Source organism: Larus michahellis, chromosome 4 (assembly GCF_964199755.1).
Source record: "Larus michahellis chromosome 4, bLarMic1.1, whole genome shotgun sequence".
NCBI classification, from domain to species: domain Eukaryota; kingdom Metazoa; phylum Chordata; class Aves; order Charadriiformes; family Laridae; genus Larus; species Larus michahellis.
Genome location: NC_133899.1, coordinates 76,494,303 through 76,565,094, shown reverse-complemented (window position 1 = coordinate 76,565,094; position 70,792 = coordinate 76,494,303). Strand labels below are relative to the sequence as shown.

General features: G+C 48.6%; 2 protein-coding genes across 2 annotated transcripts in view; both read left to right on the top strand.

The window, feature by feature from the left end:
* Positions 1-33,902: 33,902 nt before the first annotated feature.
* On the top strand, positions 33,903-51,833 carry TH (tyrosine hydroxylase). Its single transcript, XM_074582459.1, has 13 exons — positions 33,903-33,992; positions 38,588-38,791; positions 42,671-42,845; positions 43,639-43,727; positions 43,934-44,001; positions 45,748-45,798; positions 46,416-46,561; positions 46,977-47,112; positions 47,247-47,316; positions 47,659-47,715; positions 48,303-48,398; positions 48,572-48,705; positions 51,674-51,833. Exons 1-13 carry the CDS (start codon positions 33,903-33,905, stop codon positions 51,831-51,833), a joined length of 1,476 nt encoding a protein of 491 aa, XP_074438560.1.
* Positions 51,834-68,287: 16,454 nt separating this feature from the next.
* Positions 68,288-70,792, top strand: part of INS (insulin) — a 3,966-nt gene continuing 1,461 nt past the window's right edge. Inside the window, exons 1-2 of the mRNA XM_074582458.1 lie at positions 68,288-68,366; positions 68,886-69,089. Of these exons, the coding sequence (XP_074438559.1) occupies positions 68,288-68,366; positions 68,886-69,089 (283 nt within the window). The remainder of the gene's footprint in view (positions 68,367-68,885; positions 69,090-70,792) is intronic.

Genomic DNA, 70,792 nt, shown 5'->3' with positions numbered 1-70,792 from the left:
GGGTGAAAATGTTTCTTCAGACATGTTATACTAGTTAAGTATGTATTAGCAATGCTGACCGAGGGCCGGGTTTGCTAGCTGATTCAGGCCCATATGGCAGCTGAGCGCCTACTGAGCTTTTCAGCAGCCTGCTAGATTATAATCTACATTTTTAGGTACTGACTTGTCTGTGTCTTTAGGCACCCAAGTCAACACTTCAGCCCTTAAACCTCTTTTGAATGCTCCAAAGGCTTCTAAAACTTTGTTGCATGTGTGCGCACATATGTAAAATTTCCTATATGACTCAGTTTTAGAATTTTAAGAAGTCCTTTAAAGCAATCTCCCTCCAATTAACCCCAAACCCAGGCAATTTCCCGTTGCACGTGTGTCCTGCTGGGCTGAGGGAGAGGCAGGTGCATCCCTGTGCAGGCAGGCTGGAGGGTGGCAGCGCTGGGCGCCCACGTGGGGGCAGCTCCGGTTCCCCGCCCTCATTGCACAGGGTTGTGGCACTTCAGGAAAGGCCCCGGCAGCTTGGTCAGGCTGGTGCAATTCGGTGGATGGAACCTCGTCTACAAAAGGGTGAGGCAGCTGTATTATAAATGTGCGCAAGCCCTCCTAATGGGATAGTTTCAGAAAGATCCCTGTGCTTGCTCTGGTGCCCAGTGAAAAATCCAGCCTCATGCATGGCTCCTGAGATCTCTTTTGCACCAAAAGTCTGCAAGCAAGGTGCCACGCTACGCCACCAAACTACTGCACGACCTTTGGGACTTCATTCCACCTTCCCCTGCCTTGGCTTTTTTTTATGCCAACAGGGATGACAGGGTTGATCTCTGTTTGCAGAAGTATCTGGCGATCTTTGGGAGAGCGTGCTCTATGAAGAGACTTCACGAGCTATCGCTCTGCTCGCAGCTGGCCACACTCGTAGCTGCATTCTTCGGCTGGTTGGCGGTAGTGTTTATCACCAAAGGCAGCTATAAAATAAAGCCCTGGGGCTACGTTTTCAAAAACAGGTGCCTCAAATGTGGTCACAAAATATGCACATCCCAAAAGGGATCTGTGCAGCAAGCACTGGGCCCTGTGCACACACCGCCCACATTGCTTGAGCAGTACATGTTTTCACTGCCCGAAGTCTGATCCCACTTAAAGTTACCCCCTCAGAGCCCAGCTTCTCTCTAAAACATGCACTTTTGATGAACGTTACTTTAATAAGATGCTCTCTCACTGCTTCTGTGTCTCTGTTACACTTGCTGTATGGGTGATTCGCATGTTTGGGTCCCTGGATGAGAATGATCATCATTTGTCCTGCTGTATTTTGTCCCCCTAATGGGGACTTGCTAATATCTTGCTCAACGCTGTTTCCCTGTTTATGGGATATGTGGGGTTAATAGTGGCACCGGTACTAAAAACAACTCTCTAAGCCTAAACAGGTCCCAGCATGTGGGTTCCATCCACCAGGTCTGCAGTGGTGCCTTTTACACCTTCCTTCATGCTAATACTGTTCCACCACCCCAGAGCGTGCATGCCCTCTCTCCTTCTCCCTTCCCACCTTGCTGGTTTGTGACCATTTGCTGTCGTTCCTCTCAGCTGAAAACCAAACGGAGAGTGAAGATGGGGGCGGGGTGGGAAATCAGAGGTTCAGGCAATGAGAGCAGAGGTGGTGTCAAACCAAAGCATTGCCTAAGAAGAGCCGTGGTGCTCAGGATTTCCACCTAGCAAACAAGCCTATTTCCTGCTTATCGCTAAAATCTTTCTTGAGAAGTGTTTCTGTTTTACCAGTGTCACAGAATTTGCATTGACAACGTGGAGGGTCAGTTCCACTTCATTGTGCTGTTGTGTAGCTGTTCAAAACTGAAAGCTCAGGGGCTCTGCTCTTGCATCGGTCTTCAAGGAACAGAGTGTATTTCACCCCATTAATGTGAAAGCATCAGTTCTCTTCTGCATTCAAATGGCAAAATAGATCCATCAGCATGACAGAACTATCTGACGGATCTTCATTTATGCCTTTTCCCCAAGGGTCAAATAATGGAGATAGGCGAGAACGGAAAGAAAACCGGGCTCATGAAAATGCATACAATTATTTCTTGGCAAGTCATCGCTACCATTTTGCTTTGGGGTCAGGAGGATGTAGAAATGCTGCTGGCTGGGCAGAGACCCTGTGAACCTGGGCTGCTGGCTGCCTTGCACGCTCCACCGAGGAGTCTGAGCACAACACATGGCGATGAAGAAATGGCAGGAATAGCAAACCTGTGATGTCCCCTGGTCTGTAATCCTTCTGGGCTACGCTTTGCCAAGGGAGGGGGTGTCTTTCATTGCACCATCAGTCAAAACCTTTGCACAAAGGCAGGAAGTGCAAAAGTGGAGAAGGCAAATGAGATGTTCTCTCTGTGGCTTCTCAACAGAAAGGCTCGACTCTACTCTGCCACGTAACCAAATCCATGCAAATGCTGGGCGTCAGCTGTGTCCGATGGTGGCTGTTTCATAGAAGGACACGGCGCTGATCGCTGAAACGTGCAATGGCACCTGCACGTTATGTGGATGGCCCGCTGGCAAGCCCAAGAATTGCAATGCATGTGCAGAAGGTGCATTTTGGATTGCCTGGATGTCACAGATCACAGCGCTTTGATGAAAGGACAGCGGGAATCCTGGGTGCAGTCCTGGAGGCGAGTCACAGCTGACGTTGCTCTGGGTGGACCTGGGCAAGCTGAGAAGATGCCAGTCGCCCCGTGCAGCCTGTGCTTTATACCCAGTAATGTAACGTGCAGGTTGGTCGTGTCTTATTGAGAGCAACTCACGCTGCTACCTCCATCCCCCTGTTCCCCCAGGGGATACATTTTTGGCAGCCTGTGGCTGCAAGCAAGCTGGTAGCCTACACTCGCACAGGGTGGGAGATGGGGCTTGGGACCACACCGATCTCTCACCACAGCCAGAGGGCTCCCAGGCCATGATGCCCCTCAGTCTAGGGCAGCCCTGCTGCCATGCGTTACTCATTTCACCCTTCCTATGCCAGGCACCAGCAAAGCCATGATTTACACTGTTTCTAGGAATAGAACAGTGCAAACCTGCCGATGCAGCCAGGATTTCTGGGTGTCTTATTTGTATTTTATCCCTACTTAGACAAGGGCAAACGATGAAGCGGAGACTGAGCCTGATGCAGCCTCTCTCCCTGAAAGCCATCCCGGTGCTTCCCAGCAGCATGGAAAGCAGCGAGGCTCTCGGAGCCCTGCACACCTCTCGTCAGGATTATGTACTTATGTGGAGAGGTACAAGTGCTTCCTATTTGCTAAGCGTTCCTAAGAGCTGATTAGAGCTTGCAGACACCCACAGAAATCCCTGGGAGGATGGAGAGGGAGCTGCCACCCAAACCCCTGCCGCTTGGGATTAATTCCTGCTTTGTGGCATGTTTCCCTGTCAGAGCAGCAGTGGCCCTGGGGATTCATCCTGAGCTTGCGAAGCCGTCGGCTGGCCCCAGCCCTACTCGTCCCACAGGCAGGGCTGCTGCCTGGCAGAAGGACCTGCCCCTGGTTGCTCCATGGCCCCCAGTCCTGGGTTTCCATCAGAAAAGATCAGCTGTGATGTATGGGCTGCAGGCGGGTAACACAGCAAATTAATACCTTTCTCTTCACTGCCTCGGAGGGGTGAGTGTTTCCTAGCATCCTAATGGTGCCAACAGGATTTCCTATAAGAAAACAAACATAATGATACGCACAGCAACAAAAAACAGACAGAAACAACAACAGGGCTCATGTGCCATTGCAGGCTGTGAGAGCCTGTCAAGGACACCCCTAGAACTCAGCCACTCCTGGGGACATTCGTGGTCCTCCTTCTGGGAGGAGAGCCTGGGTTGCAAAGGGCACCAGCACTGCAGCTTTGTGATAGAGAGGTGTCGGGCTGCTCTGAAACCCTCCTGCCAGGCACTCAGCACCTTTAGGGACCATGCAAAGACCTGCTCAAGCCATGATGATTAGGAAGAAACACTTTAAAAAGAAGATTTGAGTATATGGCAAGACACACAAGTTACGAAGGCGAGAAAGGATCGCTTCACTGTCTTTTTATGAGTCTGGGTTGGCTGTTCAAGTGGTTTGTAGGGGGTGAGCATCAATGTTTGCAACGGGCTCTACTGGTCTTGATAAAACCTTAACTTTAGGTAATAAATCCCTAGCCTTGCTTAGGCTTTCCTTTCCCTTATCTTACTTATTAGGGATATTTGAGCAGCTTTGCTTTCCTCCTACATATCAGCAGTCAACATACAGAGAAAGGTATGTGACAGAAGAGGAGCGCAGCAGCCTGGAGAACCACACCGCGATGGAGGGGTAACGCTCCTTATGCCAGAGCACAGCATCAGGCCTGGAGTGCAGCACAGCACAGCTGTTATTTAGAGAGGGCGTGTTCCTGAAGTCCTCTCCTGTGCCATGAAATCACAATTATACTCATCGCTTGGTGCAGCCATTGGGTGGGAGAGCCAAAGCTAACACAGGGAGGCAGCAGCTCTGAGGCTGAAGGCCACCAGGGAAGAGTACGGCAAGGTCCTGCTGCCTGATGGAGAGATTGGCAACACAGCTCTGCTCTCCTGGGTGTAAAGGTGTCTGGGTGAAGCAGTGGCCCTTACAGAGGCAGCGGCCAGCCTTCCCTTGATGCAGCATGAGTGCTTGACCAGCTCCCTCATCCATAGCAACCCAGAAACCCCTGTGGGCCCTTCCGCCTCCCTCCCTCCATGAGTGGCTGCAAGCCTTTCTCACATACACCTGCCATTGGTTTACTGGCCTTTTTTGTTATTTTATTTTATTTTATTTTATTTTATTTTATTTTATTTTATTTTATTTTATTTTATTTTATTTTATTTTATTTTATTTTATTTTATTTTATTTTATTTTATTTCAAGCAGCTCCCCTATGGTTTGGCAGCGTCTGCAGTGAACCCTGGCCCACCCTGGGGTGCGGGAGGGTGGTCCCATCTGGCGAGGGCTTTGCTGGGGACCAGCTCCACGCTGCCGCTGCCCAGCTGGAGCATTCTCCCTCTACCCTCTCCATAGAGTCCTGCATGCCTTTTGTTACCTGACAGGGAAGCAGAGGAACAGGATTGCTCAATTAACATATATGTACCTTGGCAGGGCACCAGCCCGAATCGCTGGCTCCACCCTGCCTTCGCTTCCCCGTAGCCATATCGTTTCCCCCCTCCTTCTTTGACATACCATTCCTCCTCGCTATCTAGGCTAATCTTCATCAGTCATTGCCCTGATGCTCTCCTGCTCTGACATGCTCCTGAGTTTCAGTACAATTCCTGCGGCAGGTCGTGTCACGTCCTCTCATGCCGGCTGCTTTACATGGATCCCCGCCGAGGCATCACACAGCCTTGAGCAAGACTTCTTCTGCTCGCAGTAATTTAGGGCGTCTGTCTTTATTGCAGGCAGTTCAGCTCCCTGGGAGGAGGAGCCGGGGCTTTCGGTTTGCTTTGGAGAGCTGGCTAAAACACGGCACAGGGCAGAAACCAGCTAGCGTGTTCCAGCTTGAGCTCCCGCCTGTGTGATTTAGACACCGAGGGATGCAGATTTGTTATTTCTGGAATGTCAGAGAGTTTCACTCGGGGTGGTTTATTGTTTGTTTTCTGGAAGGGCCCAACTGATGCCCCGTTTATGGCCAGCACACCGTGCTCTTTTGAGCCAAAGGGGGCTGCTGCCACAGTGCGCTCTGCCACATCCCCACTGCTGCAGGAGGTGCATCGCTCCCCTCGACAGCTCTATGCAGAGGCAGTGATCGGGACTCTGGCAACGGAAGGAGTCGGTCTGTGCCATTCGTTCCTCCCTGCACTTCCCATTCTGTCCTGCCCTATGCTCTCCTGCCCACCTCAATCCAGTCCTCCAACCCTCCAGGCCACACCAACCCCTTTTCCCATCCTTCCCTTGCCCTCTCCATTTCTGTACATCCTTCCCCGTTTGCTTCATATCTTTGCAGGGTTGCGCTTTGTCATGTTAGATGACACCTTGCCTTATCACCTTGAAACTCAATTGTGCAACCCTCAGAATGACGTATAAAGAGGTGCCACTCATTTTTTGGTAAGGGGTCTGTGAAGGTCTCCCCCACTTGAGCCACATCTTGCTGATGGAGGTGAGTTTTGCAGAGCACCGAACAGTGCATTGCACTGAGAGACTGGTGCTGGAGAACATCTTGGTAGTTTTGATTGTGCGGGTGAAGGAGAAGAAGTACCTGAGTCAGTATGAGGAGAAGCCTCCCAGGTCTGGAAGACACAGAGGTGAAACGTCTCCCAGTACAGGCCCCAGGAGCAAACCGGGAGGCTCACTGAAACCGAGCTGGCATGCCTGTGTCCGTGATTGCCGTGGCTGCTCAGTTAACATGCAAAAGAGATCGTGCTGCCTTCGTGTTTACATCTGGTATCGCTTCCCTGGGCAAGTCGCAGGGCTGGGCAGTGCCCGGTGTCACGGGCTGTAATCTGTGGTCTTTGTGCTTTGTTATATAGCGGTTATGTGAGCTGATATTGCAGGGTGCTTTGAATACTAACTACATGTTTGCATGTTATCTTTCACCCTAAGTAATTGCAATGGACCTGACGGATGAGACGTGGTGAGAGAAGGCTGCCCCAGAGAGAAGACATGCTGCATGGAGAGAGGTGCAGCCATGGAGATGGGGACCTGTCCTTGCCCTTCAGTAAGTTGCCGAAGGAAGTTTGGAGCCAAGCTGAGAAAAATAATCAAACCAAGCTAAAAATATGCCAAGTTACAGCACTTTAGATTTCCAGGTGTTTCTTTCTTGGTGGTGTTACTGCTACTGGTTAGCGAATAAACTCGTGTAGACACCAGAATTCCTCTTTCATGAAGGAGTTTCCCAAATCTGTGCCCTCTCTGACCTGGAGCTGTTCTCCCTGTGATCCTTCTAGCTCAGATGAAACCTTCCACATTTATGCTCTTTAGGGTTCTCTCTCACCAATGACACGCAAAACTCCAACCCCGAACTGCCAAAGGTGGAGCAGATCCCGAGCCCTGGGGCTCCTGGCTGTCTCACCCGCTCCGTCAGGGGAGGGAAGGAGCAGAGCAAGGAGGGAGAGGACACCCCATCACTGATGGGCAGTCATTTCATGCCCCCCCCCTTTATTTCCACCCCGGCAACCAGCAGCTACTATTATTTTAATTAACAATAAATAAGGAAGAAGGCAGTCCTGAAACCAGGCATACAAAAATGCTTGGCCAAAAAGCAGAAAACAGAGAGAAATGAAGTCAAGGAACTAATTTGCTTTCACGGTGACAGTTTTATCCCCTCCTGAAAAGAAAAAGGCAAGAGCAAAACATGCCTAGTGCAACCACCAAACCACTAAAAAGGCCAACAAAAATCGGTTGCTTAACAGCTGGTCTTCAAATAAAGGTGGAACAGAGCCGTGCTTGTTGCAGGCCCATTCCCCTCTTTGCTCACGATGACTAAGATGTTTATCACGCACTAACCCCAGAGCAAGTTATTGCTTTGCACAAGCAACGATGACCCTAAATCTGGCAGTACTCTGTGGTGGTCTCTTTAGACCTGCAGTCCCAAAGCCAGCCTGATGTAGGTGCTTAGCTTAGCGTCACTGGACCAGCCCTGAAGACCTTTTGGGACCTGCATCCATCCCGGGCTGCAATCCTGATGACAAGGGACCCGTTGAATCCTGCTCCCCTTGTGCCTGCTTGAGTTTTTTTGGCCGAGGCTGGGCGAGGAGCAACCTGGCTCTGCCCCTGCCCGTGCTGCTCCCCCTCCCTGTGCGACGGGCCACTGCCTGGCCACCCAGACAATGGGGAAGAGGAAGAGGAGGAGGAGGAGGAGGAGGAGGGCATTAGGCAAATATCCCCAACTTTTTAAGATTCCTGCTTAATGAGCACATTTGCTCCGCACCGCAGTTTTGCCCCCGTATCTGTAATCTTATCAGGCTGAGCCTGCCTCTGCCACCTGCAAGCAGAGATATCAGAAGGGGGGGGCCATAAACCAGTTTGTTTTAAGTTCCTAGGCGCTAAAGTCAAGAACGAGTTTCAAAGTGAACTTATCGTTTTATTTTTGTCATAAAGGGAAAAAAAAAAAAAGAAAAGGGATAAAACACGACCGGCTTGCTTTATGATTCACTGATTGCAGATGTTTCCTGCCGGGTGCCCAGGGTGCTCGGCTTTCTGTTCGCCACTACCGAAAGGCAAAGGCGCTTGGCACCGTTTCGGGCACGTGTCGTGCAACCATTGAGCCACCGAGCCTTGCACGCCGCCTCCCCAGGAGGTGCCAAGTCCTATGGCTTCACCTCTCTACGTGCCTGCATGCGCGCAAAAGGACTTTTCTATCTGTACTCAGGCTAAAACCGTGTTTCCAACGGGAGGAGTAGGGACTAGCAGAAGAAAACAAGATGTGGTAACATGTAAGTGCCCACTGCCACTTCAAGTGGGTTTTTAAATATTTTCTGGCCAACTCCTCAGACGTCATCCGTTACTCATACCAGGTCAGGGCTAGATCCTGACCAGCGAATGGGTGGAGAATTACATTTAACCTCACCTGTGGGCTCACCAAGTCCTGCAGTGTGGGAGCCTGGACACCATCCAGGGGTTCAGTGGTGGCCCACTCCTGACTGCATTTGTCTTTAAGCCTGGCACAGGCTTTATCCCATCCAGGCACAAACCAACGCACTCGCACTATCTTCACCATTAAAGAACAGAACAAAACATAAATCCCTTATTTCTACAAATATTACAAATCTCATAGAATCATAGAATGGTTTGGGCTAGAAGTGACCTTAAAGATCACCAAGTTCTAACCCCCCTGCTATGGGCAGGGACTGCTTCCACTAGATCAGGTTTCTCAAAGCCCCATCCAGCCTGGTCTTGAACACTTCCAGTTCCATCCACAACTTCTCTGGGCAACCTGTTCCAATATGTAGGACCTCGAGTATTCGAAAGTAATCTTGACCAATTCTGTCATACCTTAAACAGATGAAAAATTTGTTTTTTTAAGAAAGTTTTGAATTCTCATCCTTTTTTCAAGTGGCTGGCTGCATCTAACATCTCAGAGATCTGGAGCGATAGAAATCCCAGAGAAGACACGTGCTGGACGCAGCGCTGGTGACATGAAAAATGTGATTTATCTCTCCTTTGACTGTTTATCTTGTGGATAACAGCAGCATCACATCCAGGTACCGCCTACCTCCCTCATTAAGCATGTCATGCCTGTGTCGAAGGAGCATAAATACATGGTATATGGAAACACTGTGTGTTTCCAGGCATATGTTTGGGTGAGCAGCAAAGCTCAGCATCCCCCTGCAAAGCACCCAGGGCGTTGACATCAAGGGCATCGCAGTCTGTATGAGCACAAAACCTCACGTGCTTTAAGCTCTTTAGCAGGGTCTCCCTGAGGATGAGCAGTGGCAGGGGCATGCAAAGCCAGACGATGAAGCAGGTGGGGGGGATTTTTGGTATCCAGCCCTAACTGCCGACCTGTGCCTCTGCCCGGGCAGGCACCCCGGTGCAAGGCAGCTGGGCTGCAGGAACGCTGCAGTGCTTGCAACCCCTCGACTCCACATGTGTGTGCAGAAGTTGCCCATGCAGGTCAGGATAAGAGATGCCAGCCTGATTTTGGAGGTAGGGAGGGATTCTTTTCATCTCAGGGAACACCGTGAGCTGCCTTCACACACAGGCTCTGGGCTGGGAGCAAACCCTTCAGATGAACAGGCTGCTGAACACATCACTGAGTCGCCCTCTCAGAGCCAAGACCTGCATCCAAACTGCTGTATTTGAAGGGAAAAAAACCCAACCCTGACACAGAAAAATGCGAGGCTTTAAGGGTTGTTTTTCCCCTTCTTTCTCCCTTGCTGAGCCATGAGGACGCGGGGTAGCTGGAGGCATAGCTTGCTCAGGATCTGTCAGCTCCCCAGCCCTACCCTGTGCTTTAAACAGGACAAACAGGTTATGACATTAAAGTTTCAAAACCTGGGGGGTGGGGGGGTCCTTGCACGGGAGAGGTTAACGCAGGGGCACTCCAGGCCCCCGGAGAAGGGGAGTGGATGCTTTCAGGTTTGAAATGCAGACGCAACTTTTCCAAAATCGGAGCTGGCTCAGAAGAAAACCAAACCCGCTCTCCCCACCCACCTCTCTCCTCCTGCAGCTCTGCGAAGCGCTGTACCTTGGCAGGCAGAGGCTGGAAAACGCATTGCCCCAGGCCAGGCTGTGTCTCACCCTGATCCCAGCAGCCCTGGCTGGGGCAGCCCCCTCTAGCCCCGGTCCAGGATTCACGCACCCGGTTGGGGACCGCTCGAGCATCCAGCTGCCAACCGGCTGTGGGGGGAAAACTGCGTTCCCCTCCCTGCGTGCCATCTGAAACAGCCCAAACATACCCAAAGATGGATGGCCTTAAACCCAGAGCCTACGGAGATGCTGCCGGTCAGGTCTCTGTGCCATTCCCGTTACCACCATGGTAGAATTGCTGCTGGAAGCTAACGGGCACAAGCGGGTCTTGGTTTTATTACTCCAGCCATGTGTTGCTGTGGAGGGCTGTGGGCAACCCGTGGGGCTGTGTGATGGAGACATTCGAGGCCAGGCTTGTATGAGGCTCTGAGCAACCTGATCTAGTTGAACATGTCCCTGCTTATTACAGGGCGGTTGGACTAGATGACCTTTAAAGGTCCCTTCCAACCCAACACATTCTATGATTCTATGTGGGGTTTAGACAGGATCGAGGGGAAAGCACATGGGAAAGCAGGGAGGAAAGCTCTTGCCCCTGGGCATAAGATCTCTTCCCCGCAATGCCTTGAGGACCTTGCACAACCAGCAGTTTATGAAGGGTGAGAGGAAGGAAAACTACTTTTTGGCTGCCCCATGGCCTGGGCAGCCCTTCAGCTTGTGTCCTTGCTTCCTCGCTGAGGGTCTGGAGAACAGGGAGGGCACCCCCATATTCAGGCTGCACTCCATGACCCCAGGGCAGCACCCAGCACCATAGCACAGAGCTGTCTCAGCGGGGCCAGCAAGCAGGAGCTGGGTGCCAAAGCATTTCTCCACAGGGTGCATCACTGCGCCCGCTCCAGCAACCCCAGCACAATCTGCAAAAGAAGCACGTTCTTGGTAAAAGATGAGAAAAGCCTGGAGAATTTGGAAAAGTTGCATGTGAGATATTAACTGAACCTCAGATTGGGCAACATCCCTAAGAGTCGCTGCAACGGGAAGGACCCCTTTGGGGTCCAAAACACCCTCCAAGAGATGTCCCAGGAATCACAGAATCATAGAATTGTTAGGGTTGGAAGGGACCTTAAAGGTCATCTAGTTCCAACCCCCCTGCCATGGGGAGGGACACCTCCCACTAGATCAGGTTGCTCAGAGCCCCATCCAGCCTGGCCTTGAACACTTCCAGGGATGGGGCTTCCACCACCTCTCTGGGCAACCTGTTCCAGTGTCTCACCACCCTCATGGTGAAGAACTTCTTCCTAACGTCCAGTCTGAATTACCCCATCTCTAGTTTTAATCCATTCCCTCTAGTCCTGCCGTTACCTGACATCCTAAAAAAAGTCCCTCACCAGCTTTCTTGTGAGGATCCATGCAGCCAGCTGGTGTTAGCACACAGCCAGCGGCTCGGGAGCTGCCTGTGCTGCCCGCGAGCGAGGCAGAGGGGAAAAAACAGCTTTTTGGGACAAGAGTAACCGCTAAGCATATGTGTTTTGCAAGCTGCAAGAAGTACTTGTTGTATTCCAGCAGCAGCCACGCTGGACTTTTTTCCTCAAAACTGCTAGGAGCCTTCCTGTGGGATTTAATATACAATTTTATAAGAGAACACGATGTTTCCATCTGTTTACAGTGCAAAGGTGCATGGCATTAGGAAAGTAAGTGGTGTGCGTGGTCCCGGGGCTGTTTGGTGCTCAGGGCATGGGTTGAAGAGTGGGAAATCCCCAGGGATTCCTAACAGGAGACTGGCCATGGACCTGGGCTCCCTCCCAGCTCTGACACAACTCCAGGAGGTCCCCTCCTATGCTTGGTGGCAAAACGGCATTTCTTAGCCAAGAGGTGGCGTGGCAGGGAGGGAAGTGCTGTGCGTGGGTGTCCCTTGGCTTGGCTCAGCCATCCCTGGGTGCGGGATGCTGTGTGCGCACCTCTGAGCATCCCGCGCAGCCCCAGCTGCTCTTGGACTGTAGCGGTGGAAAGGGCAAGCAGAGAGAAAGCTGCCACTCTGATCAAGCTCCCCCCGCTGCCCGTGCCCCCCCAGCTGATGGCGCCCCAGGCCCCAGGAGGGTGACACCCTGACATTTCCCCTTCTTCTTCTGTCTCCAAGTGTCACTTCTCAGCACAGCCAAGGAGCTGCCAAGCTCCCTGTCCCCCGTGGTGCTTCATAAGGCACCCAGCACAGCCGCTGTGCCCGGCAGGAGGGAGAGAACGGGGGCAGAGCAGGGTGGGGGGATGGAGATGACAGCAGTTGGGAGCCCCTCCGTTTGCAAGCGGATCAGGCTTTCACTCCCAGCCATTGTGGGAACTTCCTCATGGATCTGTATATTTATTTTTTTAAAAAATAATTTCTTCTAGCTTCTGAAGCCCTCCAGTGCCAAGCTGTCATTTTGCTCTTTTAATCGTATTTTGTGTCTGTGCTGCTCTCTAGGCGAGTCTGCGAGCTGCTTCCAAGCTCTCTCAACACTTAACCATTTGCAGCCAGAAAGACGTGCTGAGATGTTTTTCTCCTTCCTGGAGAACAGATCCTTCCCCTCTTTCACCTCCCTTTCAGAGGCTGCTGGGGCTGGCGCTACAGTAGTAGTTTACTTGCAGCAAGATTCCTGGAAAGGAGCGTGGAGAGCATTTGGAGAAGAAAAGAAAGGCAGTCCTCAAGGAAGCCCCCTTGTGCCTGCTGGTTTAGCCCAGATCTAGGGCCAAGGGAAGCAAAAACTAAATATTCTCAAATCTTTGCTGCTCCCGGCAGCTGTCCCAAGGGGAACAAAGGTGTGAAATGGTGGTGTGGAAGAGAAAGCTAAAAGGGATTCAGTAACGTGCCTTTTCTGTTTGGCAGGTAGCAGTTACCAGAAGCCCCGAGAGGAGGTACCCAACTCCTGGCATCCCTGTGCTCCTTCGGCTGGGTTTTCTCTGGTGTAAGCTGTGCATTACCAGCAGAAATTCTTGAAGCTCAAAGGTCATCTGGATCACCTGGAAGCGTGAGCCCTTCCCAACAAGCCTAGGGGCAAGGAGGAGGATGCTATTTTGACCCAGAAGATGCTTTTAAACACAGCATCTGCTTGAACAACCTCCGGAAGTGACACTCAGCTGCCCTGGCACATTTGCAAGTGCCAGGGACATCCCACCAAAGAGACTTTTCAAGCAGAGATGATACAAGCGGTGCGCGTGGGGCAGGATAATATCTTCTGTGAGTTTTGCCGTTTGCGTTGAGTCATATAGAGACCAATGTGAGCACATACTGCCTGCCATAGGGTGACGTGGAGGCTGTCCCTCAGAGCAAGGGCAGAGTAAAGCTGGAAAGAAGCTGAGATCATGGAAAACGAGATGGATAACTGCTTTGGGGTACCCACATCTCATTTTTTAAATGGTGGAAGAACTGCCCCTTTCCGGATGGAAAGCGGGTAAGGAGATGGCCCTGCTGCCCTAGGCTTTTTGTGCAAGTAAGCGACTGGCTGGGCAGCAGAGGACCCCTCCACTTTGTATATCCACAAGGACCCTTGTCACTGGGCAGAAGGGGGGAAGCTCATCTGGAGCAGGTGGGAAGCAGAGCATCCCACACCAGCAATGCCCACACTGACCCATTGATATGCTGCAGAGAGAGGGCTCCCAGGGACTTCAAGGAAGATGCTCCAGTGCCTGGAAGAGATTTGGTGGGGATTAGTACCTCCTTCACCTTCTCCCTGCTCTCACCCTCCCCTGCGCTCAGCTACAGCTCTCCTCCACAGTGTGGTCTCTGCAAAGGGGCACCTCTGAAAAAAAGAGGTCTTGCTGCGTCTGCGTGGCAGTCATGTCCACTGGCTGTAGCGGCAGTGACATTTAATGCTCCCCAGCCTTGCAAAGACAACACCCTTGGGTTTCAACCCATCGCAGTGGGCTTACATTACCGTAAGCAGGGGCAGATGGTGAGGGCGAGCATGTTGCTGGGGTATAAACAGTGGCAGGAGATCATGAGGAAGATGGTGTACCAGTGTTGTGGGAGACCAGCTACAGGCAATTGCCTGTAAAAACCGCCTGTGAGATCCAGGATGAGTTTGCAGGGTTGGTAGTTAGATTAAAAACGTTCTCCCTCACAGGAGAGGAATTTGCCCCGTGGCAGATCTCAGCCTTGTGCCCTGCAAGATGCACATGCGTCTGGCTGTGTTAAGATGTAGCTGGGTTGTGTCCTTGCTCGGAGCAGCAGCAGGGCTGGGACACACGCCTGGGCCCCCCAAACCCCACCCTGCAGCATCGCTATGGCCTCTGCTGCCTTCCCACTTCATTTAGTTGTGCCCCACATGCTTCTCTGTGGACCTGAAAACTTTGCCTGCCCCTCTGACTCTAAAGTGAACAGGTCCTGTTTACTCTTCATTATAATAATTAATGCTATTACTTTTATTACGGGGCTACCTAGAATCTGCCTTCGAGGGATGCGTTAGAGGAGACAATGGCTAAACACACGGGATAGGACAGGCTCTGCCCCGCAATCTTGATAGCCAGGGGTGTACATCTTCCTTGACTTGGAAATATGCTGGTCACACTTCTAATTGACTGCAGTTGCCAATTTGGTAAAACAGAGCTATTGAACACACCTTTATGAACGCGCTCCTCCTTTTGGATTTTGTTTCCCACTTCCCTGAGCGAGTCACAGATAAGAAGACCTTGTCAATGCTTGCCTGAGACTTTTCAAACCTGTTTACTCTGGTCTTGTTCTGGTCAGCCAAAGAAAGTGCTGCTGGGATGGAGATACTCCATGTGCAAACACATATAGCAAGAACAGAGCGAGGGCGATGGCTGTCTTTGGACCCCAGCCTTTTCTACAGTGAACCAAAGCTGCTACATCCAATATGAGTTTTTTAGCGAGCCCTGAGTTTTTCTAGCGCTTTCTTTGCCCTGTTATTGGAGCCCAGTTGCAGCGCCTGAGCTCTTTGCTCTCAGATAGAGAAGTAAAAGAAAGGGGCAGGGGGAGTGGGGGGTGGCAGTGTGGTGGGGACCCCCGTCCACCCCTCCCTTCCCAGCAGGCCGCCTGCTTGGCAGAAAAGACCGTGACACCGTCACATTCAAGGCAACCTTGACGCAGTTTTCCCTTTCTTGCTTCCCCTCCTTCCCTCCCGCCTGACCTCCCTCTAAGTCGCGTCTCACGGAATGGGCTGCCCCCCCCTGCCCCTTACAGCTCCAACAGAAGAAATGCAAAGGGATGCGGAGAAGCAGCCTCTGCCTGCCACAACGTGGTGAGCCTGTCTGTCTGCCAAAAAGGACAGTGAGGTTTCCTACAGTCCTTCAAGCACTTAGACTGAGACCTGGAAATGCTGCTACCAGAGAGGAACAGAGTTGTGTGGTGCTGTAGCAGGGGCTGAGAAATGCGTCAGTGAGTGAGAAGGGCTCAAATTCTGCAGTGGCGACAACGGCGTGGGACAGACTGGGCTCATGGTTAGTCCTGACTGCTGGGATTGAGATCCAAACCCTTAAGACAGCCTTGAAAACTTTGAAGCATCTTTAAAAAAAAACCCCAAACTTTGAAGCCAACAGTAGCCCTGGCGCCTCTGCCAGCGTCCTGGCAGCAAACGTGCCCTCTTGGGCAGGTGCGTCTGCCCAGCATGTTTACAAAGCACCGGCCAGTCCTGCTGTGTTGGCGGACGGAGCTGCTGTGGCCACTTAGCCCCAAAGAGAGCAGAAACCAGGAATATCCATGTTCCAGGCAAAGGCTGCTTTTTCTTGGGGTTCAGAGAGTAGAAGAATGGGTTATGAAGGGCTGGGAGCATCAAGAGAGGAGAGGTAGCGCTGGGCATGGCTCATGGCCACCACCAAAATGTCCTCTGGGGATGTGCGGAGGTCAGCACTGCTCTCCTGCGTCTGGCCAAGGGTAAGGTAGCTGGCTGCATCAGGACAGCGCTAACCAGTGTCAAAACAGAAGGGGCAGCCTTACTCAGGGGTGGACTTTGCTGTGACAGCCAACAGGAAAGGACTAAGGGGTATCTGAGACATAGACATGGGTGCCCACCTCCTAAGAGCCTGACCTTTTGACTGTCATGGCTCAGTCCATTGAAGCCACCTGCCCCAAGGGAAGAGAGGGAGCCGGGCTGCTACGGCGGGATCCACTGAGTGTCAAAAACCCCCGCCTTCCCTTTCAGGGCTAATGGAGGAGTCACCGGGCATCTGGGGGAGGGACTGCTGTAAATCATCGCTCCACTACCTTCTTGAGCAACTTGTCACCTGTATATCACCCATCTTTCTGCCGGTCGGAAACAATAGGAACCCAGCAATGGCATGGGGTGCCGGGGGCTGGGGGTGGGGCGGGAACACAGGAAGAAGAACTGGCTGAATTTTGTAGGAATTTTGGTTAAACTGAATTCAGATCAAAATTCCTCAGAGACTTTAAGGCAGATCATCACAAACAGGAGATCACTGTCAGCCTCAGGAGGCTTCCATAGGACTAAAAGTACTTTGACTATGTTTTAAAAATCTGTCACTCTTGAAGTAAGAAATTAATTCCTTGGGTTATTTTACCTGCGAAAATAATTCTGCAAGCGCAAGCTGTGCCCTAGAGCATTTGCAGCATGTAAATTCAAAGGGAAAAAAGCGCCGTCTTTACACCTTGTAGTAAACCATGAAGTGCTTTGGGTGTAGGCTGGTGTGGGCCCGGAGGGGGGCTTTGCAGCTGTACCTTTACACGGACAGCAAGAATAGCTGCAGCCTGCAAACAGGGAGACCCAGGTGCTGTCAGCCTGCACGGTGCGCTGCTCTTCTAGCAGAGAGGCTCCTCCTTTGGTTGTCATTAGCAAGGCTGGGTGCTCGGGGACAGCACCGCTGCCTCTCAGGAGCGAGCCTGCCCGTGTCCTCCCCCCTCCCGAGACCCTCCGGCAGCTCCCCAAAAGCAGGGGGGAGCTCCGGCGGCGGCGGAGGGGCCGTGCGGGAGGAGGATGCCGGGGCGGCCGGCGGACCCGCAGCGCCGCCCGCTGCGCCGAGCCCGTACTGCGGCCGCTGCGCTCCGCCGGGCACCGCGCGGCCCGGGCCCGGGGACACCCCGCCGGGAGGGGCCCCTCGCAGCAAGGGAACCTCCGGGACCGCACGTCCCATAATTATGGTGTGTGTCCCCCCCTCCCCGCCGACTCCTTCCGTTTCCCCGGTGTCAAACAGCCTTTGTGGCAGCAGACCTGCGGGATCCTCTCTGCCGTGGGGATGCTGGGGCACACTGGACGCAGCTCGCCAGCCGCGAAGGATGGCTCTGAGGTGTCCCAACACTCAGTGCCACGTGGAGGCCGCAAGATGATGACAACTCCCCTTTGTGCCCCAGTATTTCAGTGTCCCGTCTGCCTTTGCCCGGCTCCAGCTGGGCAAAGCGTGTGAGATCCAGGTGCTGGCGGCGGAGCCCCAAAGCAGAGCACAGACCCCTCACACAGCACCCTCGGCCTCGCAACAGGCTGGGGGTACCTGCCAAGGGAAGCAGCCCAGAGGAGCAGGAGTGTTTTAGCAAAAGTCCCCCTGCTGCTGGGATGGCACCTTCCAACCCCTGCTCCTTTTCCTGGACCTCACAGCCCCTCATGGTGCACCCTGCTGGAAAGTCATTTGTTCATCACGGCCAGCTCCTTCCTGATAGTCTCAGACACGCAGAGGTTGCCCCTGCCTTGCAAGTGTCACCTATTTAATCCATTTTCCGTCGTGAAAAACACACTACACAGAAAACTACAGATCTCAGCATTCACTGCACCTCCAGTTCATTCCCTGTCTGCAAAGCTTACCAGCTGTCCTAATTTTCTTTCAGGTTAAGATCTCAAACAGTGCTGGCCAGAGAGGATGCCATCCTTGTTTTTACCAAGCGTGCTTTGCTTTCCACAGTTTTTATACTGCGCAATTAACTCTTCTTTGCACTTTACCTCATGTCCCTAAACAGAAAATCTTTCAGCCTGTTATTTGGAGTACTTTAAATTAAGACTACATAATTTGAAAGGGTTTTGCCATGTTACTGCCCCAGACCAGCTTGGATACACTGCTCCCCAGAAGGTGATGGTGCAATGAAGACCTGCCCTTGCACTGGGGCAGCAACCCTGTCCTTTTCCCATAAAGAAATCACGTCTTCCTATTCTCCTGCACCTCCCAATTCCAGCTGCCTCTGGTGTCACTGCAAAGTACGACCGAAAATCTATACTTCTTCAATACTCTGTGCATCACCCAGGAAAGGGCTAATAGGAGAAGCAGACCACTTGAGAGGCCGATCGATAGACCCGCCTGGTTTTGATGGTAGGTGTCTCGCAGAGCGAAGCGCTGTCTAAACCCTCAATTACCCTTCCCTCGCCTCTCCCTGCCTCCTGACAACCGCAGCGTTAAGCCCTCTTCAGCATCTGTAAGCAGACCGCTGCCTAATGAAAGGCTGCAAAATGCCAGCACATCCTGAGCCACTTCAGGAGGTCACTATTTAACGCTGAAAGGAGATGCAGTGGAGGGAAACTGCCCCATGCCTCCAGTTATAAGGAGGACAGGGAAAACAGGGAAGAAAGGGAAAAGCAAGTTTAAGAGGAACAGGGGGTTTAAAGCATTTTAGAAACAGTTTCAGGTGAAGCCTGTGACCCCAGCTTTTCTGAAAATCGGGCCCAGATCAGTCACCTCAATACAGGTGCCTGAACTGAAGCCTTTTTGGGTGGCCTGGGTTTTGATGGTGGAGAAAGGGAGCCGAGAGGCTGCAAGCCCTGCCCCGCCATGGGGCACGCTTGGCTTTGGAGCCCTTCCCTGTTCCCTGCCGTGACATATCCCAGGGCTGCAGGAGAGGCTGGTGGGCAGGGAGTGGCAGGTGCCCATCTGCAAAGATTATCGACAACCACCCTGAAGCGAAGCAGGATCTGAATGAAAGGGTAAAAACAAGGGAGAAAGAGGGCGAGCGAACACACTGTCACGAGCAGACAAGGGACAGGAGGCTTCTGCGGGCTGGGGCTGCGCGTCCAGCTGGAGTCAGCACGCTCAGCTTCCTGGAAACTTGGCAGGGGAATGAGATTTCAGGCTCCCTCGTGCCCATCTCCACCCATTAAACAAATGAGTGTTTACTGAAAGGAGGAGAGCTGTTCCAAGCCCCTCTTGTTTCAGGACATCTTCCTTACAGACATCTGGTAGAAGTGGCTGACAGCGGAGAGGAGAAGAGCAGACCGGAGAGAGCTGCTGAGGTTTTGCAATCCTCCTCTGTTGCGTTCCCTTCAGGCAGAGCTTGCCTGGCGTGAGGACCCACGGGAGCAGCTCCGGTTTTCTGCCTCCCGGTTCAACCCCTGGCTGACCACCAGCAACCTGTGATGGGGCAGAGGGAAGGCTTCAGAGGAAGGATAAGGAGAGACTTGCAACATCAGGCACATTTAAGACCAATTCCTTCTGCACACGGTGAGTCACGGTGGAGAAGGGAGCTGAGCTGATGATTTGGATTTCTCTTCTTCCCAGATGCATCTCTGATTACAGTTCTTTGATGTCTAACAGAGTTTTGATATCAATGACCAAAAGGCAGGGTGGAAATGTAAGGACTGTAAATCTGCTTAGCATACAAAATAGTCAGAGGAGGTTTCTAGATCAGCTTCAGCTTCTATTTTAAGGCCAAATGGCCCTCAGAGGGAGAGTTCAGGTTTTAGACCATCTCCCAGACATCTCCGGGACACCACTTCTCAAGAAAACACAAGACGGAGTTTCTTCCAGCCATGCATATGGGGAAGTGGGCAGAAATAAAATGCTTCTAGTGTCCTGCACAGCTGTGACTCTGGAAGAAGGGGCTCTGCTTTTCAGGTCTTGCTAGCAAGAATAGAAGCCCAAAGACTGACCTACCCATGGTCAATCCTACCACCTACAGTGAGGCAGGAGAATAAATGAGATTATGAGAACTGGTGAGGCACCAGTGGGAAGCACAACCTGTTTTGCTTACTGCGTGTTGGAGGCCTGATGGGGCAACCATTACAGGACACGAGGAAGAGAGCAGCACATGGCGTCGTAATTACAGAAGAGCTTTAGAAAGGACCTGAACATAACTTTTCATGCTGCTATTGAACAGAAATGCAATTATCTTCCTGCTCCTTACAGAGGTGGACAAATATCAGCCCTCATCTGGAGAGGCTTTGGAAGGAGAGGGGGAGCCTTCTTCAGAGACAGCATCAGCCACATGAGCCACTGTTTCTCCTGGTCCACCTTTGCCAGCAATGGTTGGAGGACAGGAGGGGGGAGGCTCCCAGGCCATGACTCAGCATGGGGTCCAGCCTGGAGCACTGACTCACTCTGTGCCAGCGGAGATGACAAGCCACCAGGCACATCACAAGTAGCAGCCAGTTGCCTATGCCCATGCTTGCCTGGCCCCGCCATCGCTGCGTCCCCACAGCTCGTGGCTGCCCCACAGGCACTGGGGACCTGATGGCACCGAGCAAGGAGCCCTGCAGTTGATTTGGTAGCAAATCTGATGTGTCATGATAATTAGAAGAAGGTGGTGAGGTGTCATATTATTGACAAGAGCACAAAGTGGCCCTTAAATAAAAATTCTCCCAGCAAACGGAAATGTGCATTGACCAGATAGAGACAGAGAGGGTTTTTTCTTTTTTTTTCTTTTTTTCTTTTTCTTTTTCTTTTTCTTTTTCGTTTTCTTTTTCTTTTTCTTTTTTCTCTTTCTCTTTTTCTCTTTTTTCTTCTTTTTTTTTTTTCATTTTGGAGGTTTTTCTGGCAGGCTTTTCAAGAGGATCTATTTCAAAAGCTACTATTTTAATTTTCTTTTCTCTCCATTTCTCTCCATTCTCTCACAGAATGGCAGAGTGGTTGAGGTTGGAAGGGATCTCAAGATAGCCTGGTCTAGCCCCCTGAGCAGGCAGAGCAGCTGCATGGGGCTGTGTCCAGCCAGGTCCACCAGGACCCCTAGGGCCTTGATGCTAAGCTGCTTTCCAGCCACTTGACTCCCAGTATGTGGTGCTGGTGTGTGGGATTATTCCCCTTCAGGGGCAGGATTTTGCATTGTCACCTGCTGAGATTCCCATCTGACCTCTTCTCCAGCCTTACAAGGTCCATCCGAAGGGCACCATGACCATCTGAGGAATGGAGGCTAACCTCAATTTGAGTCTAACTTTTAAGCTCTTCCTGGGTGTGAGGAATCCCCCTGGTCCTTTTTGGGGCCATAGAGGTAACTAAGGCCTGAAACGAGACTAGTGGGAACCACACACAAGGTGTTTCCATCTTGGGGCATGGACTTCCCTGATAGAGGAGTTCAAAGCACATTCTCACCTGACCAGCCCCAAACCTGCTGTAAGCGCTGCTTGCACAGAAGGTCTTTCAAATAGATCTGCACCAGGGGGAGATGTTGATTTTGGAAAAGAAGAAGCTAGGAAAGATGCCCTAAGGGTAACCAGTCACACCCTTGCACCCAAACCACCGTTACTGCTCTGTGCCTAAGCTGCACCGCTTTCACTGTGCTTTGGTGGCTGCCTGCTGCTCGTTAGGACAGAGATTAGTGGCAGGAGAGGAGGTCTTCTGCACAGCTGGTGCACAGCCATACCCTACTGCTGGCTCCCCGAGTTGTGGTGGAAGAGAAGAGCATGCTCTTTCATAGAGTCATAGAATCATAGAATGGTTCAGGTTGGAAGGGACCTTAAAGGTCATCTAGTTCCAACCCCCTGCTGTGGGCAGGGAAACCTCCCACTAGACAAGGCTGCTCAAAGCCTCCTGCAGCCTGGTCTTGAACATTTCCTTCAGAGCTGTATTCTCGAGGCGCAAAACAGTGACCAGCGTTGGATTTCAACCTTGGGTCTCTGCTGCCTGGCAGCTGCAATCGCCACAGGGACACTCCAGGTGTGGAAACAAGTGTCCCAAGTTGGGGGGGACCACGACAGGGAGACCAGGTTTTCTGTCCACCTGAGCTCCGGTGTGACCTGTATTGCCCTTGCCCTGGGTGACGTCCCTGAGACCATGAGCTGCCATGCGAGGAAGGTCTGGCACTGGGATGATGAGGGTGGGATGGTGACCCAAATCAGACAGTGGGACTACACCAGCTCTGCACCATTTGCTCATTTAAGGTGCCTGAAGGCACGGGCCTCTCCCAGCAGGGATGCAGTCCAAACAGCGCTGGCCTTGATCAAACAGGGGCTTAACTAAGACTTTCTCCAGGCACTGCTGGGGCTGAAAAGCAGCCCTGCGTCACGGGGCACGGGGAACAACAGGCAGCTGTCTGCACCTGCCCTGCACTGCTTATCGGCAGGGCAGCGGGAGCATCTCCATTTAGGGATGTGTTTGCTTTGCCTGACTGCGGCAGTGTGATAGGGGCTGTGGGAAGACATGGGGGCCCCCGCCGCCCCCTGCTGCCAGTGTCAGTGCTACGGATGCCCGTGCACATAGGCAGACCCTTGCTCCCATCCCAAACCTCCACTGGGTCCAGCCCACGGCCATGTGCCCACGCTCTCCGTGCTTTCAAACATGTCGGCACTGCTTAAATTTGTCCAGTCCAACCCAGCCTACCCTCCACCATGGGGCGTGGGAAAGGCCCCTTACCACCTGCTTGAAAAGCACAGAGAAATGCTCAGATTTTGCACAGTCATTTGCAAAACCCTGATGCCAGGGTGAGAAGTTGGTCCTGCACGCAGTGCTGGGATTGCATCCCAGCCTCGGCCCCCTCGGCTCCCCTCCTTGGATCCCCCTCCCCCCATCCCCAGCAATTTCTTGGCCAATTTCAGGAATAAATGGCTAGCTAATGGCAGGGGACGGGAAGGGCTGATCTGGCTCAGCGCATGCCATAATGACAGGTTATCAGGCACATTGATCCTGCTCCCATTTCTGAGCGTTGGTGAGGGAGCTGCAGCGTCCCACATGCCCTAGAGACTGAGCCCCATGGCAGCCTCCCGGAGCCTGTGTGCTCCGGGGCCACCTCTGGGGCATGGAGAGCTCGGTTTGGATGACCCAAGACTTGGAGCTGAATATCTATTTTGTGTTGTCATGAGGGGGACTGACTTTCTGCATTTGGAGTCTCTTTTGAAGCACTGAAATGGGGGGGTCTGATGGGGTATTTCTTGCAGTGCTGTCCCATGCCTGCCAGGTAGTTTCTGAACTGATGGGGAGCTTTGGCTAGCACATGTTCTCCCTCAGTGCTGCCGCACTTGTGTCTCTCGGGGATCAAAAAGTGCCCTGAGCTTTCTTAAAGGTTCCTTTGTGAAGATGCTACTCAGCATCCTTACAAAATTAAATGTATTTTTTTAGTACACAGAAAACTACTGTCAGATGGAATACCAGAGGGATAAGTCCAGTGCAGTTGTGCTGAAGCCAATGGGCTAAGTCCTTTTACACCCAAAATATTAAATTTCCCAGTATGGTAACGCTCGTGCTGAAGAAAAATTTGGAAAATACGACAATCCAGGGAAAGATCCTTATTTTTTTATCATGGGAGCCTTTGTTCATCCCAGACATGCCAAACAAGTGACTTTGGAAGCGGAGATTTGGTTACAGTCCTGAAAAGCGCTGGATCTGCAACAGCCAAACAAACCGTAGGAAAGTGTTAAACTAACCTTCTGCCATCCCGTTATCAATAAGAAAAGAATAAAAAAGGAGATAATCCTTGTTTAAATATCACAAGCAGCAGCTGAGTCAGTGGGAGCTTTAGACTGGAAATGTCAGGGAGGAATTTAGATTTTCAGAGCAGTTGCTGCTCTGCAATTATCATAAGTCACTTACAAGGACCCCTTGTCTCTCATTGCCCTCAACCACGCATCTGGAGGGACAGGGAGCAGAGACAAAACACATGGCCCTATGGGGACAGATAAGGGAGACAAACGCCATCTCGCTAAATGCACAAGGCAAGTCCCTTCAGGCTATGGCCGGGCTCCTGCCACCGTGCAGGTCAGGCGTAGGCGGAGAGGAAGGGAATGGGGAGCTGGGGGAAGGCAAACCCACAGGAGGGGCAGAGAAGCGATATGAGAAAGAGATTGTTGGAGAAAACCACATGCTGGCTCCCCCCAGGAAGGCATTTATTTGCTTCTGGTGATGCCTTGGGGCTAGGAATGAGAAGGGAGACAGAACAATGAAGATCTGGGGGTATTTTAGCCTCTTCTTCTGTGGTGCTTTTCCTCCTGTACCAGCACGCCTTGTTGTCATCTAGCACGTCTCTGTTGTAAATTAAATAAGTGAAAGTACTATTAACTCTCCTGAGGCAGGCACAGCCTGCACCAACAGGGGAAGGATGAGCACTCGAAACATAATTTCCACCACATTAAGTGATGCAGAGACACACATTTTCCCAGCTGGTACACGTGGGAGGGGTAAAGACTGCCTCTGCAGGGATGGTGTTTTCTTACCTGTCTTTTCTCACTAAAAATGTGAGGTTTCCAAGACCAGTCTTGGCTGGGTGCAAGGTAGAGGGACATCAACCATAGGCAGGGGGAGTTGGTTGTCCCCCCTGCCTTCCTGGCTGGGGACAATAGGTAGCCCTGCTCCTTTGTGCTTTGTGAGCTAGGTCATCACAGCCATATCTCCTCCTGCGCAGCACGTGGGCTGTGCTATCCCCGTTAGTCTTACCCTGTCCTGTCTGTGTGTCCAATGGACACAGTCTTCAAGTGAGGTACCCGTTCTGGTTAGGACACTTCAAGCAAAGGGGAACATGCCTTTTCTGATGCCCATTCTGATGCCCATTTCTGATACCCATTGGGTTTGCTCACCATCACTATTAAAAAGTATGTCCTACTGCTGACTTCAACTTTTCTTCTTTGCCTAACTTTCAGCTACTGATCTTTTTGTTTTCTTCTCCACTAGATTAAAGGATCTGTATGTGTAGAGGACAGTCCTATCATTGGGAGGATAGGAAATGTAATTTCATAGGCGCTACTTTTCCATCACGTCATCCCAGTAACTTAATGGCCGTTTTACTGAAGTCAGGCATATTGTACCAGTATAGATCTCAGATTCTTCTCTTTCTTTACTTTCCATGACTGTGGATCAATAAAACATTGTTGATACACCTTGAAGATCCAGAAAAGAAGCAGAGGCTTTGATGAGTCATCCTCTTAAGCCTGCTGGGTGGAATGAACCCTGCCATGGGTGATACATTTACATTCATCCTTTAAAAAGGAGAGGAAAATATTTTCTCATGCTCTTTCCCATGTATTTACTTGATGACTACCTGTTAGGAATAACAGATGAGATCCTGAGCAGATGTGAATCAATAGGAAAGTATTGTGAAATGCTGGTCACAATTTCCAATTCAGAACTGGTTGTGTCCCCATAATAGATTTCATCCATTCGACGCTGAATGCAAAACACTTTTCCGCCTATAAACAGAATGATGAATAAACATTTGTATGAAGTCAATATGGTGACATTTTCATAGGTCTGAGACCCTTTGCGTGACTCCTAATGCTAAAATCACATCAGACCTTTTCTTTGACAGGTGGATGGTTTTTATCCTTCAGTGCCCGAGGAGAGAGGCAACCAAGTGAGTAAGAAGTCTGCGATTTTCTGTTCATGCGGAAGTAGCACTGAGCAGCATTTTGCTGCTCCACCTTGCTGACCTGGAGCTGCCATTATGGAAGATGAGAAAGCAGGTAAGAAGACGGGGAAGGAGATGTATTTACGTCAAAGGAATGACATATTCATGAAAAAGGAGAGCAAAGCACTGGTAGGAAATCCTTGGCTTCTACCATCATTTGCTTCCATGGCTAGAATAGCGAGGTGGGGGGGAACCAGGAAACCGAGGGGAAAACAACTTTCAGGGGAATGGCCCAAGAGCAGATGTGGAGTCCAGACCCATCCCAGCCACACCGTGCAGCCTTGCAGTGCAAGTCCTAACATTCACAGGGGACTAGTGGCAATGGGTCAAAGTCCCTTCTGGTCGCATGCTATCAGCTTTGGCCATGCTAAGAACACACCAACACACAGTGATGTATTTCCAGTCCTTCTGAAAGGACGATCGGAACTTGCTTTGGATCCCTCACCACGGCTAGTCTTTCTCCGTTCTGATGCCGCCTTGAGTGAGGTAAATTATGTCTTACTCCATGGTGTGGGTGGATGAACAAGGGGGTTAACCACATCAGGCCAGATATGGTCACTAGCAGTGAAGAGACGAAAAGTGCCCCAAAGCCCACTTTCAAGAATGACTTAATACAGTAGGACTGTGACTTAATGAACTTGGCAATAAAATGGGGACATGCCTTTGGCTTTCTCTTTTCATCTAGAGAAAGAGTTGGAGGATCCAGGTTACTGCAAACCTCTTAGTGCTGGGACTTTCAAGGGTCTGGAGAAAAAATAAGCAGTAGCGTAAGTCCCTTTTCCACGTGTATTCAGCAATGCAAAGGCCTGATGGGCAATCAGACTACAGGCGAGAGGACTGAAAGGAGGTGAGAGCCAAATATTTCCATCTATTTCTGCATCCGTTGCCCACTATCAACTGGTTCTTGGCAGCTGAAGGTTACAGCAATTGGCAGCCTCAAGGCAGAAGGCAAGAAACGAAGACAGTGAGTTAAACGACTTGCCCACAGCCATGTGGTGAGCAGTGAGAAAGGCAGTCCCCTGTTCTTCCCTGCACTGGTTGTTGGCAATAGGATTAGTGCTGGACATTTGATTTTTCTTGTCGTAATGTTTCTGATGTTTTCAGGCAGTTGTTTACCTGTGCATGCAACCTTTTTTTTTTTTTTTTTCCAGAAAAGCAAATTCACCGTCAAACTCAATGTTCAAAAATTCTGTGCCAGATCTCCATATGATAATTACTGTTTATGGAGGGGTTTTCCCCTTCTCTGGCAGCTCCTAGACTCCTTTTCAATCTTTCCTCTCTTCTCAAAAGGGCTGAATTTAATTTTTTTATGGTTTTTTTTTTAAAGAAAGCTGACTCCAGGAGCTCGGAGTAAAACGTTGGGTATCACAAATGTAAATTAAAATCACAAGAACTGGTAGTGCAGGAAGAGACCTGTTGCGATACACAGAGGCTACCTTTCTGCATGAAGGTGACATTTCCTGATGACCTTGTTAAAGGATTTGTCTACGACTTGAAATCCAGTGGGCCAGAGGTGTCAGCAATTAATTTTACAGCCCCACAAGTTGGCATGTTCCAAGAGATGGTGTATTTTATTCCCCTGCCCCTGACTGTCTGCTTGCTGCCCACTTTTCCAAAGAGAAAATTGCTCCTAAGTGCTTCCCCATTGATCCAAGACAAGATGGTCATTTTGGATTCTGCCACGGCAGCTGAATTGTCAGTACAATATTTCTGAATTTTCACTCGCCTATTCCACATCCATTTCCTGAAACAGAGAGGGATTGCTGCTGTGTTTTTTTTTCCAAAAACTCGGAGCTAAATTCTCAGTTCCTGGGAAGAGGCTGATTTTTTTTCTCCATCCAAGCAGCCTCCCTTCCCTCTGAAAACCCTTTCCCCAAACCATTCACTATTTTACTGGAAAGCAGGTTATTTTCGTCTGAAAAGTTGATTGCTGTAAAAACTTCCCAGAATTGCATTTTCATTGTTGGCCAACAAGAGGAAATTTGGTGGGTTTTCAGGCAAAATTTGAGCAGCATGAGTACAAAATTTTGAACCTGAATGTGGAGATGAAAATAGACTTGTGACACCAGCCGGCCCCATGCTTCAAAATAGGGGGCAGAGGGTCATTTTGTGTGGGTAATAGGGATGTTCCCAGATTTAGCTAAAACCTGACGTGGCCTCCTGAAATGCAAAATCTTGGACATAGAGGCTGAGGGTATTGGCCTTGATCCTTAAGTCTGCAGAGCAGATCTGTCCTTTACACTACCGTGAATATGTACTGACACACACCGAGGCAAAAAGGCACAAGAGGAGGTTGCACATCTCTGCTCCATCTTCTCTAGGAAAGCGTATTGGCCACTTTTTTTTTTTTTTTAACATAATTGGGCTTTTGATTTTGCCTTGGGATTTACCCACTGGCTGGAAGAACCCTTCATGTCCTGCTGTTCACGGCTCCAGTCGGGGGAATGGAAGGCCAGGACCCCACATCTGGCCTGTCCACTGGGCCAGGCCTGAAACTGCTAAACCTCATCTGATCTGGCAGAGCTTTTGTCTCAGGGTGGCAGGAAACATCTTGCCGCCCTTACTGAAGAGCTAGCACATCGTTGCTGCTTGTAGCCCTCCCTTCCCTCAGGCTCGTCAGTTGTGCGAGAGCGTGAGCACAAAAGTCAATATTTTCTAGATAATAGAAGGCTGCAAAGTTAAGAAGGAGATGAGGTTTTTAATTATCTTTTTTTTTTTTTTCCTCCTGCCACTGCCCCAGTCCTAGGGAGGCTGCATTGACGTGGAAGCCTGCGGTGTCATTATGGGTTATTAAACTCCTTTGTGGTTCTCGGGGATGTTGAATGGAGCTGCAAAGGGAGAAGAGATAAAAGCATCTCTTGATGGAGCTGGCTAACCCCCCTGTAATTGCTTCATGTGGCAGACTGTAATTATCCAGACTGTGGAGGGGAAGAGTGAGAAAGAGCGGGTGGGTGGGAGAAAGAGCAACAAGGGTACCTGGGAACCCCACATGGCCATCAGGGTTGCCTTGGTTTTGTGGTGGGAGATGGCAGCTTGCCCTACATCAGCATACACCGTCCCTTTCCTTGGCCCTTGGTGGGCACTGTCGCAACACAAACCCTGCCTCTGCAGCTCCCTGGGCCACTAGAGAGACCCCCACCCTTGCCAGGCTGGGCTGTAAGTGCTGTTGCCACTGATTCACCCTGGGACTTGTGTCAAGACCACAGGCTGTTGCACAGAGATCTCTCCAACTCCTATGATGAGGGATGGTAATTTGGCAGATGAGGTTTTCCTCTTGGTCCCCATACCCGAAGTGCTCAGGAACGGTGATTATTGCAAACAACGCTTGAGGATGTGCAAAATGACCACATGGACCCGGCTAAAGAAGATAATATTTTGTTCTTCTCTCTGCACCGCCAATCCTGCACCAGTGGCAGGTGAAATGAGCCTCCTGAAGACCAGCAGTGCTCCGCACCTTAATGCCATTTCTGGATCCTTTTTGGGTCTGCTTTACTCTTGTGGGAGGCACAGCCAGAGCTGACCAGTTTATGGGCTTTTCTGTCTGAGGACACAGCAAAGTAGTGTCCAACAGTGTTTGCTGTTTCTGCTTTATGTCAGATTAATCCCTTAAAACACACAGCTGGATACACATGGCACCCGCACACATTCAAGGACGGTTGTGTGGTTGGAGGGTGAGAAACAAAGCAGTGATGAAGACCCATCTATCTGTTGTATTTCCTTCATAAAGCTTCCTAAAGGCTCCTTTTCCTCATTAGCAAATCTGGTAGTTAGTCAAACATGACAAAAGCTGAGACAAGCCTGGCGTGGTTTAATCAAACAGGCTCACACATCCCAGAAGTCTTGTCTGTTAGCAGCAGAACTTAAACGTGGACCCAAACAGGTGGTTTATAGAGATGTAGACACAAGAAGAGATGGAAATGTCCAAGCTGTGGGTGGTCTCCAAAAAGGTGGGACTTTGCCTGGGAAGGACACAGATGGAAAATGTGTTATGGAGCTTGGCACTGGACCAACTGGGAGAAAGCAATGCCTACCCTCTTGCAGCTAAGCTGATAACACTGCTCTGAAGGACGTCCACCCTGCCCAAAAGGAGAACCTGCTGCCATGTGGTTTCTCCCAGCTCACCTCCTCTGTCAGCTCCTCCAGGACAGGAGAACCAATCTGACTTTTCCACCCTTATCAGAGGAAGAAAGTCTTACCATCACTCATGGCAATTCAGAAGTTTTGCCCTTGGTTGCACGGAAAAGGACTTCACTTTGGCTACGTGGAGCCTCCGTGCTGGAGAGCTTTTCCATACAATGCAGGACTCTCGTCACCAGACAAGGATGCGGGGTGAAAGATTAGCAGGGCTTAAAGAAGAAAAGAGTTGTATGCCTAATTTGTCATCCATATAAAGAAGAGGGATTAAAAATCAAGGGCTTTAGGATGAGATAACAAAGTAGAAGAACTGATGAGCTTAAATGAAGTATTGAATTTCACAAGGAGAAAAACAATATGCAATGAGACAAAAGCAAAACAGAAAATATATTCAAAGAAACTCCATCTATTCATACAATAGTCTTGAAAACTTGTCTGATGTTATCGACGCTTTTTTAAAGCCGCTGTTTGTCGGAAGAACCTTCATATGTGATCTCTGAATATGTTACAGCCTGCAGGAAGGCTGAGTGACTCGTTCTCTTCCCATATTTATTAAAGTACTTTACCAATTTTCTCAGTTCTTTACATGAACTGACATTTTAAGGCTATCCTTTTAGCAAATTGATTACAAATTTGGACAACTGGAACTTGCTTTGATGACTGGTTTTATGTTTATCAACCCTGGCAAATGCTGTTCTAAAGAGACCTTTAAACTAACTCAGTTACCAATAAATAAAAGGTCTAGCAAAATGGTTTCTCTTTCTGATTTTAAGGTAAGAAAACAATATAAAGGGAAAGAGACTAAATTCATTAAAAGATTCAGAATTTGTCCTAAAATTGAACTGAAAACCTCAAACAAAAAAAGATTAAATTCCATATTCTATGTGCTGTATTAAAGGTAGTGCAATCCAGAGGAGTTCATCCAGAATTAAAAGTTTCTTTGATAAAAATATTCAAATGCATTTCTTGAAACTCTCCTCCTAGCCAAGTCCCTTTTTCCTTCCTAAAGGAAATCCCAGTGAAGCTGGCCCAATCATGGCAAGACCTTTCATTAACAACACTCGTATTGTAAAAGTGTGTCACACTAGCAAAGTCTCGGAATAGTTATAATTAAACATTTCTTAAGTACTTAGCCTAACTATGGCTTCTGCTCACCTTTGCAGCTTCATCCTAGAGCGTCTAACACCACCATTGCATAAAATGGCCTCGTGTGGCTGTAAAGCTGCAGTGGACAACTTCTTCACCAAACCAAACAGGCAATGGCTGCAAAAGGCATCTTCTTTGCTTTCTTTATATGTTCACTTTACTGGACTTACAGAATCCCCAGTGAGGGCTCTTCATTGATTATAACATGAAAGATACATAAGTTTTATTCTCATGTCCTCTTTTGGAGTTGGTTCTTGTTCTTGCCAGTCTTCATGGATTATCTTCAGATGACCAATATGATCTTAGTTTGCTTTTAATTCATATATTTCCATATTAGATCTATTTCCTACATACTAGTGAGCACTAACAGCAGAGTGGATTCAGTCTTCCTAAGGCGAGACACTGGTGCAACCCAGGACAGACACCTGCTGTTTGAAGGAGTGGTTTCTAACAGTCTACTGTCTTAATGCTTGCCTTTAATCCCCCCTATATCAGAAAGGGTACTGAAGATAAACCTACCCCCCCCCATAATTCCAAGAATTTTACCCCTTAGTCTCTAGAGAGGATCAGATCCCTTGCAGGTTAAAAATCAGGATGAATTGCTGTGATTGACTTCTGCGGGATTGTCTGCGGTGGGCATCCCTCTTCATGCTCTGTGGCTGTGATTGAGGTAAGACAGAAACGTTGCAGCATGGGAACGAGCATCATACTGCTTGAAAGTCCTGTCTAAGAGATCCCTGAGAAAAGTCTTGCTTCGAAAAAGTCAGGACAGGACATGGAAACACGAGACAGCATGGGTAGCAATCTGCATGAGATCCTAATCTTAAGTTTCCTGGAAATATTAACTTCAGCAGAAGCTGGGCTGTGTTTTAAATGAATGCAGTGCCACAGTCACCCCCAAACCCCTTCATTCCTTTAGCCAGGAATCAATCAATTCCTGAGCAGGTTGGCGAGCCTGGCCATCGAAGACAGCTGTCACTCCTTAGGTGGCAGCGGTCTCTTGGTGGCAGCACTAAGCAATCCCGATGATCTTCTGTTCTGTGCACCTGCTGGAAAAAAAAGGCTCAAAAGGGTTGTGGAAAGGTGCAGCTTGGAGCGAGTGAAGCTGGGATGTCTGGCTAAGGCTGCAGTGTGGGACTGAGTGCTGGTATCATAGAGTGGTGTTGCCGGCATCCCAGCTTGCCTGGCTACTATGGTCCACCTCAAGCGGTGGCACAAAAAGATCAGCCCTAGAATTATGCTAATTTATATCCCACACTAAATTGGTCCCCAAGGCCACCCCAGCGGCCAGGAGGTGACTGAGCCTGCAATGCTGCTCCTTGCCCAGCTGCTGGGCAGTGGGGATGACTCAGGACCTGCTCCTAAAATGTTTTCTGAGAAGATCCTGCAACAACAGGCAGCATTCCCCTCCATCAGTTTGGTGGGGTTTTATCTTGTGTTTCAAGCATCCAGGGTTTAGCAGAGGGCAAACAGAAGGTTTAGGAGACTCAGAGGGGATTAGGGATGAAATTAAAGCAAAAGCAAGGGCTGCTCTCAGTGTGGGAGGTGGTACCACATGGGAGGATGCAGAGGCTGGGGAGACAGAAGCCCCAATGGCTGCTTAACTCCTTCCTCTGGTTTCCACTATACTGAACAGCAGGGTGTCCTCAGCACCCGCAATAGGAGAAACTGCTCCACCTGAATTAAAATTAATTTTGGCTCATTACTGGACCAAGTCTTTGGCTGCATCCAACTGCTCAATTCAGCTTCAACTTCTACCAACTTCCAGCCAGCTGGGGCTTCCCAAGCTGCCTTGGTGGGGCTGGTAGTGTTGATCATGCCGTGTGCTCCCCAGTGTTCGCAGGAGGTGGCAAACATCAAGAGCTTTCCAGCCTCAAGGAGGTCAATGGGATGTTGATCCTCCAGGGCTTTTGGCACTGCAAAAATCATCAGCACACTGGGATGAACTCAGCTATCCCACCAAAGGGCAACCCACCAACGCCAACCAGGTGTCTTCAGCAGATGTCTTCCAAAGCCACACCGCAGTGAGCAAGGCTGTGGGCAAGCTCTCCAGCAGTCAGCCAGTGGAACGCTACTGGCTTCCCCACCGCAGGGATTTGTGCCAGATGGTGGCCTGTCCCCTGTGTGGTGGTGGCTCACATGAAGCAGGACCATGGATTCCCACAGCACTTGTTTGGTGTGGGAGAGCTGCTGTAAATCCCCCAGGAGGAAAAAGTCACTTTTGCTTGCAGCAAAGCAGAGTCCTGGGATGGGTCCTGGATTGTCACCCTCTGTCACAGCCCCAGAGATCCTTGGGCATTTGGTCTTTTAAGAATTACTGCAAGAGACGCAAAGCCCTCGGGAAGGCAGGGTTGAGCGGGGTTTTTTCCAAGTTATTTTCTTTACAGCCTTTACAACCTCTGAGGACTCAAGGGGCCTGATTCTGTAGTCCTGCTGTCAGCTTTACATGGCCAAAGACATGAGGTGGTGGGAGAGCACTGAAACACGTTTGCAGGAGCCAGGCGTAGGGAGATGCATACGAGAGAACAGCATCCAGTCCCACAGCTGCCTTAGGGGAATCAGTGTTATTTTCCTATTAATTTACTGCCTCAATGACAAGGCAAACATGGGGAAAAGAGCTAGAGAGGGCTGAACCTCTTCCTTCCTTTGATTTTGTCCTTTCACGGATCAAAATCCTTTCTGGCAACTCACAAGGTGGGAAAGCAAATGTGTTGGACTGAAACACGGCATGAGAGTCAACTCCATCCAGAAGAAGGGGGTGGCGGAAAACAGAGTAGAAATCTTTTGGGCACAGGCAAACAGGTGGGGGGAGCGTCTGGTCTGCGAACGCAGGGTGTCTGCAATCTTTGTAGCGATTAGATTTAATGGGACAGAAACGTTTCTCTCCTTCACATCCCCTCCTCCTCTCAGCCCGAGGGGGAGAAAGGAGGGAGGTGGTGATGGGGAGGTGGCGGGGGGAGAGAAGATTTGAAAGAGTCTTTGACGTCAGCCCTGCCCTATAAAAAGCTGGCAAGGAGCTGGAAAGCAGAGATCAGAGCTCGTGGAAGAGCAAAGATGCCAACCCCGAACATGTCCACGTCTGCAGCCAAAGGCTTCCGCAGGGCGGTGTCGGAGCTGGACTCCAAGCAAGCCGAGGCCATCATGGTAAGACAACCCTACCCCACTTCTTTCCCTCCCCCTCCAAAACCCACAGCCTCTCCCATAACTACAGGCAGAGGCAGGCAGGAATAGATGGACCAACGCTGCCTTTGTGGGGATTCCCCCACATGGGGACCTCCGGGCTCCAGACTGGCCAAGGGAAATGACCCAAACAGTTCTCTCTTACAGACTGGTACATGTGAAATGCAAACATTCAGGGGGATGAAAGCTTGAACTAATGCAGCACCCCCCCTCAACCAAAAGCGAGGTAAATAACTCATAGACCTAAGGCAGGAATAACAAGGAATCCCCAGCGTGAAAGGCAGTTTGAAAATCTTAATGCTCTCCTGATTTCAAGGCAATAAACTGCAGAGATTTCACCTGTTCCAGCATAATGAAAAAGTGTGGCCGTTATTTCAGACAACATCGGAGGCACAGGCAATTTAATCAGTTTGTTCACTGCTGCTGTGTCCATGGTTTCGCTTTCTCCCAGCACATCCTTCCCAGCCCTCTTTCCCAGTTTCTGTTCCCAGCCCTCCCTTGATGTGGTCTCAGCCCTGGGTTTAGCCTGGGGAATGCTTCTGCACACACCAGATCTGTATGTGTCAGGGAAAGGAGCGGAAAACTTCCTGCTGAGCTGTCAAGTGCCTTCAGAAAGCCAAGCCTGGCCAACCCATTGGACTGGCTGTAGGGACAGGGACATTTCGCCTCCTAACCAAAATGCCAGGGCAGGCAGGAGGAGCCTGGAGACTGCCAGCATCGGACAGTCCTGAGCGTCAGAGATGTGGCCAGGCTGCGGGCGACCCTGGAGGAGCCAGAGCAGCCGATGGCAGCACCGGGACGGGACTCCCTTGGGATGCTTGGCAGGAGGAAACCCGGGAATCGAGCCAAATTAGGGAGCAGATGTGTTTGGCAGATGCCTGCAGGGTGACTCCAGCAGGTCGGTGATAGTGCTCCCCATTTGCCTCCCCTATGCCCGCTGTCTTTTTCTCCCACTCTCCTCTTAACCCTGTGTGGTGCTCTGACTCGGTAAAATCAGCCACTACATAGGCAGCCAGAGGTGGTGTGGAGAGGGGAGTGTGCTGGAAAGGAAGGGAAACGTTTAGGAAACAAGGAGGTAAACTTGCTTTCTCTAATAAATGGAAATCAGGGAACACTTCCCTCTCACAACACCACTTTCATTCTTGCAAAATAATGAACACTGAAGTGGTTGTTGAAAACCCGGTGTTTTCCAGGCTGCTCATCAAATCATTACTTGATACACTCGTTGCTGCCTGGAGAAGGGGTGAGTGTTCGGTTATTACATGCTGTGGGGTGCTGCATCGTGTTTGATGGGAAATGGGCCACTGAACGAAGGGGCCAGAGGAATTCGGGTCCACCAGGTGTGCTGAAAGGAGCGTGGCAGCCTCCCTGGGGTGAGCGGCTCCTCCAACCTGGGGCGGACGTAAAACCTCAGCCTGTCTTTGCGTCCCTTCTTCGAATGGAAATTCTTAGAAAAATAAAAAAAAACCCCAAATTTAGCCCTGTTAGGATCACTCTGAGAGCAGGCTGCATGAAAGGCTTTGCCCTTTGCTCTCACCTAGCGTAGGAGATCTCCACAATCCCATCACTTATTTTGCTGTCTTGTACCAGGCGAGAGGCATGACTCTGCGTTTGCCTGTGATATAGTGTGTCCCCGGCCCCCGTTACCATGGGCAATTGGCCACCCAGCCCCTGCTCAGCAACGCACCAGCTCCACAAGGTCTGAGGTGTTCCCTTGCCATTAACACCCAGGGACCAGCACCCTGCTGCAGGGGAAACTGTGTGAACTGCGGGAGGCGGGGGGGGGGAGGGAAAGACCTTTGCAATCCCAGAGCTCATCTACACCCGCAGGTATTTTACGTGTCAGCGGGGCCGGCCAAACATCAAACTCATGCCGTGGAAAAATCTTTTCTTACGTGTTTATTTTTTCTGCTGCTAACAGTTTTTACAAGACACCCTGGGACTGTAACTGGAGCGGGGTTTGGTTACAGGACACACAAGCAGAGCCAGGCAGGAGACAGCAGTTGGAGGCAAACCAGCAGGACGGAGCGCCCAGGGAAGCAGGGGTGGAACGTTACTGTCCCCACGCTGCAGGGAGGGAAGTAGTCTTTACAATCCTTCCCGCTTGCTGAAAATTATGAGCCAGGAAAAAAAGCTAAAGTACTTTAACTCAGAGCATGGTATTTTTAATGACACTGCTTAGGCAGGGCTGCAGCAAATTCAAAGAAGGAAAAAAGAACCGACCCATCATAAGAGGTGAATGACCATATGAGACTCAAGCCCCAGTTAGGCAAATAAATGCTTTGCAAGATCAAATTAAACTTCTCACTGTAGCTAGATACGCACTCAGGGAGCCAGTCTGCAAGGCAATTCGGAAATACCATGTAACAGTGCCTTCTGAAGAAAGGAAGGCATTTATCACGAGAGATCAGTTTGGTTAGTTTATATGCCAGATTCCTAATTTCCAGCAAAAGGAGGTAGTATCCTGATGAGTGTAAATGTGAGGGGCAGAGGGTGGAGAGGACGATGAGATGGAGAGTGTGCAGCCAGGCAGCCTCTACCCAGCAGAGGAGGCAGCAGGCAGGCAGACATCCCCCTCCCCAGCACTCTTCTCCCAAGCAAAATTCATCCTTTTTCTTTTCTTTTCTTTTCTTTTTTTTTTTTTTTTTTTTAACTTTACCCACCCAAAACATTCCAGCTTGGAGATAAGCAGCTTCCAGCACCCCTTGCCAGGGACCAAACCCCCTTGCTCCTGCCTGCCAGGGGCCACCCAGTCCCAGCACGTGGGTCTAACTGGTTGTGGCTGCCTCTCCTAGTGTGGCTTTCCAGTCACATAGGTCTTCTCCCTATTTAAACTCCTTCCGGTAAGATTTTAAATTGATTTACAGCCAAAATTGGGATCTAATTTCCTTCCTCTCCCCTACTGCACCCCAGAAGTAAAATCCTGCTGTGCCTCTGTGCCTTGGGGCACGGAGTGATAAAACATCCTTAGCTAAAGCGCTGCCTGGCTTGGGACTGCTGCAGAGCCCAGTTACTGTGGCTACCACAAGGCTGTTTGCCCTGCTTATTGCAGCCACATTAAAGTAAACACCGGCTTAGCTTTAAACATGGTAGCGATATAAAACACACGCTTAAAGCTGAGCACATGCTCACAAGCTTTTAAAAGTTATGCCTCAGGATACTTATTAGATGTCTTCTCTCTTTGGGCATGAATACTGTTGATTTACACAAGTAGCATTATGTGCCCATTTGTTAGAAGGTGTTTTTCTGCGCCACAAAGAATAAAGGGGTTGAGGATCAGCAAATATCATTTCAGAGGTCCTTTATTAAAAAAGAGGCAGAGAGAAGCGCGTGGGCTGATACCTCGATGTGCTGCATTTTCCAGGCTGTGTTTAAAATATTAGCTTTACACCTCTAAAGCATCCAAGAGGATTATCACAGGACATATTGGTTACTGACAGCAGGCTTTGAAAATCAGATAGATATTGATAGTTGAGCAGGCTGTCTTTCTAAAAGGAAAACATTCTCCTAATTCTCACAAGGTAGGGAAGGTGCTGCTTGGTTGGCATCTATCTCTTTTCCAGGTATTTTCAATGGAATCAGAGGGAAAACTGCAGCCAGTCCTGCTCTGTATGCAGGTGCTGGATGGCTTTATGTGCCACTCCTTCTGCAGCGCTGCCCCAGGTTTCTTTTAGCAAGTTCTGAGGGTTTGTCATCTGGTTTGGGTATTGAACGCAGAAAATTGGAACCAGCTGAGCTGCCTCTAAATGGAAAACTGGTTGTAAAAAGACCAAGAACAAATAAGTTCATATCTGAGCTATTTGTATAACAAAAGAAACAGCAGTGATGGAAATAGTTTGTAGCTCACTATAAATATAAACAGGTGACCTAACATGACCCCAGGCACAGAGTTGCAGCATTTTAGGTGCAATTCCAAGTCACAGAAATCTACAGGAGTTTATTGTGACAAAACAAATCTACAGATCAGTGGGAGGAATTTATTTGATGGGATATATGGATGTGGTTCCAATTACACTTCAATGGGCAAGCATCCACTTAATGTCAGAAGAAAATGTCGTATTGGATCCTGGGAGCACTTTAGCTATGCTGCCTTGCTAATACACCTGCAAACAGTTCATGTTTCCTGACCAGGCCACAGCTATGGGCTTCAGCTGTCCCTCACAGCATAACTTTTCTCAGATGATTTCAGGTTTATCTAGCGCCTCTCCACCTGAGTCCCTCAGACTTCTGAAAACTGCATAAGATTGTTTTCTATTTTTATTTTTTGAAGGCTATTGAAAACTGTTGCTAGGGAAGGTGAGGGGAGAAGCCCGCTCTCTAGTTGTGCTACAAGGATATTTTAAACAGGTTTTTTCCTAAAGCGCCACATTTCCAAAAGTTCTCATCCTCAGTCCTCATCACCAGATCTTCTTCTACAAAGCCAGGCAAGTCAGTCCAACCTTCCCCTTCCTCTTCTTCTGCTGAGACACATCAGTCATACATCATCCAGCTAGTGGGGATACCTCTGATCTCCCCTACAGCTGTATCAGAAGTGTTATTTATTTGTGTTCTGTCTTCAGTCTCCGCGGTTCATTGGTAGACGTCAAAGCCTCATTGAAGATGCCAGGAAGGAAAGAGAGGCTGCAGCTGCAGCCACTGATGCTGCAGAGTCTACAGAGACCATTGTCTTTGAGGAAAAGGATGGGAGAGCCATGCTGAACCTCTTCTTCATGCTCAAGGGAGCAAAGACTTCACCACTGTCCCGTGCACTTAAGGTATTTGAGGTGAGTGCCTAACCTGTTGTATGAGACTCAAGGAACAGACTTCAGGTTTCATGGCTGTTCTGTGAGAAATATCACTTGAGGCTACTGAAGAAGACTCAGACTAGATCTGCCAGCTGCAAATTATCAGTTAATAGCCTGATGTCCCCACCGTCATGCTTTGGTCATGCCCCAGCATGCCCTCACTTTCCATCACTAAGAATGAGATGTACCTCTACCTGGCAGTGATGTTAAACTCTGGGCTTAACTTTGCTTAATTCATGGATCCAACCACACAGTCTCACACCTACAATCCACACCCTTGTGTCTTATAACATACTCTGACAGCCCCCTCCACTGCTCAGCGCTTCAACTTCATGCGCCGGGCTCTGATCCCACATTCAAAGCAAGCCGTGTGCCCTGTATGGCTACAAACCAAACCTGCCTTACTTGTGAGTCAAGGCTTTGGAAGTCTCCGAATGGTATTGCCACATTGGTCCTTGGTCACAGAGTTACAAAAACAACTTCACCCTGTGTGTAAAACTGGTATATTGATTTCAAAGTTACCTCCCAACTTCAGGGATTAATTTGATTTACATTTTAAAGGCTCTGTTGGTTCCCCCCAGAGATGTGCCCTGTCTATGACCTTAATAGCGAGGAAAACTGGTAACTTCAGCTTTTTTCCCCTAGCCAGCAATACAATGTTGCATTATCTAGGATCTCAGTGCCATGAATGGAAAGACTGAGATAAGTGCTGCCTATTTAAACAGTAATCAAAACACAATAATTTGCATTTATGTAGTACATTTTCATACAGAAGGATTCATAGAATTGTAGAATCATAGAATGGTTCGGGTTGGAAGGGACCTTAAAGATTGTGTAATTCCAACCCCACTGCCATGGGCAGGGACACTTCCCACTAGACCAGGCTGCTCAGAGCCTCATCCAGCCTGGCCTTGAACACCTCCAGGGATGGGGCATCTACAACCTCCCTGGGCAACCTGTTCCAGTGCCTCACCACCCTCACAGTAAAGATTCAAAAGTGTTTTGCAGACTGAGGTTCTGAGATATGTTTTATCTACAGCAGTTTAATTTCATTGACTTCAGCAGTGAGAGAAGAGGACAATTTGTTCCTATTAATCAGTCATGTGAGTTGTAAGGGGCCTCCAGAGGTCTCTAGTCCAACCTCCTGCTCAGAGCAGATCCAGTCACAGCAGGTTGCTCGGGGCTGTGGTTGTTGTGTGTTGAATATCACCAAGGTACAGATCCTACAGTTTCCTTGCACCACTTGAGCAGTTTGACTGCCTTCATGGCAAAAAGATTTTTCTCTTTTCTTTTTCATTTTAATGTCCTTGGTTTCAGCTTGTGCCTGTTGCCTCTTGTCTTCCCACTGTGAACTTTTCAGGCGAGTCTGGCTCTGTCTTCTTTACATGCTCCCACCAGGTACTAGTAGACAATGAACCAATCTCCCCTGCCCCTTCACTTCCTAAGGCTGAACAAATCCAATTCCCTCAGTCCTTCTTCATACAACATTGTGCTCCAGCCCCCTGAGAATCTTGGCAGCCCTCCACTATACCTGCTACAACACATCAATGTCTTCCTTCTATGGGACATGGTACTCTAGATGTGGTCTCCCTCATCACAGACAGAGAGGAGGAATCACTTCCTTTTACCTGTTGTCTACAGTCTTATTACTACAGTTCAGTATGTGGTTGGCCTTTCTCATCGCAAGGGCATGCTGTTAACTCATGTATTAATACACATGATAATTATATAACACCTTCTTCCCCATAAAATGCAACCTCTCCTGGGGTAAAACCAGATCACCAGCAACACTATACAGGAAAACCTAGCAGATGTAAACATGCAAAAACTGTGTTTGGGGGATAAGTATTTCCCTGAAATTGTAGCACATTCTAGCTGTTCATTGCCCATGCAGTACTAGCTCTGATGGTCTTATGAAAAGTGTTTAAGATCTAAAGCAATTACAAAATGTCTTACATCACCTCTAAGAGGACTGTTGCAAGACAAGCTGTTTTCTGGGCAATGTATGGTTCTTGTCTCAAGACTGAAAGAATCTCTAAGACAAACTTGTCAGACAAAAGCCTTGGTGTTGCTGTGGTTGGGGTCTCCTTCCTAGAAGTGCACAGCTGCCAGATAGGTCATGAAAAATCCACCAGTGCAACATTTCAAATGCAACAGGCTGCTTAGCGGGTATGAAACATAGAATTATAGGCTCTTGTACTTGATATATTTTATGTTACACTGCATTTAAAGTCTGTAATTTTAATAATTTCTAAAACTTCAAGCAAGAAGCAGGGGCAGTTTATGTTTAAATATTATTTGTTTCTTCCTGGAGCAATTTACTTGCTGCATCAAGAGCTTTCCTAGTAAAAAAGCTCTTTGAGCTTGTCACAGAGAGCGCTTTAAATATAATAAAAAGACAAGCATGTCAAGCCACAAGAGAGGAAGATTCATTTCCCAGATCCCTCTGGCAATGCAGGTACAAGATATGAAAGCAGACGGGCATAATGACATTTGCCTCATCATGAACCAGGCTGCAGGGAAGCTGGTTTCACTCTTCTGTATGTGCTACATGCAGCCAAAGCATAGGTAATGCAATCACAGCTGTCAGATTAATGCAAAGGTATTGATTGTTGAAGGAACAATGTAATAGTGAAGTTGGTAGGTACATTAAAAAACACGGCCCTAAATTTAATTTACCTGTGGCATTGCATCTGTTCCTTCTCATCTTTCTGCCTCTGATTAACAAAAGAAATCATGTCCCTTCCTCTACCAAAGATCTTGCAGAGACTTTGCAAAGGTTGGGTCACTGCCCAGGGACTTCGGTTTGTACTGACAGTTTTCACCGAGCTAAAGAAAATATCCACAAACCTACCGGGGCCCTTTGGAAGACTATAGACCCCATTTTTTTCTCCTTCTTATTCTTTGTGGGAGGTCAGTTCTGATGACGATCCCAAACGATGTCAGTTCTGACAGTGAGCCCCAGACTAACGCCACCGCAGCCCGGGTAGGGCTCGGCCCCGCCGGTTCAGGACCACGGACAGCGCCCCGCCACCTGCCCACGCCCGGGCAGCGCCCGCCCCTCCTACGTCATCGCCGACCCCTTCCTCCCCCAACAGGCAAAAAAGCACCTTTGCCTTAAGTGGGAGGTTAAAGGGAAGGGGGTCGTAGGGGGTGGTATCTTGCCACATCACCTTTCCCTCTGGACACGGTCTTCTTCATAGGAGGAAGTAGAGTGGAGCACCTCAGCTATGAGGACGGGCTGAGAGAGTTGGGGTTGTTCAGCCTGGAGAAGAGAAGGCTCCAGGGAGACCTTATAGCAGCCTTCCAGGAAAGATGGGGAGGGACTCTTTATCAGGAAGTGCAGCAATAGGATGAGGCGTAATGGTTTTAAACTGAAGAAGGATAGATATAGATTAGATATCAGGAAGAAATTTTTCACTATGAAAGAGGTGAGACACTGGAACAGGTTGGCCAGAGAAGTTGTAGCTGCCCCATCCCTGGAGGTGTTCAAGGCCAGGCTGGATGAGGCTCTGAGCAGCCTGGTCTAGTGGAAGGTGTCCCTGCCTATGGCAGGGGGTTGGAACTAGATGATCTTTAAGGTCCCCTCCAACCTAAACCATTCTATGATTCTGGGATTCTTTGCTACTGTGGAAGTCTTGTTGATAACTATTGACCAGCCCCACTGGTTGTCTGTCCAGAAGGAAAAACTGTAATTCATGGATAATTGCTTTTATCTCAGTGAGGGAAAAAAAAGAAGAAGAAAAAGACAAAGGGGAGTCCCTCCCAATTGTATCCATATGGGCATCTTTGGGAAGTACCATCAGGTGTTTCAAGTGTTGGTTAATGTTTTTGTTCTCCTTTTCCATGTCCCAAAAGACCTTTGAAGCTAAAATTCACCACCTGGAGACCAGGCTTAGCCGAAAGCCCCGTGAAGGGACAGCTGAACTGGAGTACTTTGTGCGCTGTGAAGTCCACAGCTCTGACCTCAATACTTTCATTAGCTCCATCAAGAGGGTAGCAGAAGACGTGAGGACCACTAAGGAGGACAAATGTAAGGAACTTACAAATTGTTTCACATTTGTGCAGACGCTGAGCTGTAGAAACAGGGTGGAGACTTTGTTATTCCCAGAAAAGGGGAAGGGCTACTCTATGCTGAATTTGAGCAAAACAAAAAAAACCTGCCTCTGGGACACCTGGATCCTGAAAGCCACTTCTCTCCTTGTCCATTTCTCAACAGACTCCAGAGTCCGTACCCCATTCTTCTGGGGCCAAATTGAAAAAATTGAAATAGGAGATGAAATTTCATGCTTTGTTCACACCTTTTATACAGAGTTCTCCATCCTTACTCCAGTGTTTTATATTATAAATGTAAAGTAGTTTCTTACCTATGTGTCAGGAAGTCTGTACAGATCCAGCATTAAACTACAAGACAGTCCCCTTGCCATTCTGTTCTGAAGACAGGGTGATTCTTATTGTAAAATATCCCTAGAGATCTGCAGTGATCATTCAGTTGGACCTCTGGATTTTTTTTTAATGTGAAGTCTAGAATCTTTAAGTAAAATCCAGTTTTCATCTTCTTGTTTACTTTTGTCACAAATTACTGAGAGATGGGCAGGGAAGTCATGAGATGCAGGTCATAGCATTAGATCTGACTCTAGGACAAGAGCATTGAGAGTGTGGGACTGCTGCCCAGAAGGCACAGCTGTGTCATATGCTGCTTGTTGTGTGTGTGCATCTGATACATCAGGTCAGGTGTATCTTATTCAACCTCACTACCCTTTCTTAGCAGAGGATGCTCCGTCTTCACTTCCACAGTCAGTTTTTCTCTTTTTCTCTCCCCACAGTTCACTGGTTTCCCAGAAAAATCTGTGAATTGGACAAGTGTCACCATTTGGTCACCAAGTTTGACCCTGACTTGGACCTGGATCACCCGGTTAGTCTGTGTGGGTTACGTCCTCATGTTGGAATCCTGAGCCTTCCCTCAGAAGCAGGGAGCTGGAGAACGCCTGTTAGTGCAGTTGATCAGGGAACTGTAGCGCAGTATCCACCATGACAGAAGTTCCCCCAGCCAGCGATGAACTTTGTTGGGTGAGGAATTTTAGTAACTGATTAAAAATCCCATTTCTGTTCTGATTCCAGGGCTACTCTGACCAAGTATATCGCCAGAGAAGGAAATCGATAGCAGAAATTGCTTTTCGTTATAAGCAGTAAGTCTCTTTCCTAACACCTATGAAGGGATAATGCCATGCCAATGCAACCTGTTGGGAAGTCATTGTGCTACCTGCATGAGACTTCTTTTATGTTTTGTCTCCCCATTCAGCCTTGCCAACATTTTTTGTGTCCCTCTTCTCTCTATATGTATTCCAGTCTCTTCTTAATTAAAAAAATGTCTGTCGTCATTAATTCCTTTATTGATAAAGCCAGAATAAACCTCCTGCATAACAAAAGCCGTGTATTATTCCATCAGGCCTCAAAATTCATTTTGAAATGTAGCATCTCTTTTAGAATGACATCTAGTTTCGGCTTCAGTGTTTCAAGTACTGAAAAAGCTACCACATGCCCAGAGAACTTATTTCAATGGTTCGTTATCCTGGCTGTGAAAAAATGTGGTTTTTATTTCTAAACTGAACGTCGGTAGCTTTAGCTTTCACCCAATGGATCATACATGTCTTTCATCTGCTAGATTGAATTCTGCTATCAGATATTTTTTTGCTATGGGGGTATTTATAGACTAAATGGTTCACCTCCTAACCCTCGCTGATAAATTAAATAGATTCCAGTAATGGTCTCATCATTGTCTTATATAGATTTAAGGCTATCTCTTGTACTCCTACTTAATACTCCCGTTCTGATATATGTAGTGATAGCACTCAGCCTCTTCACTTCAACATCAAACAGAGCTCTAATATTCAGTCGGGTTTGTAAAATACTCCCTAGATCCTATTCAGTAACACTGCCTGCCACCGTAGCGTCTCCCTCTCTGAGCAGGACTTTAAATGTAGATTTCTGTCGCCAGCTGAAAGCAGGCTATAGAAATTATATGGGTCACCTTCCTGAGCTACCCCTGCAACCGGTGTGATCCCAGCATGGCTTTCAGCTCTGTTAGGTTTCATGTTCTTTGCAGATTTGAAGCCCAGAATATAGGCATTAATGTTTTTATCCTGTACTAATACTAAATGCACAGAAAGTCACTATGCCAGCAAGAAAGTCCCGAGGGACACAGGAAGAAATACTGTCCTAAGATGATGCACCCATTTAAGATGTCTTCTCTCACGTCTCATCTGCAGGTTGGCATTTACGAGCCACTGTGTAGCATCGCTTCAGGCCGTTAATTGAAAAGGAACTATGCTTTATTGCTATAACATGTGAATATCTCATTTGTTCAAATACAGAACAGAAAGATTTAGGGAATAGGATTGCTAATTATGATGCAGAAAAGGCAAAAGTGTCAGTCTTCTTTGGTTCCCACTTATATCAATGTTACGCTTTGCTTTTCTTGCTGTCCTTAGTGTTTCTGACAATACATTTTTCTGCAGTTCAAGTGCATTTAGTTTTCCTTATTAGCTGCTTTTATCTCCCAGCCACTGATTCCTTCTTGGAGCCATCAGCCCCCTGAAGTTCAGGCACATGAAATTAATTTATTTTCACACAAAGTTTCAATTTTTTTCAGTGAAAACCATCTTTTTTTTCTGGAAAATATTATGCCGGCTAAGCTTTTGCTTGTTCATTTATAACCTCTGGCTAGAGCAATGCTTTTCTCTGTGTCTACGTATTTGTTGCACCTGTACAAATGGCCCAGTACTAAGGCTTTGTCTTCCCTGTCACCCACTTGTTTGGTTTAAAGAAGACTGATCAGCACCACGCAGAGCTTCTCCAAAGTGCTTCCTTTCCAAAGGGAAGAGGAGCCTGGCTTGTGCTCTGCTGCTGTTTGTGACGGTGTGTTTGCCTTGCAGTGGGGACCCGATCCCTCATGTGGAGTACACGGCGGAGGAGGTGGCTACCTGGTGAGTGCTGATAATCTGTGACCTTTGTTGGCTTCCCCACTAGAAGCTGGGAATCAAAACGTAAATGGTTAGGGTTTGACCTCTTGAAAAATGTATCAGGCATGCAAGCATCCTACTTAACAGCTTGTTATAAAACCCTGTAACTCATTGCAGGGCGTTTTATGGTAGCAACCGCATTCGTGAGAGCAAGCTACCTCTAAAACAGTGATGCTTTGTCTCCTCCTCTCTGAGGAGGAGAAAACAAGGCCAGCTTATATGAGCTGAGTACACAGGCTCCTAAACAAGGTCATCTCCTGGTTATATTGACTGTCTTCATAGTGCAACTTCAGGAGCTAACCTACAGGGAATATTTTAATTCCAGTTAATGCCTTTTATACAATCTTCTGGCTTTCAAGGTCAGAAATAGGTCTGTACAGATACAACTGCTGACCCTGCAAGCTCAGTGTGTGTCTGTGTTTACATACCCCTATCGACGCACACAGACATAGACTTAGTGGTGGAAAAAGGCAAAAGGACAAGAAATATAAAGGTGTGAGTCTTTGATAGTGTATAACCAGAAGACAGGAGAGGACTAGACACATCAAGCCACTGAATGTCTACCACCTCTCGTCCTGAAGGAAGGAAGTGTACAGCACCCTGAAGAGCCTGTACCCCACCCATGCCTGCAAGGAGTACCTCGAAGCTTTCAATCTGCTGGAGAAATTCTGCGGCTACAATGAGAACAACATCCCTCAGCTGGAGGAGGTCTCCCGCTTCCTGAAAGGTGGGTACGAGCCTGGGGGACCAAGGCCCAGGGTCTGCCTGGCTTCCAGCAGAGTGGTGGCAGCTACAGCCAGGAGACCTGAACCTGAAGGAGGAGCGTGTGAGCTGAGATTTGGGAGGAGAACTGGTGGAGGCTTGTGCATTGCCCACAGAGGACAGTTGTAGACCCCAGGAGGTGGGGACTGCAGCTAAATACAATGGACTGCAACTGAAGGTCAAGGCCATAGTCAGATGATCCCAATGAGCACCTAAGGAGCAAATGTTGCTCCCTCGTAGGAACAAAAGGATTAGGCTTAGCACCGCAGAAGCTGTTTAGTTCCCAGCACTGATGCTTTTGGTGTCCGTGTGGGGAACACGGGACACCAGCACAGCCCGTGGGCCATGCACCCCCACAGAGATGGTATGTGCTGTTTCAGAGAGAACCGGCTTCCAGCTCCGGCCGGTGGCCGGCTTGCTGTCCGCGCGGGACTTCCTCGCCAGCCTGGCCTTCCGTGTCTTCCAGTGCACACAGTACATCCGCCATGCGTCCTCGCCCATGCACTCCCCTGAGCCGTGAGTATCACCCAACCCCTGTGGCCTCCCCTGCTTGAACATCCCACCTGGCCAGCAATTAACCTTTCTCCCTAATGGACAAACTCTGTCCACTGTTGACCCTGTTTTCCTTCTTTCCCCCTGGGCATCGGCAGGGATTGCTGTCACGAGCTGCTGGGGCATGTCCCGATGCTGGCCGACAAGACTTTTGCCCAGTTCTCTCAGGTAAGGTGGTCATCTGCTTCCTCCCCCCCGAGAGGGCAGGGCACAAGGTGTGAACCCAAACCGACCCCAGTCTTGGCACCTAAACCCTTCTTTTTCTAGCAGTTATTTATATTAAACATGATGTTCAGGAGCCTTAGTGATGGACTGAGAACCCTAATACAGAGTAAAAATGTCACTCTGCAGCAAAGTGTTCTCAGACAGAGTACAATGAAGTACCAGTGGATGCATGGCAGTGCAGAGCAACAATATCTGCTGTCTTAAGGCAATAAAAATGAGCAATCCATCGGTAAGGACCTCAGACCAGATCTGCCCCGGCATTCACTTCTTCCCTTCTCTTCCCAGGACATTGGGCTGGCGTCTCTGGGAGCAACTGATGAAGAAATTGAGAAACTTGCAACGGTAAGTTTTCCTCTTTGTTGGATGGGGGCCCCTGACCCCTCCAGCAGCACTTCTGCAGTATTGGGGGGACTGGCCCAGCCTGGTGTCCCCAGGTTTGCATGCTCAGAGTCCCTGCCTGAGCTGCCCCAGCCCTGCTCTTTCACGATGACTGTGCAGAGCGGAGATCAGGTAAACAGCAGAGCTTGCTTGCACATTAACCCAATTTTCTTGGGCACCAGAGTATCATCAGGCATCGTATTTCTAACGACAGCACTGCTGGGGCTCTTTGGGATGGGATTAAATGACATCCGCTTCCTTTGGTTCTCCCTCGGCAAGGTGACCCATCCTGCCCCAAGGGCACCGAACAGCAGCACCGCGCAGCAGCCAGGCACGCAGGGGACCAACACAGGGACACAGTTTCCACCTGTCCCAGCATGGCAGCAGCTTAGTTTAGCACTTTGCTCTGGCAGCGATGGGTTCAGGGTGAGGAGAGGGGACATTCATTTGAGCAACCCCAGACCCCAGCCATGATGCAAGGGGTCAGAAGTGACAGGGAAATGAAAATGAGGAGCTCTCTCCCCATGTGTTTTTTCTTTCTCCTTTCACAGCTTTACTGGTTTACAGTGGAGTTTGGGCTCTGCAGACAGAATGGGATAGTCAAAGCCTACGGAGCAGGGCTCCTGTCTTCCTACGGGGAGCTCATAGTAAGTCCCAGCATAACTTGCCTCTCTGCTCTAGACCCTGTACAGCAAAAAAACCCTTCTTCCTCTGCACAGCTCAAATGACTTTATCTGATCTGTTCTCCACCTCTGTCTATCACATTCGTGCTCTCGGATCCCCTTAATTTCATGCTCGCGCTTTTCTGCTGTGTCCGTAGCACTCCTTGTCAGATGAACCAGAGGTGCGGGATTTCGACCCCGATGCTGCTGCCGTTCAGCCCTACCAGGACCAGAACTACCAGCCTGTATATTTTGTGTCCGAGAGCTTCAGTGATGCCAAAAGTAAACTGAGGTAGGACTGACTGTGCAGTGAGGGAGACCCAAATGGAAGGAAATGAAGTTATAATACATTGAAACGGGGCTCGTCACCATGGCTGCTTTCAGTTCAAGGTCTCAGAAGTGCTCTGAAAATTGTTTTCAGGTCTTTTAAAGTAAAGCGATTCTCCAGATCCAACAGGTTTCAGCTGCTGTCCCTTGGATTCACCCAAGACTCCCCCCCAGAATATACTGGACTCATGTGTGGGGGTGTGTAGGAGTGGGAGGCACTCTTGGAGACAAGACTGAGGGAGCAAGAGAAGGGACAAATCTAGTTCATCTGCCTAGTTGTCATAGGAAGGAGTTACAGACTATCTCTAGTTCCCAGGGAGGCCAAGCAACATGACAGAGGTCTGGTGGTCCAGAAATTGGAGACCCAAACCACCCACCAGGACCCCCTCTGCTTCCTTGCTGCAGAAGGGCCAAGTGATACAGGTCAGGTACCGTCTGTCCCTCACGGGAACATCTCACCAGCACGTGTCCTTCTGAAACATGGGCTTCTGCGTCATGTAAAAGTTTACTCTGTGGGTGAAGGTTTCAGGAGAGGGGTGAAAAGCTGCTCAAAATGGTGTCATTCCCTGAATTTAGGATGCAGAAAGATGTCTTTCTGAGCAGCTGCCGGGCAACTTCCCTTTTATCGTTTAACCAGTAAAAAAACCCCAGGCATTGTTAGTAGCTTGTACACAAACTAAAAAGATTTGCTTGACAGGGATAGATTTATCCGTGGAAAAAAAGGAACTTTTGCTTCCTAGGCTGGTTGACATAGGTTAGCAGACCCCAGACAGCATCCCACTGGTGCAATTGAGTTTCCTCATCCCATGGGACCGCAAAGAGGATGGAGAGGGGCAGCACTACCCACAGACATCTGTTCAGAAGAGGATTTTCTTGGCCATATCCAGAATTGCCCACAGCAGGAAAGCTCAGTCCTTTAGCGTTTGGCTGACAGAGGAAAATTTTGCCTATACCATTTTGCCTTAGCTTAGGAAAGGGTAGGATGAAATGAAGTATTACACAATGTACAGGACTTTGCAGTTCCTGCAAGTGGGGTATTTCATGTAAATAACGTGGTGAGGACTGCTATATTTCAACTTCTGCTTTTATTACCCTCACTTGCACTGTTCATACAAGCCAGAGCCTAGCTGCTCAAAAGCAAGCACCTGGGGAGCCCGTCCTCTCACACACACCAGGCTGCTTTAAAAAAACCCCAACTGTTGCCTAATGAGTCATTTCCTTGCATTTAAAAAGGAAAAATATACCACATACACAGCCAAGATTAGGCTAGAGGGTTTTGACAGTGACAAGCACTGTAAATTATCCTTTTTAAAGAGCTCGGAGACCACACAGATGTTACTCTATGAGGTGAAAACATTAAAACGTCTATATTTTTTTGCATTACTGGCAGCTGCCACAGTGGACCGGGTTATCAGTGTTTTCCCTCAAGAAAAGCCTCTTTTCCCAGAAAGAAAACTTTCCACAAGTTTCCTAGGGTGGACACCCCCCACCCCCATGCCCTTCCAGGCACCCATGTTGTACTTCTATGCCTCAAAAAGGTGTTAAGTGAACACACTCGTGTTGGAGGGCAAGTTTCTAACCATTAGCAGCTGTGCTACAAGCCATCGATGTGGCTGATAGCATTAAAAACCGAGGAGAGCCGGCCCTTGCCTGGGACAGCTGGCGGCACTGAAGTAAGCTTTTTTTTTTTTTTTTTTTTTTTTAAGTAGAGGGACACTGTGATTATGCAGAAAACCCCGCTGTTTGCGTTTGGTTTTGTTTCCTTACAAGCCCGGCAGCTCCCTGCAAGCGCCAGCCTGCGGCTTTGGCCGTGTTGCCGCTTGGCCCTGTCTGGAGCTGGCGGTGTTTTCCCCAAACGCCGGCAATTCAAGGACCAGGCTTCCCCAGGGCACGCAGTACCGCCCTGAGGAGCGGCTGAGAAAGGGATGCGCTTCCCCCAGCCCTGCGCCAGAGCCGACCCGCGGCAGCCACCAGAGGGTACCCTAAGCTAAGCAATTCAGGAGCGAAAGGGTGACCCTTCGGCAGGGGCGAGGAGGGTGCCTGTTGCTAGTGCCGTTTGTCCCCTCAGCTTGCAAGTCCTTCCCAGCATGAGATTATAGCCACGAGTACCTAAATAGAGATTCCCAGCTTCATATTTACACAGCCGCCAAAGAAAACAAAACAAAACAAAACACCCTACCTTGTAAAGTGTACAAATCTTAGTGTTGGAGGTGAACATGAGCAACTTTGGGGAAACCTTACCCTGGATTTGTTTTGATTGACTGTATATTTTCCATTAGAAAGGTAGCAACAAGGTCTTGCTTTTGAGAGGTATTAGGTAAAGTTGGGTTCTTCAATGAGATCTAGACTGCAGTTGGCTTGGGGTATGATAGTGCAATGTTGCTCAGCCACGTGGCTCCAGTGACACTATTCCCATCCCCTCAATGAGACCCGAGCTATTGCCTGTCAAATTTGTCCCTAATACACCTTGCAGCTAGTTCCCCTCCTCCCCAAGCAGAAATTAGTCAATAAATGAATGTCAGGAAGGATTCAGGAATATAATGCTATAATACCACTGGCTTTCCCTGCAATTAGTTTCTAATTCTCCTTGGCATTTTTGAAAAAGAAAAAAAGAAATTGAAGTAGAGAACGCCAGGCAATGGCCACAGAGGTGACCGAGTTCTGTGCACCCTCCTGTTTGATGCAAGCCCGTGTGTTCAGCCCACAGAAACCCCCAGTCAAACTCATGGCCTTCCTGGCTGAAGAGAAGGGATCTCAACTACTGCTATAGCTCTGTGGAGCTGGAAAGGTGGGAAACCAGAGCTTTTGTGCAAACCTTGAAACTCTGCCTAAAGGAGGTATTAACCTGTTGCGATCTGGGTGAACGGTGATGGGTAGGAGGCAGACCCAGGACCCATCTCCTGTACCAACCCCTCTGCACCCTTTCCTTGCAGGAGCTACGCGGCACACATCAAGCGGCCCTTCTCGGTGAAATACGAGCCCTACACCCACAGCATCGAGCTCCTGGACAGCCCTCAGACGATCTGTCACTCCCTGGAGAGTGTAAGGGATGAGCTTCACTCGCTGATTAACGCGCTGAATGTTATCAGTTAATATGAGAACTGCGCTCTTTCCTTCCCCTCTTCCGTCGCAGCCCCAAACCCGCCCGCTCTGCCCTCCCTCGCCTAGTTCCCAGCTGATGACTCCTACCTGTCTTTTCCAAACACTTGCACCACTGCCTGTCACCACATGACCCCAACAGCTTTCCACTTCTGTATGTAGGGCCAGCTCGGAGGAGGGCAGAGGGACGGACCCAAGGCCTGCTGGCATTTTGGATAGCTTTTCTAGTGATTTAGCACAGACCAAAACCATTGCCAAGCTACAAAGTTGAAATCAAGAGCTGTGCACCAGCCTCCTGGGTGCAAGGAAGAGGAGAAAAGCATCTTTATTAAAAAAAAAAAAAAGAGAGAGAGAGAGAGAGAAAATCTATTTTTTTGCAGTTTCAGAGAATAAATTAATCTGCTTTTTTAGCCCCAGAGCAACTCCTATAGCAACTTCATGAGGGACCCTCAGTTCCCACCATCTCCTGCCTCTTACACTTGGGAAATGCAGAGCTGCTCTAGAAGCTTTTCTGCCCGAACCAACCCTATGAGGTCTGTAATTTCAGCTTCCAGCCTCCCCTCAGCACCTTGCACAGGGGGGATGCTTGGGCATGAACCCCTGAGCTGCACCACCCCACCAGGCTGCAATAAGCATTGCAGCTCCCCCGAAACCTCTAAATTGATCTAAGCGAGGAGTTGCCTGTCTGGCATAGAGCAGCCCTGATCTACCTGCATCCTCCCCAGCACAAGCACCACCGAGCAAGCCCTGGCCACCCTACACCAGAGCGTGGCTACTCCCTTCAAGCCCTCTTTTAAAAGCTCCCAGGAGTTAAAAGGAGTGCTCAAGAACCCAGCTGCCATCCTTCACAGCAGATAGCAGTCACAGCTGTTGATGTTCCTGTGTGCTGGTGGCCCTGGGCAGCCTCTTGGTGTCCTGAGTTTATTGGTTATTGCAGACTGAGTGAGGCTACAGGTGTCATGAATTTGCTGGTCCTTGTGAGGATTTCACATGCTTTCACTTCTCCAGTCTATTACACAGGTATAGCACCACCTTGTTCTTAGATATCCCAATATCACCGCTACCTGATGTAGCTCAGGTGTGTGACTAATGCTATTGCTGGCCATTTCTGAGGAAGGTAATATATGGTTAGGATGCTCAAACCCAGTTTCATCCAGCTTTTACTGTAGATATTAATGGCTTGATCTGACCCAAAGCTCTCAGTTTTCCTCCCCCTGCTTTTGCCCTTCTTATCTTCTTGCAGGCTGTCTCATAACTTAGCGGTTTGCTCAGAAGTTTGGCCCAAGGTTATGCAGCTGTGCAGTATCAGAGCTGGGCTTGGGATGCGTGGAGGCAGCTAAACAGCTGTGGGGGACAGCGAAGGGGAGAATTACACATAGTTGTTTTCACGGTCAGTTATAACATTTCTGTATAGACTTTTACCATCCTTATCCACTATATATGACTTCTATAATTTCCTCTTTAAAGAAATGCAAGGCTTAGCAATCAAGTTTTGGCTATTAGGTGTAAGTATCCTCCAATACTTATATGTATCATCGCTCTCCAGTGTCACTTCTATTGTGGTTCAGTCATAATTTATGATCTATTACACTTTATCCCATTTCAGACCATCACATACACATGCCTAACCCCTGATTCTCTCAGATTTTAACTACTTAGCTACTGGCAGCACTTAGTCTCCCACTCGCTTCAATCCTGCCTCTCTGTTTCCTTTCTTATTTGACGCCCCTCCTAAATTTCTCCCAAATTGCTTAAAAGACCATTACTGAAATCAGCAGTTCAACACTAGGGCTAGCTGCTTCTGCTCAAGTTGTTCCTCCTCAGAGGATTGTCCCGTAAATGAATAAAACTACTGAGTTCATTCAGTTATGGCAATTTTAGAGCACTTTTTCCAAAACTTCAGCTGTGATTTCCCAATCTGGGTGGATCCAGATCTTGAGCTGTAACTCTCAAAGCTCCCTTAAGAGCTGTAACAATTTTTAATTTGGGGTCTTAAGTTATTACTATTAGATTAAGTAGCTGGAGCAAGCTATGCAAGACTAAGGCAGGTTAGGTCATAAGTTAGCTATCTAGCCATGAAAATCTTATTGGTGACTGCAGTAAAACAGACTAAAATAAAGAAAACAAAACTCCAAGCAAGCAAGATGTAGCAATGAAGCCTGTATAGTTAATGCACAGTTTATAGCCTTGTTAGCAATAGCAACGCCGTGTTACTGGCCTGCAGGTTGCTGTTCCTCCTCTCCTTTGGTAGTCCCTAGCTCCTGGGTTACTGCCCAAGAGTGCAGCAAGGATGCTGCAAACCCTGCAGCAAAGCCAGGCTCCTGAGCAGGACTGAGTCTCCGTGGAGGCGTTCGCTTTCTGGTCTGGCCCCGGAACCCATAAAGGTCTGAAAGTGGTTGCCTCTAGTTGTTCAACTCATTTCACAGTCATTATCTGCCTTGTCAAACGTCTAAAATTAATGCAATTTATAAAAAGACTAAAGCTGTTAAGACAGAGTGAAAAGCTAAGTTAAAAATCCTTGCAACGGCAGGAGCCCTCGACTCCTCCGCCTGGCCTCGGAGTCTGCATTGCCACTCCGTGACTCTCTCAGCTGTTGCTCGTTCAGGGACCTGTAGTAAAATCTGTTGCCCTACGAAAATAGAAAATAAGCAAAACTCCAAGCATAAACCAGCCCCTTTAGTGTGCAAGCGTATAAACAGATCTACTGGAGCTACGCAGGAGGTAAACACCACGTGGGCTGCACCCTTTGCTTCCGAGAGATGAGGTTGCGCCGGGGCGTGCTGTGAGTGCGGGGGCTCCGGCTGAACAGGCGCCGGAGGTTCCTCTCTGGGGCGTTTTCTGTGTCTGTGTTCTTGACAAATTCATGACAGATTCCAGAATTTTTTGGGCCCCTCAGGGGGATATCTGAGAAACATGAACCCATTTGTATTTACTATTGCCTTCATCTATTTAATAACTTAGAGGACGTATCCTATTAGTAACATAATAAGTCCCCTTCCATTTTGTCTCTAAGGATTGTTCCTTTTTATCTTGTTTCAAATACATTTCTTGGCCCCTTATTTCATAAGCCGTATATGAATTGGATTCTTCCTTTCTCATTTTACCTATTTTTCTCATGTTGATTTTTCTACCCGAGCCTTGTTTTCTTCTTTACGCTGCCGTAATATTTTAGAGTCTTGGACGCAGAGCCACCAAGGAACTGGCTATCCAAACAAAATATGGTAGGGTTGTAAATCAGTCCCTAATCTGTCACTGCTTCTTGAAGCTACTAATACCGAGGTTAACTTTTCAGCCCATTGTTTTGAATATTGTCCTGCAATTTTCTTTAGTCTAGCCTGACTCATTTCTTTCTGCCAGTCTGGAGGATTGCAGTTGGTAGGGTATATGCAGTCCTTTCTTAATCCCCAGGTTACTCATTAAGGCTTGAGTTACTTCACTTAGAACTCACCCCTCCCCACCCTTCATCTCATCCTATCTCAGCTCATCTTCCATACCTATGGACAACTTTCCTTAATGGTATATTTACAGTTCCAGCAGCTGTATTCCTTTTAGGTCGAGGAGTCTCAACCCATCCTGGAAGGATATTCATGGTGACAAAGAGATACCGATACCCTTCTGTAGTTTGTGACAGTTTATCTGGATGATCCCTTCGCAACATTTGCTAATGTCTTTGGTTTAGCCAATGCAGTAAAGTTGGCAGCTTTCTTTTACTGGTTCACTTTTGCATCATTGCACACCTTATGTGGTTTTTATTTGTGTCATCTATTTCCTGATTCATTTGGGGCCAAATATAAATTCTTTGCACTCTTGTCAGAGTACCCTGTACTCCTTTATGTAACTTATTATGACAGTCTAAGACAGCGTGCTCTCATTCAGCCAGCCACAGCATCCATCCTATCTTCTGTTTTAGCTGATTCCTGCTTGGGGCTGCAGTAAATAAACTCTGAGTCAATTTATTTACTTGCTCACTAAATTGTTTCTCAGTTTTGCTTTCAGTCTTCTCATGTACTTTAGTATTCTTTACATATATTTTATTCCCACTCTCCCTCTAAGCTTGTAAAAAACCCCTCCTGTTTTCTTCATGGGTGTCCCATTATGTGCTTGCCATCGCCTTTCTCCCTATCATGCATCCAGAATTTTATTCTCTTATCAGCATAGTAGTTATCTGTAGAGAGATACTGTGTAGAAGGAGAGGGGTTTGTCTTTTACTGACAACCTGTAAGCTCCTTGGCATGATCCTTTCTCTAGTTTCCCCACTATTTGTTTCCTCATTCCACTAATAGCAGTATCTTGGATTACTTTTCCTCCTTGTTCAAATTTAGCACTCCCATGAGTGCACAATACCTTTGGTTTATTACTGGTTTCCTTTAAAAGGATACCCACGTTAATATCCATTTCTTCTCTTTGTGCTTAAGAGCAGAGTACGAGTAGACTGGGGTACAGCTGGGCTATCGAGGGGGAAAGCCTCAAAGACCGTCGTAGCCCAGACTGCTTCTAACCAGGCTTTCTCATGGCCAGGGCAATTTGGTCCAGCCCCTGGAGAGGGGAGGACTCATATGCTACTGGTATCCATTTTCCTTCGCTACTTTTCTGTAACAGTACTGCTCCCACAGAATCAGCTCAGGTTGAAATTCTTATTATGAGTAATTTTCCTTTGGTTGGGAATTTTAGCGCGGGAGCTTTTCAAGCACCTTCTTTCATGTTAGATAAAGCATCGTCTTGCTCTTTGCACCAGCTCCCTTCCTGATTCTTTTTCTGACATTTCCATAATGCTCTGCTGGTGCTAGCAAAGATGGATACGCTGCCATAAGATACTAATACAGCTATAGATATGCTGCCATAAGAAATTAAATCCTCCCAACGCTCTTCAGAGCTGGGACTGATTAGTGGGAGTCTTTATTTCATGGAAAGGTTAACCTTTCTAGCACCTATCCATCTTCTTGTTTCACCAGTTCCAGTTCCCAAGCAGTTAACCTGGGGTTGTGTTAATTGTGCCGTATTCAAATTGACTTTAAATCCCACTGGGTCTATTAATTTTAAAACTCAGTTACTTCTCTCTTGTACCTCTTCTTTTGTAGCTAAGTCCCCCAAATATCATCCACATAAGACAATTTCTTTTCTTTGTCCCCCAGATACCATCATTCAAACACTTTTGTAACGCAAGCGTGTGCAGCAGGGCAGGTGCTCGGCCCTGTGGGAAGCAAGTAAAGGTATATTGTTTGTCTCTTAATGTGAAAGCAACTCTGTAAATTGCTTCTTCCCCTGCATTTTGCCATATGGAAGTTCGCTGTGAATCGTGGGGGTGCATTTGTGCCGCTAGCTCTCCTAATTCATCCACTCCCCAAGGAGCCTGACTCAGCCTTGGGGCTGGCAGGGGCAATGGAGATGCCTGTGCTCCATGGGGAGTGGGTGGTTGGTACATGGTATCTTGTCCTGCTGACATTTGAGCAGCTCCACATCAGTTCGTTAAAGACTCCTCATCTTCCTCAAGCTTACGGACTGATGTTAATGCTGCCGATTGCATCCTTTTTTTACCATTCTGCTGGGCAATTTAATTAAAAGCCCATGATGGCATAATTAAATATTCACCAAGGAGGTGCCCAACATGCAGTGAATAAAAGCTGGTGGAGCACAAGCTCTAATCAATTTACCTCTTGATTCCTATTTAATTCAAAATTTGAAGCAGTTTCTCTAAGTCGTACACTCCTCTCTACTGTTGTGCTTTCTTTCAGTGGTTTCGTATCTGCAGCTACCTGCCTTGGGGTCAGTTTTTGTCATTTTAACAGCAGTTTGACCTGCCATACCTGTCTGCCCCGAGATGGCACCTGTAGTCCTTGTGGGATATGCTGCTGTTCTCAACTTCTCTTTCTTTTCCCATTTGCCCATATCATCCTTGAAATCATCTTCCCCTGATGGCTCCCGATCCAGTTCTCTCCACTACTTCCTGCAGCTACTGCAGTTATTTTTAATTTTTGCATCCCAATCTGCTTTTGCAAGTGTCTAATTTTAGCTTTGCATTTACTATGATCAGGTCCCTTTTGAGCTCTCCCTTGCTCCAGGGTGAATCACTGCACTATATACGTTAATCCCTCTCCTTACTTCTGCCGTTTTTCCTTCTCTTTTTCTAAATTCATCTGATTCTCTAATTGCCATTGCACCTCCTTATTGCCTTCTTGGGCCACTAGATGGTATTCATTTTCTAAAGACAAACTTATTTCAAGTCACTTGATGGACTCTTTTAAAACATAATTTTCCTGTTGAGGCAGCTGATATTCTGATGTTGCCTCGGCTCAGTCGGCACGGATTATTGTTGCTTCCCATCCCAGTCCCACTAAGAGAGGCGGCGTATCCTCGAGTCTCCCTTCATCCGCTCTCCCGTATCGGGGAACATTTGGTCTCTATCACCCATCGGCTTCCTGTGGGCTGGAGAGGCGCCCACAGCCCCTGCTGTAATCTCTGATATTGTTGGGATTTCCTGTAGCCCTCCACTATTCCTGATTTTAGGCTTTTTCCTGAGTCTTTTTAGATTTTTCCCATGCTTTCAGTTTTATCTTAAGGTATCCCTTAAGTATTGTGCACAAGGCTGGTCAGATTTATGGAGTTGCCTTGAAAGGAGATTGCTCAGAAGAAAAGATTTTGAGGATCTACCCAGTCACACCCTCCACCAAAAGATGTTATAAGTTCCCTTTTCCTGACAGTGGAGTAGATTTGTAGTTGTATGTGGCTGCTTAGAGCTAAGTATGAGCTCATGTCCTTTGGGGTGGTTCATGGGTGTCTTCATGCCATTTCCCCAGACAGCACCAAACATGGCTGCAAGCTCTATAAAAAGTGACCTGGAGAAAGTCGAGGTGATGGGTCAGCCCATGTTAAACCCTCCCGTAGATAGAGCATGGGCTGGCGAGGGAGGAAGAAAGGAGAAAAGCCTTCCTCTGAGCCAGGCCCCGCCATACCCTCTGGTATCTGCGTGTCCCAGTGCCTCGCTGAGTGGTCTCTCGCTGTTGTCGCTGCTGCTGCTGTGGGTGGATCTGTCTGTCTGTCTCTCGGTGTAAAGAAATACGAAACAGAATTATTTTTCATTTTGGAATCGTGCTGCTGCTGACATGATATTAAGAATAAAAAAAAATATATATTTCTGGTCTAGCATCCTGAGTTCGGCTCTTGCATCCTTCTGCTGTCCGGATTCCAGACGTCCGGATTCCAGACGTCCGTCTCGCCTGCAGGCAGTATGAGAACCCAACCGGGGGCCTGCTACGGCAGAAGACCCGCAACGGGCCCTCACCCACAATGTTAGCTGGGAGGTGGAAAATGGTCCCTTGTTTGCAGATGAGCTGATCTAAGCCTTTCTTTGCCAGGATATTACCAATTGCACAATTATGCACAGAACAGTAGTTGGGAGGTCTCTTTTTAAATAGTAACACACCAGAGGGCTTGCCTTCGCTACGTGCTTTCTCTCCCAGCATTTCTCACTATTTTTGTTCAGTTCCAGTAATACTGACCATGTAGGAACGCCAGCGTATGCACGGTGCCTGGTAACGTAGTCTGGTTTGTGTGTAACCCAATCGTAAGTGTGTTGAACACCCTTCTAAGAGTAATTAGGGGTGGATCCCGTTTGCTTAAGCATAGGGACTATTTTAGATGACCTAAAGACATCTGCTGCATCCGTGTGGGAGTGGTGGATGGGATACAGGATGCCCAGGAACTGGAATGCGCCCCTGGAGACCAGAAGAGACGCCCAAGGCCACATCAGTGTTTCCTACTCCGGAGTTACCCGTATGTGTAAGGAAACTAGTTCCAGTCACTGCTGCAAGCTTGCTTTTTATATGAAAGCCAAACTCTTTCTCTAGTTAAATCCCTTCTAGAATCATGGACAGAGGTGGGTTAATGTATTGCCGGCACAGGTCTGGACCACGCATCCAGGCACCCCAGCACCCTCTGAGAGGGAGTTTCCTAATTTAGGACTTGTAAGGATACCCTGTATCTTCATAGTGCTTGTTAAAGTGTTACAGCTGTAATGAATTCATCTTCATTACACGCTTGGGAGGTAGAGGAGTACTCTTGTCCCTGTGAAAGGCTGACAGATAAAAGGAGGCAGAGAATCAGAGAGACTCAGACCAGGCGCAGAGCCTGAAAAGTAATTACATGCCTAAACAGCTTTGGGAAGAAGCGTCTAAGTGGCAGATCTGGGGCTTGAACCTCTGTCAGCCCCCTCAGGACTGAATCTTTCTTCTTGTGCTGAGCTGGTACGGATCAGAAGAACTCAATTATTTACAAACCCTGTAGCCGCAGGTATGTGCGCACACACGCACCGCCCCCCTGGAGATGGGAATTGATTCGGATAAGACCTGAGCTGTCATTCGTACTGCTAATCCAGCTCAAATCAGACTTGGGTTTTTTTTTCCTCAGGGACCAGAAAAGGTACTGCGCTTTCCACTGCAAAGAATTTGTTTTCAGTTTTCCTACACTTGTTCATTACAACATTTAGGAAAACGTGAGGTTTTCTAGGGGAAAGATGATCTTTGACATTTTTCTGGCATGGCTGAAAGCAGAAAGTATCATCTTCAATGTCTTGAAAACTGACCAGGAGATCTTTTTAATTTTTTTTTTAGCTGAATAGAGAGGTTTGCACAGATTAGGTAAGGGCTTAAGACCCTGTGACTGCACCCCAGATGTGCTACCATAGCCTTGTGGCACTCTCATTGTGCAGCTGGTAGGGTTGGTGGTGGCAGGACAATAAAAGAAGCGTTTCGAGATTAGGCATTTTTCAGACTTACAAGTGCTGTGCTTCAAATGAACGAGGTTTTCTTCATATCTCTGTTAATGAATTAATTTTGACCGTCTTCTGCATGGTGTATACCACTCGAGAAGCTGGGGCACACGCACATGTTGACTTCTCAACTGCAAGCCTCCCAAAACCACAAACATCCCAACAGGGCTGGGACCCACCCAGACTCCTCACGCATTCCCCAAATCCTCTCCTCCAGAACTGTAAAGGGTTTGGGCTCCGATCTAAATTTTCAGTATGCAGACCCCAAATCCAAAATACTCCCTCCAGCTCCAACCAGTCACTGTCACGTGTTTTTGTATGTGATGTTCAGAGGTTTAGCTTGGGATGGAGCAACTGTTTTTGAAACTCATGTGAAACACGGGTTTGAATTAGACCTGAACCACAGCGATGCAAGACCAAACAGGCTCAGGGGTGAGCTCCAGCACCTGATGGGGTCAAGGCCCATCCTCATTGATTTTCCTGGAGGGATAATGACACAAAATCCATTTTTTCACTCCTGGCATTAGTTCTACTTGGTGCCTTTGCGATTATTTTCTCTGTGCACAGCAGGGTGAATTGATCTACAAAACACTTGCAGGGATGGTGGAGGATTAAGTACCTCGCACAGATGCTTCAATGCAACAGTTGTTACCCAGGACCGTGGAGAGAAAAACAGGGTGGGGTAAGGGAGTTGTTCATTTTCCTTCCACTAAGGTCAGCCTTAAATAACTCTCCCACCTCCCTCGGAGGCTGAGACAAGATAATAAGGACAAAAATGTCAGAGGAAAGCACGGGGCCCCTCTATTTACAGCAAAGGCCAAATCGCTAACCAACAGATCGGAGCTTGCTTTCTAAACACCGATAAGCGGCAACTTTGAATTAACAGCCCCGGTTCCTCCGCTGCTGTAAATCAGCCTGACCCTGACTGCCCGCAGCACCCCAGTTCCTCCCCCCGGCCAGGGGCTGCCGGGCAGGAGGAGGGGGCTGCAGCGGTGGGCTCACCCCTCCTGGCCCCCGGAGATCCCTGTGCCTGGCTCCACAACCCCCCCCGCCTCCCCCTCCCCAGCCCCCTAACACTAACAAGCCTTATCAGTGGGATTTACACCTCCTTGTCTAGGAACCCGTAGGCAAGCCTATGGACTCGTTACTGGTGTGCATCCAAATCCTTAAAGTAGCTTTAAGTGCTCAAAATGATCCACTTACCGGGCGGTAATTAATGATATCAGACCCGGGAGTCCCCATGGCCTGTCAGGGGAGATCAGAGCACTCTACAGTGGGGTCCGGCCGACCACGAGCAGGGAGGGGGTCAGCCCTTCTGCAAGTCCTTGGCACCTCCCGGCCCTGGCAGAGCATCCTGGGAGTGAGGAATAACCAGCGTAGCTGGCGATTTCGCCAGGGAGATGGATGCTTGGGAACAGCCGCTGCTCACAAGAGCAATGGTGGGTTGGATTTTTTTCATTGCTGGACCCTGTGTTAGGAAAGGTCCTTTGGCGCAGAACTGTGCCGGTCGGCGAAACACCAATTCCCAAGCGGGTGATGCTGTGGGAGTGAGGGGGAAGGAGGGAGAAATCACAGACCCTGTCTTGGGTCCCAACCCAGCTGGAGGCATCTGAAGTGCTAAAGCTTGGAGCACCCTGTGAAGGCGAAGGAGTGAGTGGCACCTCCAGGTGGCAAGCCACATCTCCTGGAGAAAAGTGGGGCCTCAGGGCAACAGCATCAGGGCAGCGTTAGCCACAATCTCCAAGAGCACCCTAATAAGAAAAGAGGGACATTTAGAGTAAAGTTTATTCTTGAAAATGGGGTCTCAAAGCCTCATGTTTTATCTCAGCACAGTGTGGTGTGAGCATGACTACATTGCCCTCAATGTCCTCTTACAGTATCACTTGCAGCCCCCAATTTTATCACTGGGGAAACCATGGCAGATGTCCACGGCGCACCCACAGCTGCAGAGATGAGCAGTGGCAGAAAACACAGATGCACGTGCCATGATCATTTATTTTAAATCCACGAGACCAATTTACAGCAGGACACAAATCTAGTCTAAGCAAGTGAAAACCATTCCTTCATTTTTTAGCATTTCTCTTTTTACCCCCTTGCTGCTTCAGCTGGTTATAGCACCCACCACTTTCTGCTATGTCTGCTGCTCCCTGGTGACCTGTCCATGTTTTCCAAAATCATGGCCAAGAAACAGGCCTTCTTTATTTTACCAAAGGCTTCCGCCGGTCAGCCTTTGCCTTCCAAGTGGTGCCTGTGATGCAAGCTGCTGTGGAAGCCATGGCAGTGGCACCATGAAACTTCAGTGCCTACAGTTGTAGGCACTGGAGAAAACTCCCTGATGGATTCAATGGCCCCTCTCATGGTTGTTTCCTGAGGACCAGATCAAGATCCTCTTTGGTTGTTCTCGTGAACTTCCACAACATGAAGAAGGACAGATGTGGTACCAGTGCTGAAAATATCTATTTTTGGATTGATGCTGATCAGGCTACTTTTCCAGCGCTTCTCCACTCTGTGGAAGTTATTTGTTACTTTTGTTGTTCATTACTTGTCCTCCAGCAGGGTGTCATCACCTCTTCTAATGTTTCTCTGTCTAGGACAAGGATTACTTTTGGGCCATTAATAGCCACAGATTTCATCTTGTCCTCATTGATAAACAAACTAATTTGTTCTGCTGCGTCTGCTAATAGCTGTGTCTAGGAACTATTAGCAGCTCTTAGGTGCTATTTTCTCCTCTACCTTCTCAAAAAATACGTGGCCAATAATATTTTAATGGGGTTAAAAGGAGCATACCTGTTTTTTCCATCTGTATTTATAACCTTGCATATGCGCTTCCCAAGGTGGATGGGGAAAGATTTGGGGAGCTTTACTCTAGAGATCATTAAATTTGGTCTATTTGGCTTGGGTAGCTGTACTTGTGTAGAAGTTTGAGCCTGTAGAGGCTGGGGGGGGACTTGAGCAAGGTGCAGCCAAACCAATTTGCAGCTCCCATGGTCCCATGTGAGTTGGGCTGGCCAAAGGTCAGCATTTGCCTGCCGAGATGTGTGATGTGCTCAGGACGGGTGGGCAGAGGGTTTGGGTCGCAGGAGGCTGTTCTCAGAGCTACAGCACACCTAGGAAACCCCCTTGTTCTCTAATAAAAGTAACTGGCTCTTTGTAGATGCTCCCTGAAGTACCTTCTACCAATGAAGTGCATTTCCAGAGGTGTGGATGTGCTCACAACCCTCTCTGCTGTTAGCAGCTAACCCAAAGGTGATGGAAACCGATGGGTCAGAGCTGGTTGGTTACACTGGTCTCTGGGTTACACCCTCTGTTTTATGAATCAACCTTTTGTGCTCTAAGTGGCAAGATAATGTCCCTGGCTTGGAAGAGCCTGGAAAATTGTGAAATCCGCAGTCTGGCAGGAGTGTCTCCCTTGGGCCCTGCGGCTGGCGGGGCGATGGTGTCGGCTCACATGCCCTGCACCCAGGCAGCTGCCCGGATTAGTTTATAGAAGCAGCTGAGATTACTTGTATCCCAGTGAATGGCTCCCTCCTCTGCTTGCACAATGCCCCTTTTGAAGCAAGGGCATCTCTCATTGTGTGGCTCCAGATAAGCCCCAGAGCCTCACCCTTTGCTATAGCAGCCCCCTCTCCCTCCTGAGCCCGCGAGGGCTCCTTGACCTCCCACGTATCTCTGCAGGCATTGCAGGATTTGGTTGCAAGCATTCCCATGATTAAGCACCCATCTCAGTGCCAGGTTGACCTCCTCACCCTTCGTCTTGTGCCACTGCCACTGGCAGGGTGGCCGCGTGCCGCTGCTCCATGGGTGCTTGGACAGCCCAACGAGTGTGCAACAGGCACAGCTGCTGGAAACCACATGGAGACAAGGAGCACCGAGAATGCCACTTCCCTGCTCCACACTACGCTGCCGACTGCTGCTGCACCCTGCACGGGGAGCGGAGCAAAGCCTGGAAGGGACAACTGCTGGACCCTGGGGGGTCCCCATCTCTCCAAGCCCAATGAAAAGCTATACCTCTGTAGCTCAAACCGCCCATGTGCTTGAGTGCATTGCCCCAACTACACATCCCCAGCTACCAGTGGCCATACTGGGGCACCTCCCAGGGGCTGGCCACCCCCAAAAGCTGCTGTTGGGGGTGCAGACCCCTCCAGGTGTGTGGAGACTGTGTTTTGGCAGGCTGCTGGTGCAGCGCAGGGGTGCATTGGCCGGCAGCACCTCCTCTGGGGCTATTTATTTCACAAGCCACCAAATTTGCTCTCCAGGGAAAAGGAGGCATGCAGTCACTGCTGATGCTCTCTGCTCCCCTTTTGGGGCAACACACACCCAGGGATGGGCAGAGAAGCCTCAGCAGTGGCTGCCAAGTGTGAGATCAGTGATGGGGATGCGGGTGACGTTTTGGGGTCCCCCCAGGTGCTCTCCGAGGACTTGCTCGCCTCAAGATCTGACCTTTACTGTCAGTAAAACTTGCACAAACTTGTAATTGTTAACTAGTTGTCCCGTAATGAGCGTGTTATTTTTTCAGGACAGGGTTCGAAAATGCTAGACATCTACAGTAGTAAAGATTTTATTGTGCTGGCAATGGACTGTAAAACTTGATTACATGACACTGGGGATTGCCTAAACCTCGTTCCCACTGATGCAATTGCTCGGGGTTGGGGGGATGTGAGTAAGGGAGGTGGCTTCAAGTCACGTCTGCAGGTGGTTTAGCACAAAGGGCAGGAGCCAGGAGTAGCCCACTCCCACCCAGCTGCTCCCACCCTTCGGCCAAGTGAGCCCAACATGGAGCTGAGGAGCTGGGGTGGTCACTGGAAGCACACATGGTGGAAATGATGGACAAGCGTTTGGCCCGTCGCTGCCTAATCACATGGAAAACATAGGGAAGCGCAACCTGGAAGGAGTGAGCCAAAATTTTTCTGTAGAAAAAGCTTTTCTGTCAAGAAACGGGCTCCCCTCTTGGCCCCTTCTCTCAGTTTGCTGCTGACAAGGGACTTTTCCATCTAAGACAAAACTTTCCGCAGTTTATATCCATTTTATATCTGTTTATATCACTGCTAGAGTTTTTCTTATTTCAAAGGACCATTTATGGTAAGAAAATATGATTTCCAATAAATAATCAAAGTGATCATATTTTGGACAGGGGAAAAAAAAATCATAGTAGGAAAATTTAAAAAAAAAAAAAATTGGCCCATGTTGAACTTTGAGACAGCATGATATCTTTTTTCCTTCCAATAAAACTTCTGGCTTATTTCTGCACCCGAACTGCAGCGAGCCAAGAGGGATTCCTAAACACTCGGGTACAGTCAGCCTTTCCCCTGCTGGGGCATGTTGCAGAAATACCACAAGTTTTTCAAAGCTACGTCCAGGATTTGGTTTGCCTAGAGTAAGAGAAGCAACAGACTAATAACATGGCACTTCCAACACAAAATAAAATAGCTTTGGGGGTTTTTTTTGCTACATCAGTGGGGGAAGCCCTGGGGAAGGGGGAAGCCCATCAGGGGAACTACCCAGATGGAAGAAGGTAGTGGACAGAGGAGTCTCCTTAAAAAGTCCCACTGTCAGTAAAATATGAGTTCAGGTGAGCTCGGGTAATGTTCAAAAGTGCAAGAAGGAAAACCCTAAATGGCAGATCTCAGAGCGTGATTAACCTGGGGAGCACCCTGCTCGGGAGCCTTTCCAAGGTGACCACCGGCCTGAGGTCTATCAGGCCTCACACAGTTTGGTGACTACAGGAAAACGACTGCGAAGGGAATCCGTAGCGTAATTCTGCAGGTTGTCCCCCATCGTGTGAGATGCTGGCTGGGGCGTCCCTGCTCCGGAGGAAGCATGAGTGGCACAAGGCTTCTGCTCCTGGCTTTGACAATCTACTTCAAAATGGGTAAAATGCCAGGTTTTATCCTGTGTAGCTGCTATTTCCCCACCTTCTCCCAGTAGAAAGAAGGTCTGAGTAAGTGAATTCCCTGTTCTCATATCTTGCTGAAACCTGAGACCCTCTTCATGGGTATACCACTAGGTCATTCAAGTACATCCAATATCTTCTTTGAGGGGAAGGGAGACAGAGATAGTGTTACACATTGTGCAGAAATGCTATTAACTGTAGTTGAGCATCACAACTTGGATTTATTAGCAGGGGACCGAAAGACCTACATGGCAGGGGATGTAACTGATAACCTTGTCTCACATCCGTTTGAGCAAATGAGTCCCATCCCTGTAGGCTCATCGGAGATTTAGCGCTTCTCACAAGCCTTTTTGCAATCGCAGTCGTTTAGCAAACATACGATACTTCACACTTCAAGCAATGACAGGGGCATATGGGACTTCCTACCTCCTATATGCTGATGGATGAATTGCTTTGGCTACTCAAAAAATCAAGGGTCTGGTTTGAATCTCAAGGCATTCTGCTGATTTTGGCAAACTTCCTTCTGATTTATACTGTGTATGGAGAATGAGGCTTATTCTAAATTAACTAAGCAGCAGAGTTCAAACAGATGAAAACGTCTCCTTTTCAGTGATGCTGAGCACTTGTAGTCTCAAAATTTAGAGCAATGGGGAGTTTGAAGATCATCTTATCCCCATCATTTAGAACAGGCCTTTTCAGGCTGGGGAAAAAAAAAAAAAGTATACTTTAAGCAGAAAAAGATACAAGTGTACCATTGGTAGCAGAAAAGCTCAGCACCAGAGGTATCAAAAAATTGGGGTAATGTCGTGAGAGAGAGCTAGATCTGTTGCCAAAATCAGACCAATGAAATCCAGTGGACCACCCGTGGCCCATCATCTCCTATTAAAAGTGAATTTACTGGCCAGAATGGATATAATCAGCGATCTCCTGGTTTTCACTGGGATTTACCAGAAATGTTTCTTGGTGTCAAAGATACAATTTTGGGCAGAGCCCCAGACAGTTGAGCTGAGGTGCTCGGAGCTCTCACCTGCAAACGGCAGAGACTGAGTCTCTGCTCTGCTTAATCCCAAACAGGAATTTGAAGGGGCACCTGGCAGATGAAGGACCTACCTTTCAGTGGGCGAAGGGGAAAAGGCTTATTTTTTCACATACAATATTTCAAATGCTCTAACTCTGGCCCCGCGCTGAGCTAGAGCAACCACCCAAGGTGTCCTGCAAAATGCAGATGTTATTCCTCCTCCAGCCCAAGCTGTGGACGCGTGCCTCTCGCTGTGCACCACATGGCCAGTGAGTGGGGTGGCAGATAGCCTCAGCACAATAATGTGTTTTCCTTCCTCAAACACCTGACAGTAGCATGGTCTCTGGACAACTTGGTCCCATGGCTGCATACTTTCCAAGGTGATATTAATCAAACAGATTAACGTGTTTGCCTTTAATTTACATTTCACAAACAGCTGTGTAGCCACCTCAATGCCAGCAGTGCCTATTGCCAGCATTAGTGTCATTAGTAATCATTGCAGATGTAATAGCACCATTATCTCCTGCTAAAAGGGTCACTGATGGCTCAGGACAGAGCTTCAAGGAAGCAAAAACAGGTTGGATGAAATGAGATGGAAACTGCAAACTGTTGCTTCTATCTTAACTGGCATAAAGACATGTTGATGCTACGTAGAGGGAAATTAATGTGCACAAGCAGCAAAAATTTTGGCTGGAGTGTCATCAAGGAGGTGGGGCTCACACTAGCTCTTGTGTCACTTAGGCTAACATAGAGCATATAAATATGGGAAAGAGAGAATGGGGATATCACTACCAACCAAACAGTCTTCATCTCTCACAGCAAATTTCCCTCCGTCTCTTGCTGCCACTTCTTTGGGTGAGTCTGATTAGCTTCCTTCCTTAAGTTGATGTAGATGGTGGTCACAAGTGCTGGCTCACTAGTCCAAGAAAATGATGTCTCCCCAGGTTTTTAAGCTCATTGTCCTGGTTTTGGGTCATCACCATAAATAACAGCCCCTTCTGACTTGGAGGAGTGGGTTTTTCAGAGTGGGTCTGCTGATCTTGGCACTCCTGTGCATGTATGCTACAGGGCTCAGTGGGATGGCTTTTCCAGGCTAGTTTGTCCTTTTGGGAGAAGACAACAGGGAGGCCAGGACTGATGTGAACACGTGGATGGAGATGGAGTTCTGGTTATAAACATTTGTCATTTACTGTGACTTGTAAAGCCTGATGCAGAAAGCTGTCCTTCCCTCTCAAGCTAGGTCATCTTTAGAAGGTCCATCTGCTACTTTGATCTCATTTTCATGCCACAGGAGCCGAAGGACATAAAATGCTTGATGACAACCTGTTTCTCCCTCCTAGACCTCCCTGTGTCTCCTCTGCCTTTTAACCCTAGGCCTCACCCTGATCACCATGGCTCTCTGGATCCGATCGCTGCCTCTCCTGGCCCTTCTCGCTCTTTCTGGCCCCGGGACCAGCCACGCGGCTGCCAACCAGCACCTCTGTGGCTCCCACTTGGTGGAGGCTCTCTACCTGGTGTGTGGAGAGCGGGGTTTCTTCTACTCCCCCAAAGCCCGACGGGACATTGAGCAGCCTCTAGGTAAGTCGGGCTGACCTTGAGCGCAGTCGTATGCTATGCAATGCAAAAGGCAACAACCGCCTATCTTTGACGGTGACACCAGGAATGTCCTTGATGGGGAATGCCAGGAATACCTCTAACATACCAGCAACATCACATTGCCGATTAAAAGCTCTTCAGGTTAAAAAGGCAGATGGGAAGGCAGGCAGGGAAAAAGGATTTATGAGGCAAAAGGAATTGTGGCTGAAAGCTCAAACCTGTCTTTTTCTTTCTGTGGTCATTACACCAGCTTGGGAGTGTTCATAGAAAGTGAAGGCGGAAGGAACCCAGGAAGCCTCCTTCTGCCCCAAGACAGGATCGGTTGTTCCCATCCTGTTCCTGACCCATGCTTGTCTAGTATGTTCAAAAAATCCTCCAGTGAAGAAATTTCTTCTGCCTTCTGAAACTGCCTATTCCCAGGCTCAACTGACTTTCTTCTCGAGTGTTTCTTCCCAACATCTAACCTGAAAATCCCTTGCTGTAAATTATTTCTTGTCTTCTTCATAGTGGACATGGGGAAGAGTCTACTCCTTTCTTCTTTATGGTTGCTTTTCAAAATATTTGAAGTCTGTTCCCATGTCTAGTTTTAACCTGCTCTCAACTAAATCCCCTCTATGCCCCCCCGCCCCGGCTACATTCTTAGGTCATATTTTCTAGATCTCTGTCCATGCAAATTGTTCTGCATTTGATCTGCATCCTTACTGACTGGTGATGCTTGCAGAAGCACACGGGACCCCAGCTGAGGCCTTGCCAGTGCCAAGTACAGTGAGCAAACTGGAAGAACGATATTGCATGTTTTTCGCACCGTGTTTCTGCCTACATGGGTGGTTTGCCTTTTTCAAAGCAGCGTTGTACTGTTGATTGATAGTGATCACTGTCTCCCTTTGATGCCTCGTCCCTCCCTTGGGTGGATCAGCAGTCCTTGAAGGACCGCTACCACAGTCAAACCCTCGTCCTGGATACACAACACAGTCTTCCTGCCTACCTTTAGCATCTTTCCCATTTCTTACTGAACAGAATGCCATCTTTTCAGTGTTTCTGTAGTTTCAAAGATAATTTTTAGTGCTAATCTTGCCCTTCAAGAGGCTTGCAGACCCAGAGATTTATATCCTCTCTTATTTAATGGTGGTGAAATGCTGGCGGAGATGCTTTGGTTCCCCTTCTTAGGACTTCTGGACTTCTTGCACTGACAAGTGCAAGGGCCAGGAGGCAGGAGGAGATGACAGGCCTGCCCGCACACCCTCAGTGCCGGCTCACTGCCTCTGGTCCAGCACTTTGTGTCTGCATGGCAGTGCAAGTGGGATGAGGCAGTCCAGACAGCTGCCCTTCAACATGGTGTTTGTATCCAGATGGGGCCAGGACCTGCAATGCTCTGGCTATAATGCAAGGATAATGTGTCTCCTGGAGATGGGTACCTGCAGTTCTTCTCAGCTTTAGCTCTTCTATGAATCCAGCAAGTACACTCTCTCTTCTGTCTTCCAAGCTACTAATGGAGATTTTGATGAGATGCAGAAGAGACCCCTGCCAAATCCCAGTCATTTCAACCCTCTCATTTCAAGATGGACTATTTCTTAACCTCCCCTGACTACAATATGCCTCTCCCACCAGTTGTCTTCCCATCACACACTGGTTTCATTTGAATCTGATTCCTTCTCTTGCGTATGCAACCATCCTGTGAAATAGTC

What these genes read in the sequence shown, in the direction of transcription:
- TH (XM_074582459.1), top strand. Translation starts at nt 33,903, where the DNA reads ATGCCAACCCCGAACATGTCCACGTCTGCAGCCAAAGGCTTCCGCAGG. An exon ending in ACTTGGACCTGGATCACCCG is followed by an intron (nt 43,728 to 43,933) that starts GTTAGTCTGTGT and finishes TTCTGATTCCAG; the next exon opens with GGCTACTCTGACCAAGTATA. An exon ending in GATGCCAAAAGTAAACTGAG is followed by an intron (nt 48,706 to 51,673) that starts GTAGGACTGACT and finishes CTTTCCTTGCAG; the next exon opens with GAGCTACGCGGCACACATCA.